The sequence below is a fragment of the Mustela erminea genome, chromosome X (assembly GCF_009829155.1).
Source record: "Mustela erminea isolate mMusErm1 chromosome X, mMusErm1.Pri, whole genome shotgun sequence".
In the NCBI taxonomy this organism is placed as follows: domain Eukaryota; kingdom Metazoa; phylum Chordata; class Mammalia; order Carnivora; family Mustelidae; genus Mustela; species Mustela erminea.
This window is the reverse complement of record NC_045635.1, coordinates 29,505,980-29,578,068: the sequence shown is the minus strand read 5'-3', so window position 1 is coordinate 29,578,068 and position 72,089 is coordinate 29,505,980. Positions and strand designations below refer to the sequence as shown.

At 35.6% G+C, this 72,089-nt stretch overlaps 1 long non-coding RNA gene across 1 annotated transcript; it reads right to left on the bottom strand.

Moving 5' to 3' along the window:
• Window positions 1-58,817: 58,817 nt before the first annotated feature.
• LOC116582440 lies at window positions 58,818-63,265 on the bottom strand. Its single transcript, XR_004282430.1, has 3 exons — window positions 63,179-63,265; window positions 60,078-60,224; window positions 58,818-58,932 (listed from the first exon to the last, which is right to left on the bottom strand). It is a non-coding gene; the product is annotated as an uncharacterized LOC116582440 (long non-coding RNA).
• Window positions 63,266-72,089: the final 8,824 nt, after the last annotated feature.

The window sequence follows — 72,089 nt, the reverse complement described above, 5'->3', positions numbered from 1 at the left end:
TTAAAACTGGGAAAATAACTATCAAGGGGGTCCATGGACTCCTTTAATTATCTAGCTCCCATAATTCCCCATTCTAAATGGGCTATGACATTTAAAAAAATAATGTCCATTTATTATTTTAAGCTTTTTCAAAAGTTACAGTATAGTTCCTCTTCATTTGAATATTGGTCTTAGTGAATTGCTTTGAACAAAAAGAATGTGGTGGCAGTGATGGTGTGTGACTTCTGAACCTAGGTCATAAAGACATTCATACCTTGCTCACTTGGATCACTCACTCTGGGTAAAGCCACCAAGTATGGCATAAGGACACTCAAGCAATCTTGGGATAGATCTGTATAAGAAATATTTGAGGCCTTCCAGCAACACCCAGCAACAATGTGCCAGTCATATGAGTTAGATCCTTCAGATCCAGTTATGCCTTGAAATGACTGCATCCCTTGCTAATCTTTTAACTGAAACCTCAGGGGAAACCCTGAGCCAAACAACTCACCTAAGCTTCCTGTAAATTCTTAAGCCAGAGAAACCATGAAGTAATAAATGATTATTGTTTTAAGCCTTTGAGTTATTGGGTGATTTAGTAGGCTAAAAGACAGAGTTGTCTGATGGTGGCAATTTGGGCCCCTGTGTATCATCCTATTTCCAACCATCCTTGAAAGATCTTGGTATCTTCCTTTCCCCACTGCTTGACCTTACTACATGGTCATAGGTAGCATTAGGGAAGTACTGGGGAAATTGCTAATAAATCCACTTAAGGTGGTGCAAGTTCATTTTACATGGGGACACAGTCTCTCTATCAGCAGTAAGTACCAAATCTGAGAATTGGTTCAGTCCCAGATACTGCAAGGGACTATGGCTTTTGGAAAGGGCAGTTTTCTTTAGCCTCATGATAATCAATCTTGGATTTCTTTTGACTGTGGGTGTTTACTGATAATCTTGTTGGTTGCTATGTATCTTCACACTAGGGATGTCATAGTTTATTAAATATTTCCTTAGCTTTGTTGGCAGCCAGTTTGACTTTGTTATTCATTGCTATAATTGTGCCTAACTGTGACAGATAAGAACCTCAACCTGGCCTCTAATATCTTCAAATCCTACCTTCACCCTTGTTATCAGGGGCCTAGTTTTGTAACAAAACATTCTACTGTCATCCCTGCCTTACAGAGAATAGCCAATACTGAACTTCTCAGTAATGGCTTTGCCCCCATACTGGTACACTCTTTATCTCTTTGGTAAATGGATTATACTCCAGGCTTTCCCCTAGAGTACAGTCACCTGGTGGTTTTTCCAGCATTAGGATATTCATCTAGCATGCCCTCTTCTCTGAAACTCTTGCTCTCTTGACCCACTGTCTATCACAGCATTTCAGGAATTTCTACTTTGTTTATTGTGTTCCTTCCCTTTTTGCAAGATTCCAGAAGCCATCTGCAACATGTTAATACCTTGACTGGGAGTCCTTGCTAGGCAGTTAAAATTCTGTATCATGAGAGTGAGTTTGTATATCTACAAATTGCGCCTTAACCAATCTTATGCTCTGCCCTCTTGATCTGAAACCCTCAGCATGTAGTCCATAGACATTCTTCTTGCTCCTTCCAGTATATATCAGCCACCTCCTTCAACATGTACTTACTTTTTTCTCTTTACAAACCAAGCACATTTCTAGGGGCACCTGGGTAGCTCAGTCATTCAGGGTCTGCCTTCTACTCAGGTCCTGATCCTACGGTCTTGGGTCCAGCCCTACATTGGGCTCCTTAGTTGGCAGAAATCCTGCTTCTCCCTCTCCCACTCCCCCTGCTTGTATTTTCTCTCTCGATGTCTCTCTCTCTGTGTCAAATAAATAAATAAAATCTTTTTAAAAAGCACATTTCTAGATAAGTTATATTGGAATTTGATTCTTATTATATCATGGTTTCCAGGAAAGGACATGGTTAGGGGGATGCCTAGGAAGGCAAGCATTTGAGGTGTTTGCACATTCTTAAAGTAAGAAATGGGGTACACTCATTTCTATTTGTAGGTTTACTTGGTACTCCCATCTTTCCTTTTAGGGACCTGACCTTGGTATAGCAAACCTGCTGATACTAAGAATTCAACCTTTGAAGCTCCATGACTCATAGAATCAAGTCCAGAGCCGGTCCTCTGTTCTATCTGTTCTCTGTATGCAATCAATTAAGCTATCCTTAAATAATGTCAAAGATATCCTCTGATTTTCATATTTTTCCTTGAATTGATGATTCATCTCTCTAAGCCTATTATCTCTTTTCCAGGGCATAGAAGCAGCCACTCAATGCTCTAATATTTATAGAAATTTTTCCTTACATCTCTTAAGCAGCTGGGATATCAAGTAGAATACAAATACACCATTTATATCCATCATTGGTAAAGATTTTAACAATTGCACTTTTACAGCATGCCAGGGGATAACTACAATAACCATATTCTACCTACTAGTAGTGTTTGTATCCATTTGCCTGATGAATGGCAATTAACATATCCTTACAATCTCTGCTTGGAATTTGCTTCCTAGGACCACATTGGTACTAATTGTCTTAGAAATAGTTCACCAGAGGCCGAATATAATGATAATTATGGGCACAATATTTGTTAGGGCATGCATTGGGGCAGATACCCCTGTTAGGAAGATTCTTCAGTGAGGAAGTAGAGAGGGAAAGCCTGGGTAGAGGGACAAAGTGACCCACAGTGCCATTACAGCCAAAGTTTCAGGTGATATTATAAAGTGTTGTGGAGCTGGCTAAGCTGTTAGCACTGTCGTAAATTGAGGGAGGGAAGCTAGGCCATTTTTATCACCATGTTAACCAGTCATTGGCCAAGTGATGTTTCCTGAGAAGTATGTAATCTTGGACAAGCATTTGCCTGCTGCTAAGTATAATTTTCTGTGACCTACACAGCTGTGTGAATTGGCAGTTCATGTTCCTGGCAGCTGGGTGAAGAATGCAATTCATAAGACAAGGACTGGGTGAAGCTCCACACTATTCACAAGGTATAGTATAATTTCTATCACATATATTAATAATAATAATAATAGTAAAATAATTATTACTTTTGCTAACCATTTGTGATGGTTAATTTTATGTGTCGATTTGACTAGGCCAGGAAGTACCCAGATTAAACATTATTTCTAGTTGTGTATGTAAAGGTGTTTCCAGATTAGCAATTCAACTGGTAGACTCAGTAGATTGCTCTCCCAAATGTGGGTGGCCACCATACAATCTTCTGAGGGTTTGAATAGAAAAAAAAAAAAAAGGCAGAGGAAGGAGGAATTCACCCCCTTTTTTTCCTGCCTGCCTACTTGAGCTGGGACATTGGTTATTCTCCTGCCCTTGGACTAGAATTTACATTACTGGCTCATCTCATTTATAGACCTTCAGACTCATGCTATAATAACACTACCAGGTTTCTTGGGTCTCCAACTTGTAGACAGCAGATTATGGGACTTCTCAGCCTACATAATGGTGTGATGGTGTGAGTTAGTTCTTTTTAACAAATTCCTCCCCGTGTGTGTGTGTGTGTGTGTGTGTGTGTGTGTGTGTGTGTGTGTGTAAAGCATTGTTTCTCTGAGTCTCTAACATGTTACTTGAGAGTAACTTGCAAATATCATGATCCTTTATTCTTAAACAATTCACTGTACATTTTCTAAGTTTTAGGAGGTTCTATTGTATAACCAAACCCCAATGACAATGTTAGAAAATTTCAAATTGATATAATACCAAATTTACAGTCCATATATGAACTATACAAATTGTCCCTATCACACAATTTATAGCATTTGTTTTGCAATCCAGGATTGAATCCAGGATCATCTGTTGCATTCAATTTCATGTTTCTGTTCATGTTAGTTTGCTAGTTATGTGTTTCTCAGCTTTCTTGAAATTAAAAACCAGAATTTGTTGGATTGAGGAATCATGATTCTCTTTACAATTTTGGTATGGGATCTAAAATGGAAACATATCATGTGTTCTGGCACAAAACATCTGATTTTAAAACCAAACAATAATTCAAGATTTTTATAAGTCCCTGTGGTATTTTAAAACTTATATAAGAGCATGCATGCTTTATGGTGATTAGTAAACAATTTAGATGATAGATGTGTGTGTGTGTGTGTGTGTGTATGTGTGTATGCATTTGTGCTTCTTGTGTATTAAGAGATGATTTATTATTTCAACTAAATTACCTATCTCACAGTATTTGTTTGTTTTTGAGATATAATTAACATATAATATTATGTGAGTTCAGGTATAAAATATAGTAATTTGACATTTGTATCTGTTGTGAAATGGTCATCACAATAAGTCTAGTTACCATCTGCCACCTGACAAAGTTAATGCAATGTTATTGACTATATTTTCTATACTGTACACCACCATGACATATTTATTTTGTAACTTGAAGGTTATACTTCTTAATCTCTTTACACATCCCACAACCCCCACCAACTCCTTTCCCCTCTGGCAACCACCAATTTGTTCTCTGTATCCATGAGTCTGGATTTTGTTTTATTTGTTTTGTTTTTTTGGTTCCACATATGAGTGAAATTGTGCATTATTTATCTTTCTCTGTCTAAATTATTTCACTTAACTTAATATCTTCAAGGTATTTCAACCTTGAAATGCTTCAGGGTATTTCAACATCTATGTTGTTGCAATGTGATGCACACTTAAGAAGATTCTGTATTCTGTTGCTTTTGGATGGAATGTTCTCTGTGTATGTTAAGTCCACATGGTCTAACGTGTTGCTTAAAGCCAATGTTTCCTTGTTGGCTTTCTGTCTGAATAATCTATCCATTGATGTAAGTTGAATGTTTAAGTCTTCTAATATTACTGTATTGCTATTATTTTCTCCCTTTAGGTCTGTTAATATTTGTTTTATATATTTGATGCTCTTATATTAGGTACATCTGTATTTATTTATTTATCTATCTATCTATCTATCTATCTAACTATTTATTTATTTATTTTTAAAGGATTTTATTTATTTATTTGACAGAGAGAGCTCACAAGTAGACAGAGAGGGAGGCAGAGCAAAAGCAGGCTCCCCACTGAGCAGAGAGCCCAATGTGGTGCTCAATCCCAGGACCCTGAGATCATGACCTGAGCCAAAGGCAGAGGCTTAACCCACTGAGCCACCCAGGTGCCCCGGTACATCTGTATTTATAAATGTCTTATCTTCTTGCTGTATTGACCCCATTTATCATTATGTAGTGCCACACTTTCTTTTATTACAGTCTTTGTTTTAAAGTCTACTTCTTTTGATATGAGTATACCTACCACAGCTTTCTTTTGGTTTCCATTTACATGGAATATTGTTTTCCATTCCCCTTCACTTTCAGTCTATGTGTCCTTACATCTAAAGTGAGTCTCTTGTAGGAATATATGTGGGTCTTGTTTTTTATCCATTCACAGTATGTATTTTGTTTGGAGAGTTTAGTCCACTAAGTCCTTATTAATAGCTTTTTTGATTTCAACTTTGTTAGATTTTGGTTCTTTTATTTCTCCAGAAAGGGATTTTATTCATCCAGAAAGGGATTCCCTAGCATCTTCCATGCTTTTTTCGAGCCCAGCTGCCACCTTGATAATCGTAATTCTGAACTCTAGTTCTGACATATTACTAATGTCTGTATTGATTAGGTCCCTAGCTGTTGGTACTGCCTCTTGTTCATTTTTTTTTTTAATTTTGTGGTGAGTTTTTCTGCTTTGTGATTTTAACCATATAAGCATAGATGAATGAAAGAACAAAATAGTAAAAGTGTGGCAACAATCCTAGAAAAATACACACTAACCAAATCAGAAGAGACCCAAAACCAGGGGGAAAAGAAAAGAGAGGAAAAATTATTTATATATATATATATATATATATATATATATATATATATATATATATATATATTCCAGTCTTGGCTGGATGTTCTTGTTGATCTTCTGGGGGAGGGGCCTGTTGCAGTGGTTCTCAAATGTTTAGCCTGTGGCAGAATTACACCACCCTTGCCAGAGGCCAGGCTAAGTAATCTGCTTGGTTTTGCTCTTGGTAGCTTTTGTTCCTTGAATGTTTTTCATACAGATTTGGAGGACAGGAATGAAAATGGTGGCCTCCCAATCTCTGGCCCCACAGGAGCTGAGAGCTCAGGGCCCCACCTCTCAGTGCAGTATCAGAGAAAAGCAATCAGTCCCTCCCTTCTCCCTGGTCTCTGGCTGTGCTCCATGCTTACCCAGCCTGTGACCGAGCAGTTCTATCTCTCGCACACAGCCCTATTTGGAGCCTCCAAACCCAGCAGATTCCTGCAGCACACTCCCACACCGCTACTCCCAGAGGAAGAAGGAGGGGTCTCCCCGGATCTGCCACTTGTGGGGTCCATGCTCAAAGAGCAGTGGTATGACTGTGTCTTGGATCACAGTTTAAGGTAATCATGAGCTAAGAATCTACTCCTCAGCTCCGTCTCTGCAGCCTGCTTCCCCTCTCTGATACATGGGAATTCTGCCACACTCAGACACCTCCAGTGTTTTTGTAACCCTGCAGGTCCTGAGACCACACTATACCCACAAGGGCTCCACCCCCAACTTAGCCTCTGGAGTGACGTCCCTCAGTGGAGCAGACTTATAAAAGTTTGATTTTGTGCTCCACTGTTCTACTGCTTGCTGGGAGCATGTCCCACCCCCTGCAGTCTCTCTTCCTGTGTATCACCTCGGATTCAGTTCTCTGAACATCCTACCTTTTGGGAAACGGTCAATTTTCTGTTCCTGGAATTGCTGTTCTCTTCTATCTCCTGTTGTGTTTATAGGTGTTCAGAATGGTTTGATAACTATCTAGCTGAATTCCTGGGACCTGATGATATTTAGGTCTCCTATTCTTCTGCCATCTTGCTCCTCCCTATACTACCTCTTCTTTATCCATTCATCTGTTGATAGACATCTGGACTCTTTTGATAGTTTGGCTACTGTGGACATTGTTGCTATAAACATTGGGGTGCAGGTGCCCCTTCTGATCACTATATTCATATCCTTTGGGCAAATACCTAGTAGTGCCATTTCTGGGTTATAGGGCAATTCTATTTTTAACTTTTGAGGAACCTCCATTCTGTGTTCCAGAGTGGCTGTACCAGCTTGCATTCCCAACTAGAGTGTAAGAGAGTACCCCTTTCTCTGCATCCTTGCCAACATTTGTTATTTACTGACATTAATTTTAGCCATTCTGACTGGTATGAGGTGGTATCTCACTGTGGTTTTGATTTGTATTTCCCTGATGCCAAGTGATGTGGATCATTTTTTCATGTGTCTGTTGGCCATTTGCATGTATTCTTTGCAGAAATGTCTGTTAATGTCTTCTGCCCATTTTTTAACAGGATTATTTGTTGAGTTTGATAAGTTCTTTTCAGATATTTGGATACTAGCCCTTTATCTGATAAGTAATTTGCAAATATCTTCTCCCATTCTGTAGGTTGTCTTTTGGTTTTGTCAGCTATTTCCTTTGCTGTACAAAAGCTTTTCACCCTGATGAAGTCCCCTTAGTGCCTTTGTTTTCTCTTGCCTTTGGAGATGTGTCTAGTGGGAAATTCTTGCCCCTTCTCTTTCTTATCTCCTTCTGGTATTCCCACTATCCACTATTTTGCTCTTAAGACTGGATATTTTTAATTGACTTCTATTTTTTTAAAGATTTTATTTATTTGTTTGACAGACAGAGATCACAAGTAAGCAGAGAGGCAGGCAGAGAGAGAGAGGAGGAAGCAGGATCCCCGCTGAACAGAGAGCCCAATGTGGGGCTCGATCCCAGGACACTAGGATCAAGACCTGAGCCGAAGGCAGAGGCTTTAACCCACTGAGCCACCCAGGCGCCCCTACTTGACTTCTATTTAACTTGACTGAGTCTTCTGTCTGTTCAGTTCTACTATTGAAAACCTCTAGTTAAGATTACTTTTTCTTTTCTTTTTTTTTTCATTTTAATTATTGTGTTTGCAGTCTCAGTATTTCCATTTGGTTCTCTTTACAGTTTCTCATTATCAGTAATCTGTATTTGTTGAGAATTTTTAATCCTCATTTCCTCCATTTCTTTCCCCATTGTTTTCTTTGTCTTTATATATAAATATAAGACTGTTGATTCAAAGTCTTTGTGTAGTAAGTCAAATGTGTTGGCTTTCTCAGGGACAATTCCTATTAATTTATTTTTTTCCTTTGTGTTTTAGTCCAGACTTTCTAGGTTTTTTTTTTTTTTTCATGGTTCATAGTTTTTGTGTTAGAAACTGGAAAATTTGAATATTGTAACATGTTATCTCTGGAGATCAGATTCTCTCCCTCCCCGTGTTTGTTACTGCTGATTTCTTTTTTCTTTTCTTTTTTTGCAGGTTTTAGCTGTTTTTTTTTTTAAAGATTTTATTTATTTAATTGACAGAGCACAAGTAGGCAGAGAAGCAGGCAGAGGGAGAGGGGGAAGCAGGCTCCCTGCTGAGCAGAGAACCCAATGAGGGGCTCAGTCCCAGGCCGGGATCACAACCTGAGCTAAAGGCAGATGCTTTAACCCACTGAGCCACCCAGGTGCCCCTTAGCTGTTATTTTATTATTATTTTTTTTTACAGACTTATCCAAATTCTTTTAGTTAAGAATGCATTCTCTGTTGTGTGTGACCTCTGAAATCCCTTTCTCTTTTTAGCTTAGTGTTCATCTAGTGGTTTGATAGATTTCCATAAACAACTGGAGCAAAATAATGAAATAAAACATGTCTTTGTTTTTGGTGATTGGTTCTGTTTGGGGACATTCCTTCGGTGTTTAATCAGACCATTTACAACACTGTCTTAGCCTCTTTTTCCCATTTTTAGTGAGCCTATTCATCAGCCAGAGCTGAAAATTTAATGTCTTCTCAGGTCTTTTCTGAGCATGTATCCTGCTCTGTGCATGTGTGTCACTTTCTAGAATCTATCTAATATATGGTAGGGTTTTTTCCCATTTATTTCATTTATTTTCAGTGTTTTAGAATTCATTGTTTATGCACCAACCCAGTGCTCCATGCAATATGTGCCTTCCATAATACCCACCACTAGGCTCACCCAATTCCCCACACCCCTACACTCCCAAACCCTTAGTTTCTTTCTTGGAGTCCACAGTCTCTCATGGTTTGTATCTCCCTCCGATTTCCCCTAATTCACTTCTCTCCATCTCCCAATTTCCTCCATGTTATTCCTTATGCTCCACAAGTAAGTGAAACCATATGATATTTGACTCTCTCTGCTTCACTTATTTCACTCAGCATAATCTCTTCCAATCCTGTCCATATTGATACAAAAGTTTGGTATTCATCTTCTCTGATGGACGCATAATACTCCACTGTATATATGGACCACATCTTCTTTATCCATTTGTCCATTGAAGGGCATCTTGGTTCTTTCCACAGTTTGGCAACTGTGGCCATCATTGCTGTTATAAGCATTGGGGGTACAGATGGTTCTTCTTTTCACTACATCTTTATCTTTGAGGTAAATACCCAGTAGTGCAATTGCAGGGTCATAGGGAGCTCTATCTTTAAAGTCTTAAGGAATCTCCACACTGTTTTCCAAAGTGGCTATACCAATTTGCATTCCCACCAACAGTGTAAGAGGGTTCCCCTTTCTCCACATCCTCTCCAACACTTGATGTTTACTGTCTTATTGATTTTGGACATTTTAACTGGTGTAAGGTGGTATCTCAGTGAGATTTTTTATTTTTTTTAAAGATTTCATTTATTTGTATATTTGATAGAGATTACAAGTCGGCAGAGAGGCAGGCAGAGAGAGAGAAAGAGAGAGAGAAGAGGAAGCAGGCTCCCTGCTGAGCAGAGAGCCTGATGCAGGGCTCGATCCCAGGATCCTGGGATCATGACCTGAGCTGAAGGCAGAGTCTTCAACCCACTGAGCCACCCAGGCACCCCTCTCAGTGCAGTTTTAATTTGGATCTCCCTGATGACTAATGATGATGGACATTTTTTCATGTGTCTGTTAGCCATTTGTATGTCTTCATTGGAGAAGTGTCTGTTCATATCTTCTGCCCATTTTTTGATATGATTGTCTGTTTTGTGTGTGTTGAGTTTGAGGAGTTCTTTATAGATCCTGGATATCAACCTTTTGTCTGTACTGTCATTTGCAAATATCTTCTCCCATTCCATGGGTTGCCTCTTTGTTTTCTTGACTGTTGCCTTTGCTGTGCAGAAGCCAGTGTTTATTCTTCTGATCCATGAGCATGGGATGCTCTTCCACCTTTTTGTGTCTTCTTCAATTTCTTTTATGAGTGTTCTGTAGCTCCTTGAGTACAGATCCTTTACCTCTTTGGTTAGGTTTATTCCCAGGTATCTTATGGTTCTTGGTGTAATAGTTTGGGGGTAGAGTCTTTTGGGTTTTCCATATAACGTATCATGTCATCCTTGAACAGAGAATGTTTGACTTCTTCTTTGCCCATTTGAATATCTTTTATTTCTCTTTGTTGTCTGATTGTTGTTGCTAGGACTTCTAGTCCTATGTTGAACAACAGTGGTGAAAGTGGGCATCCTTGTCATGTTCCTGATCTCAGAGGGAAGGCTGTCAGCTTTTCCCAATTGAGGATGATATTTGCTGTGGGTCTCTCATAGATAGATTTGATGAAGTTCAGGAATGTTCCCTCTATCCCTATACTTTGAAGCATTTTAATCAGGAATGGATGCTGGATTTTGTCAAATGCTTTTTCTGTATCAATTGAGAGGACCATGTGGTTCTTCTCTCTTCTCTTATTGATTTTTCTATCATATTGATTGATTTGCAAATGTTGAGCCACCCTTGCATCCCAGGGATAAATCCCACCTGGTCATGGTGGATTATCTTCTTAATGTACTGTTGGATTCCTATTAGCTAGGGTCTTCTTAAGAATCTTAGCATCCAGGACGCCTGGGTGGCTCAGTTGGTTAAGCAGCTGCCTTCGGCTCAGGTCATGATCCCAGCATCCTGGGATCGAGTCCCACATCGGGCTCCTTGCTCCGCAGGGAGCCTGCTTCTCCCTCTGACTCTGCCTTCCACTCTGTCTGCTTGTGCTCCCTCTCGCTCTCTCTTTGACAAATAAATAAATAAAATCTTAAGAAAAAAAAAAGAATCTTAGCATCCATATTAACCAGGTTTATTGGTCTGAAATTTTCCTTTTTGGTGGGGTCTTTGCTGGTTTGGGGATCATGGTAATGCTGGCTTCATAGAGTCTGGAAGTTTTCCTTCTGTTTCTATTTTTTTGAAACAACTTCAGGAGAATAGGTATTATTTTTCTTTGAATTTTTGGTAGAATTCTTGAGGGAGTCCATCAGGTCTTGGGCTCTTGTTTTTTGGGAGGCTTTTTGATCAATGCTTCAATCTTGTTACAAGATATTGTTCTATTCAGGTTGTCCATTTCTTTCAGTTTTGGAAGTTTATAGTTTTCCAGGAATGCATCCATTTCATCTAGGTTGCTTAACTTATTGGCATATTACTGTTGATAATTATTGCTGATGATTGTTTCTATTTCCTTGGTGCTAGTCGTGATCTCTCCATTTTCATGCATAATTTTATTAATTTGGGTCCTCTCTCTTTTCTTTTGGATTAGTTTGGCCAATGGTTTCTCGATCTTACTGATTTAAAAAAAAAACAGCTGCTAGTTTTGTTGATGTGTTCTACTATATCTCTAGTTTCTATCTTATTGGTCTCTTTTCTAATCTTGAGTATTTCCCTTCTTGTGTGTGGGGTTGACATAATTTGTTATTGATTCTCCAGTTCTTTAAGGTGTAAAGAGAGCTGGATTTTTCAACTTTTTTGAGGGAGGCTTGGATGGCTATGTATTTTCCCCTTAGGACTGCCTTTTATCATATCCCATAGGGTTTGGACTAAAGTGTCTTCATTCTCATTGGTGTGCATGAATTGTTTAAGTTGTTCTTTGATTTCCTGTTTGAACCAAACATTCTTAAGCAAGGTGTTCTTTAGTTTCCAAGAGTTTGAAACCCTTCCAAACTTTTTCTTGTGGTTGAGTTCCAGTTTCAAAGCATTGTGATCTCAGAATATGCAGGGAATAATCTAAATCTTTTGGTATCTGTTGAGCCCTGAATTGTGACCCAGTATGTGGTCTATTCATGGGAAAGTTCCATGTGCACTCAAGAAGAATGAGCATTCTGTTGTTTTAGGGTGGAATGTTCTGTATATATCTATGAGGTCTATCTGGTCCAATGTGTCATTCAAAGCTCTTGTTTCTTTATTGATTTTCTGCTTGGATGATCTGTCAGTTAATGAAAGTGGTGTGTTAGGATCCCCTACTATTAATGTATTCATATCAATACTACTCTTTATCTTGATTAACAGTTGTCTTATATAGTTGGCTGCTCCCGTATTAGGGTCTAAATATTTACAATTAGTAGATCATCTTGGTGGATAGACCCTTTAAGAATTATGTAGTGTCCTTCTTTATCTCTGACTACAGTCTTTAGTTTAAAATCTAATTCATCTGAGATGAAAATCGTTACCCCAGCTTTCTTTGGAGGCCCATTGGCATGAAAGATTCTTCTCCATCCCTTCACTTTCAGTCTGGATGTATCCTTAGGTTCAAAATGGGTCTCTTTTAGAGAACTTATGGGCGAGTCCTGTTGTTTTATGCAATCTGCAACCCTGTGCCATTTTATGGGAGTGTTTAGAATGTTAATATTGAGAGTGATTATTGAAAGATACGTTTTTAATTAAATCATGTTGCCTGTGAAGTCCTTGTTTCTAAGGATTGTCCCTGTAAATTTCTGTTCCATGTCACTCTTGGATTCTTCCTTCTTTTATAGAATCTCCCCTTAATATTTCTTTTGGTGCCAGCTTGGTGGCCACAACTCATTTAAACCTTTGGTGGTCTTGGAAGCTCTTTATCTCTCCATCCACTCTGAACATCAGCCTTGCTGAATAAAGTATTCTTGGTTGCATGTTCTTCTCATTGAGTGCCCTGAATATGTCTTGCCAGCCCTTTCTGGCTTGCTGAGTTTCTGTGGACAGGTCTGACATTATTCTGATGGACCTTCCTCTGTAGGTAAGAAATCTCTTCTCCTAGCTGCTCTCAAAAGCTCCTGTCTAAAATTATGATTCATCAGTTTCACAATGAGTTGTCTTGAAGTCGTTTTAGAATCTATGATCTTGGGTGGGGATACCTTTCTGTCTTTAGGACACAAACGCTTGTTCCATTCCCCAGACCAGGAAAATTTTCATGGAGAATTTGTTCAATTATATCTTTTCATCCTCTTTCTTTCCTCTCCCACTCAGGGATCCCAATAATTCTGATGTTGGAATATTTCATGGTGTCATTTATTTCCCTAATTCTGTTTTCATGGTTTCTAAGCTGTTTATTCCAGGCCTCCTCCTTACAGTTTTCTCTATCAGTTTGTTTTCTAGGTCTGTATTTCTGTCCTCTGCCTCAGTTACCCTAGCTGTTAGAAAATTTGGATTAGATTGGATCTCATTGATGACAATTTTAAACTTTTTCCCAGGCAGCTTTCACTTCTGCCCTAATGGATTCTATGTTGTTATTAATGGTTTTCTCTAACCTAGCCATTGCCTGGATAATGTTAATTATAATTGTTATAATTATATATGATATATATTATATACATGATATATATGTTATATATTATATGATAATTGTTACCCTGAATTCCCTTTCCAGTGTACTGTTTATGTCCATATCCAGTAGCTCTGATGAAGAGGACACAGTCTCTGAATTTTTTCTCTGTTGAGTGTTCCTCCTCCTAGTCATTTTGGTGAGAGGTGGTTGAGGGGATATGTAGCTGAATATATCAGCCATGATCCAGGCACGGTGCACCCAGGAATGCTTCTGAGCAATTAGAAGTCACTGCCAAGATGAATGAAAAGAGAGAGAGAAAGAGAGAGAGACAGAAAAAAGAAGAAGAAGATCCAGCCAGAATGGGCCCCCAAGGGAAGGTTGTAAGGTATGCAGACAACAATGGAGAAACAAAAAGACTGACAAAAGTAAATGACAAAAAAAAAAAAAAGAACCCAGCCAAACTGAACCCCTAAGTATAAGATTTAGATAATACAAGAACCAGAATAAATACACAGAAACACTGACAGAAGAAAAAGATGGGAGGGTGGTTATAAATCCTCAATGTGGGTGAGGAGGGTTATTTTGATTCTTTCTGGGTGTATCATGACATCTTTGTTAAAGGACTGAACTTTCCAGAGATAAAGGGAGATTAAAAATGATTTTTATAGGGGGATGGGAAAAAATGATTTTTATATAGGGGAAGTATTGATTAGGAAAAGAGGATTACCTTGAAGATTTTATCTATATGTATATTAAAAAAATAGAAAAGCAAAGAAAAACACACGTATATGTATGAAAAAAGTTCAAGTTAAAAGGTTGTTATAGAATATGTTGTATTGAACTTCTCATTTTAATGGTAAATAAGTTAAAAAATTAAAAAGAACAAGAATAGTGAGAACAAATTGAAAATAAAAGCCATATCTATGGAATATACAGGTTTCGAGGCAATATTGGGAACTTAATATCTTGTTTTCCCCTGATATTGGGGTTTTACAGTTTTACGCGGACCCTGTGGTGGTTGTTCTCTTGTTCTTTGGCTGGCTTTCTGGGGGAGGGGCCTGCTGAGTTGTTTTTCAGTCAGTCTTGCTTGGGTTGAGTTCAGCTCTCTCTCAAGGGGCTGGGCTCTTCGGAAACTGGTTTTTCACACTTTTGTTCTCTGGAGGTTTTTTTATCTAGAAGCTTTTCAGAGGTTTAGTGGAAAGCCAACTTCACCAAAACCTCTGTCTCAGAGAGCAGCCTCAGTCTGCTCCCCTCTGGGTGGTCCAGAACACACAGACTCCCCCTCTGCAAACTCCGCTGAGCCTTGCAACCTCCCACAGGCCATGCGCACCTCCAGCCACCATCTCAGGTGTTGCCCAAAGTGCCCGCTTATCTCTGCACCCCTGTGCCACTAAATCTGCAAGCGATATTGTCCAGGGAGCCCACTTCCAGTGGCTGCCTTTGCCGGGACTGCTGTCTGGGGTCCAGACTGTCTGAGAGATCCCAACCAGAGAGAGTGCGCTGAGATTTTCAAGCCCAGGCTGGGAGTTTTCAGACTCTGGGCCAGGCCTCGAGACCATCAGCTAGTGCCCACATGGAGCTCTGTCAAGGGTGGGTGGGGAGTGTGGTTCCAGTCCCTGTCATGCAGTGTGTGTGTGTAGAGTGCAGAAGGCTGTGATTCTAGAGAGCACCAGCTGGCATCTACACCGGACTCCCTCATGCATGCCAGGACTGCTCCTAGTCCAGCACTGGTGCACTCTCTCTGGCATGGGTGGTTGCCAGTGGTGGCTGTCCTGGGTCTTTGGCTGTAGGGCCATGCCCGTGACTGCCCAATTCCACCATTTGCCCCTTAAGATTTTTTGCTCTTTTTGAGTGCTTTTAACCAGACTCCAAGTTAATGCTGGTCCCCAATCACAGGGCACTCTCATATTGGGGTATTTCTTTCCAATAGGTCGCTTCTGGTGGCTCCCTCTCCCTTCTGTTTATCCTCCGATATCAGTCTGTTTCCCACTCCACTTTACGTCTCCATTGGAGTCTTCTGCCCCTGTAGAGACCCAGAAATGTATAATCCTACATCTCAGGCTGATTTCAGGGGTGTTCATAGTGTTCTGGTAGATAATTAACTAACTTTAGGGGACCAGTTGAAAGAGGGTCTCCTGCTTCTCTGCCATCTTGCCCCTCCCCACTATATGGTAGTTTTTTTAAAGTTCTCTTTTCCTAAATTATCTCACTCCCTAGCTTTTCCTCCCATCTTTTCAATGTGTCTGTTGTTTGAATCATCTTTTGCTCCAGAAGGTAGTGGCTTGTTTATTTGCCATTCTTCATTTTTGAGGTCTATCTTCTTTGTAGCCAATTTTCCACTCTGAGAAATTTCCGAGTTAGGTGAAACAAATGCAAGCTTTTTGCACTAATACTTCAGGGAACTTCCGGGGCACCTGGGTGGCACAGTAGGTTAAAGCCTCTGCCTTCAGCTCAGGTCATGATCCCAGGGTCCTGGGATTAAGCCCCACATCAGGCTCTCTGCTCAGCAGGAGCCTTCTCCCCCCATCCACCTGCCTCTCTGCTTACTTGTGATCTCTGTCTGTCAACTAAATAAATAAAATCTTAAAAAAAAATACTTCAGGGAACCTCCAAGAAAGATCATAACAACCAAATACAATTCCTTGAAAATAAGGTCCCCTCTGCTCCCTCCAGAAACAGGTACCTGTACTAGGTATGTGGACTTTAATCTATAAGACTGCCACTATGGCAGGGAGGAGCATGGAACAAGAATAGACTGAGATACCAGAAAGCTCTTTTATCATATTTTAGTCACCTATTTCTTTACCAAGAATTTCCTTGGTTGCTTGTAAACCTTTGACTGTTTTTCCAGATTTCCAACTAAGTTGATTCTAACCATTTTTACTCGTTTCTTTGTGTTTCTGTGGAGGGATGGACCTTTCAAGTTCTCTTCTCCACTATTTTCACTGATGTCACTTAGTAATAATAGATCAGATTGTGTTGATTAATTTACCTCTTCATTGTGATCTATGTTTTCCTGTATGCCTGCTGATTTTTTATTGGATATCAGACATTGTGAATTTCATCTTATTGGATCCCATATTTTCTGTATCCCTAGGAATATTATTGAGTTTTGTTTTGAGGCTCATTTAAGTTACTTAGGAGCAGTTTGGTTCTTTAAGATTTTGTTTTCAAGATGTCTAGTCAGGTTCAGAGCACTGCTCAGTTTAGGGTTAAATATTCTTCACTGTTATGTACTGAATTGTGTCTTCCCACATATTTATATGCTGAAGTCATAGGCCCCAACGTGAGTGTATTTGAAGAAAGGACATTTAGGGAGCTAATTGAAGTTAAATATGGTCATATGGGTGGGGTCCTATGCAGTAGGGTTAGTGTTCTTATAAGAAGAGGAAAAGTCACCCAATTTTCCTCTAGATACACACACACACACACACACACACACACACACACACAGGAAAAGTCATTGTGTGTTGCAGTTGGCATGACAAATCGACCAGGAATGTGAGGGTAAGAGGATGAAGAAAAGAACTCAAGAAGCAGAGAGATGGGGGCAGGAGGACACTGAGGAGGATGTCCAACAGTGCCGATTTTATTCCACATCTTACAAGCATTTATAAGGCAGACCACAATAGAAGGAGTAATACCTCAGTATCTAGTCAGATAGCCACAATTTCCTATAACAAGTTTTACATTAACTACAAACAAATCTCGTGATGCCAGGTAATCATGGCTAATGCCATTAGCTACTATTGATACAAGAAGTTACAATCAACCAGGGAGTGGATTATGGGAAGTAAAGGAACAACAAGGACCAACTAAGAATTTATGACCCTGACCACATTGTTAACCCTTTACCAAGGTGTCCTGACTTTAAAGAAGACACAAGTCAGGGCCTGGTTTGATCCATGACTCCAACCGTGCTTTGGCCTCCAACAATTGTGGGACACAGTGAAAAGGTGGCAGTCTATAAGCCAGAAAGAGAGCTCTCCCCAGGGACTGAATTTGGCATCACCTTGAGCATGGAATTCTGGCCTCCAGAGCTATGAGGAAGTAAATGCCTGTTTATACTATTCAGTCTATGATTTTTTTTTATGGAAGCCCTAGTAGACTAGTGTACACATACTGAGACATGACCTTTTTATGTACTTGACCCAGTATCCCTTGAATACCGAGGTTTTCCTATATCACATGTAGGATGAAGTACCATTCCAGGTCCTGTGTGAGCACCAGGTATTGTTACGAACAATAATAGTTTTGGGTGCTACTTTTCTTAATGGCTAATAGTTTCTTCATACATACGTGTTGATTGATACTCAGGTGAATACTTGAGTATTTATTTAAAAATACTTTATTCAAATAGTTGATGCAAATCTCTGGAATTCTCTCTGAGAAGCTCTTTCTGCTCTTGTACTCTTCTATGAACTATAGCTGCCTTGTTCTCCCCAGACTTTGATCTCTGTCTTCCCACCTTGTGGAGTCTGCTGAGCTCTGTCTGTGTTCTGCTTTTCTGGACAGGAATGTCTCAAGACATTAATCTGGGGCAATCATAGGGATCACTGTGTTTTATTCCCATCTCAATGGGGTCAGTGTCCTTCCTTGCCTGATGAACAGTGCCTTGAAAAATGTTGATGTATTTATTTTGCCTACTTTTCATATGTTTAAGGCAAGAAGGTGAAGCTGATCTCTGTTAATCCTTAATCAGAAATGGAAATTCCTACCATTTATTATCAGCTTAATCTTAAGCAGCCATTCACTTCCTGTTTCCACATACACAAAATGAGAGTAATGATATCTCAATAGGGTTATTGTGAACATTAAAAATATATCATGCATCCTCCTTGGAGGACCATAGTGTAAAAACAATAAAATTTAAATCTGGAAAATATAGATCAAAGCACTAGGAATTCTTTTAGATATACAGGGGACTAAGTGATTTGTTTGATTATGGAAATAATTTCAAATATAATAGAGCATTCTCATAATACTGGTTGACTGCAGTGGTTTCATAGAGAAAAAAGATACTGAAAATACTGATGTTTGCCAAATATGGGACATGCATCTTTATTTCATTATGGTTTTAAAAAGGAGTCTCATTTTTTTTTTATTTCCAGCATAACAGTATTCATTATTTTTGCACCACACCCCGTGCTCCATGCAATCCGTGCCCTCTATAATACCCACCACCTGGTACCCCAACCTCCCACCCCCCGTCCCTTCAAAACCCTCAGATTGTTTTTCAGAGTCCATAGTCTCTCATGGTTCACCTCCCCTTCCAATTTCCCCCAACTCCCTTCTCCACTCTAAGTCCCCATGTCCTCCATGCTATTTGTTATGCTCCACAAAAGGAGTCTCATTTTATTTGTCATGTGAGTGTTCTTCATCAAGACTCTTAGTGATGTTATGAACAAATTTGTTGCTAGGTCTCTTCAGACAGGAAGCATTTGAGTGTTAGACTGATTATCTAAGTGACATTGGTTGTTGTGAGTTGATTTCCCACACAGTTATTTTTCAGGTCTATCTACACCTGCGATTTAGGAGTGACAGTTTATATAATGTTCATTACAAGCAATGGTGAGATTCCTTCTTGTTCATGTCCCAAGATGAATTCCTTTATGACAAATGAGGACCTGGAACAAGCGTCTGACAATTTCTAGTGTTCAAAATTACTTCAAACTTTAGTTCCCTGTTAGAATTAATTTTCTGTATGAGGGAGAACGCACTATTCAACCAGGCCCAACAAAGTAATCTCTATATAAGGGAAAATTCCCTACTGGCTTCACTGCCATTGTTCTAGTATTGCTTTAAGCTTCATTTCTCAGCATGGCCTTGGATATCTTGTTGCTGACAAAGAGTGTAAAAATAATGTTAGTCTGTGGGGCAAGTTATCTCATTTTTGTCACCTTTATGACAGTTGCATTTCTATACTTGTCTTACAATTCTATTTCTCTTCCCATATTCCCCATATTTTAAACTCAGTCCTGGACTAACTTGATGAAGCTTTCAGTATAAGCATCATTGCTTTGGAGCTCACATTCCTATCTCCCGATTTGACACATGGATCTGCAAAGTCGATGTGTTGACTTGTAGACCTCACAATGATATGAGACCTTAAGAAGTTTGTCTCTTGCCATTTTTTTTATCCTTGTAGTAATCCCTTCTACAAATCCACTCATTCATTATAGTCACTCATTCAGTTAGTCTTCTTTTTTTTATTAAAAAATATTTTTGGACCCATTCTAGGTGATAAGCAATATGCAAAGTGATAAAAATAAAATAGTGAGTGAAAATCGAGTATGGTTCAACTTCTGTTTGAAAATTCCCAGTGATGGGTATTCACCATGTCAAATAGCACTACATTTTATTTTTGAATTCATATTGCTAAACAATCTGTACATAGAGATATAATTTCTCTCACTCTAATTTCTACCATTATCTTTTATCACCATCTCTGGTGTTAACCTCCAGAGAATAATTCTCTTTATTTTCCAAGCAGACAATTTTATTTAACTATAATTATACATCTCCATATAAGTATGGCAACTGGACTCTAAAAATGAGCCTAAAGGCAAAACTAGAATCATGCAGCTATACCATCAAAACTGGTAGAAGATAGAAATAAATCTTCACTAGTGTCATTTCCCAATGTTGCTGTTGGGAACAGCAAAAACTACATTACAACAAAAGGTAAAATGTGAATCCAGCCACTGACTATTTCATGTAATCCAGAGTAGCTTTTCTAAGATAACAGGTGGAGTGCATAACATTATTTTCTTGATGCTTATAATTTCTGTTCCTTGAAATGAAATGGCTATTTTACACTTAATTCTACCATGTAAATATTTGTGACCAGGTTACTTTAGAATGATGCAAAATTTAGATGACTATAAAAAGTGGCACTAGAAATCATTATAATGATTCATAAGTTCTGGAAGCAATTCACATAGTCAGTGGCAGACTAAGAGTATTGCTTAAAATTAAAATGCCAATATGTGTCCATTTTTTGTAGGCAGTAAATACTCTAATATTTGATTGACAGAATGTACAAGCCAGATGCTCCAGAGAATTAGTGAAGTTACAAAATATCCAAAAGACAGTCTTTCATCATTCATTGGTATTTTCTGAGCATATGGGCATTGGGATAAATGTAGACCAATTAACACAAGAGGGCATACCTCCCACCAGAAATGTGGTATTGCTTTACAAATATGTGTTAGAAATTTATCTTTTCATACCCAGTAATAATTTTTGTTTCTTATATTTATTGTTTCAATATCTATTTTTAAAAACTTCTATTATATGCAGTCTCATCTTTGAAGACTTCCTAATTATTTTTCCAAAAACCGAGGCTGAGAATTGTGGTGTTTTAGGAGTCAATTAATTAATGTTTTAGGAGTCAGTTAATTGACTGACAGGTTGCAGAGTTGATCAAGCACTTAAAGGCATAACGTTTCATTCACTATCTTTAAAAGTAAACACATTGGTGAAAAAACAACCACTTAAAATTTAATATGGAAATGTTGCATGCCCTGCATTGAGGTTCAGAAACCTAAAGTTTGCATGCAGAAATAATTTAAGAATTAACTTATGGGCTATTTATTTGAAAAAAATCCAGGTGATTTTACTTGACTGAAATGAAACTGTGATGTATTTATCAAAAGATGCAAAATAAACTGCATAAATATTGATATATTCCAAATGAGGTAAATAAGCACTACATAGTCTACCAAACCATACCTTCTATAGGATAATCAGGGTTTCCTGAGCTTTCTATATAAATTTCCCTTTTGGTGTGACTAATATCTATGTAGAAATATATTTGGACCTTAAAAAGTTGCCAAATAATCATAGAATATACAATCTCTTTTCTCTCTACAGTTCTATTGCATTGATACTATATTCATGATGTATATTACTTCAAAAATTATCACTATTAATTCTTTCTTTGTCGTAGTAGGCCCTAAATTTTCCCGCATATTTTTTCATTGCTCAAACGCTGATTTTATTTTTAGTGTCTATGATAACATCAATTTCCATCCATACATTTCATGGTCCAGGGGAAAGAGTACTAAATTGGAAATCAGAAAACTTGAATGTATTATGATTCTTTTTTAGAATCCTAAACATGCCTACTACTTTTAGAATATTTTAAAAAAATGCATTGTATCTCATGATATTTAGCACAATATTTTGCACACAGTTGCTTAATAAGTATTTACAGCATTACATTGAACTTCAATTTGAAAGGGTCATTCGAAAATTGGAGCATAGGCTATTATAATACATTGTGCTAACTTGTCTTTCTGCTCCCTGTTTCCCTACTTTTTAGAGTCTCTTAACATCAATATGAACTAGCTCAAAAGCAACACATTATCTTCCCTAAAAAAGACTATTTTCCTGTTTATTTTCTTGGCTTGGAAAACTACATTACCATATACTCAGTTTTTCAAGCTCAGGATTGTTTTATGTCCACAAGGTAAAGACTGACATAAAACCTCATCTCTTATCCAGTCACTAGCTGGTTCTATTTTTAAGACATCTAAAAACAAGTCCCTGTCATTTTATCCCCACTTCAACTGCTCTAATTCACATGCATCATCTTTTGTGCAGTTATTTACTCACTGGAACACTGACTCCGACTTATCTCCAATGTAATCTATTTTCCACATAGTCATCAGGATGAGCCATTTAAACCACATATTTTATCATATTTTTCTCATTGCTTCAAGGACCATGGTCTAAAGTTGTGGCAGGACTATATGATTTATTCACACTATAGTCATATTGCCAAATAAAGATAGCTAGATTATTTTGTCAAAACTTTATCTGAGGACAGTGGTGGAATAGCTTGACTCATACTAGCCACGCAGCTGAGAACTACTAGAAAAGCTAGACAAAGCAGTTTTAAAATTTTGAAGATACTGGTAAGCTACCAAAGTATAAGCATTTTCAGTGCTACATTCAGATGACAAGAAAAGCTAAGGCAAGTGATCATAGTATCTGGTGTCACTTTTCTTCTCAAGGCAATTGTTGATTCCTAAATCAGCAGCTAAGGAGTTGAGATGCTCAACAGAGAATTTTGTTTGTTTGGCTCATTCAGCCAGGAAGATATTAGAAAAAAAAAATATATATATATATATGAAATATAGAACCCACAGAGATGAATAAACCCTAGAAAAATTTCCTTTAGGTTGATACCCTAAAGGACTAAACTGTATAAAAAAGGATGAAATAGACCAACTCACACAGTGATTAAAATTCATCTTTTAATTATATGAATATCTGACTGGGTTAAAGTGATTTGAGATTGATAGTGACTTTAAAGTAGCTGGCTGCATGCCAGAAGCAAAGGTAAATTATTCAGAGAATGTTTTGATAATAGATAATCTGCCTTAGACAGTAAAGACCAGTTTTTTGCTCTCCAGTTTAGGTGCAATTCTTTAATAGCTCTGATACTAATACAGTTAAAATTTTTATATCCAGTTAACTCATTTCTTTGACCATCTCTCAATCAGTTCCAAACCTAGGTGGCATAAATGATTGTTGTTTCCTGGTCTGCTTCAGACTACCAAAGTGTCATCAAATCTAATAAGGCAATTACTGATATTTTAGTAGTATCTTGGAATATAGATGCAAATGGTCAGCCTTATACAATTATGATTTCTGTCCAGGACAACAAGAATAGTTTATTCAATACAAGTGTCACAATAAGAGTCAGGTAAAACTTGGACAATGAATGTATATTCATCACACTTTAATTTAAACGACTGAAAATGGGGGTGTCTGGGTGGCTTAGTCAGTTAAGCATCTGCCTTTGGCTCATGTCATGATCCCAGGGTCCTGGGATTAAGCCCCACATATGGCTCTCTGCTCAGCGGCTCTATGCTTCTCCCTCTGCCCCTCCACCCTGCTCATTTTCTCTCTCTGTCAGGTAAATTTAAAAAATCCAATAAACCCCCATGTTGGCTTAAGTGGGTAGGAGAAGAATAAATGAAACAAGATGGGATTGGGAGGGAGACAAACCATAAGTGACTCTTAATCTCACAAAACAAACTGAGGGTTGCTGGGGGGAGGGGGTTTGGGAGAAGGGGGTGGGATTATGGACATTGGGGAGGGTATGTGCTTTGGTGAGTGCTGTGAAGTGTGTAAACCTGGTGATTCACAGACCTGTACCCCTGGGGATAAAAATATATGTTTATAAAAAATAAAAAACTAAAAAAAATCCAATAAAAATAAATAGTAATAAACCACTGAAAATGAAAATTAAAATTGAAATAGCCAAACTATGGAAACAGTTCAAACAACCATCAGTTAAATAAAGAAGATGTGGTGTATATATATATACAATGGAATATTATTCAGCTATAAAAAAAAGAACAAAATCTTTCCCTTTGAAATGACACAGATGGAACAAGAGAGTATTATGGTAAGGGAAATAAATCAGAAAAAAACAAAAATACTATATAATTTCACTCATATGTGGAATTTAAGAAATAAAACAAATGAGCACAGGTGGAAAAAAAGAAAGAGAAGCCAGCCAAAACACAGACTCTTAACTATAGAGAAAAAAACTGATGGCTACCAGAGGGGAGGTGGTAGGGGGATGGGTTTAAGAGGTAACGGGGATTAAGCATTCTACTTGTTTTGATGAGCACCTGGTGCTGCAGGTAATTACTGAATCACTAAATTGTACAACATACATTAATATTACACTATATATTAACTGGAATTTAAATAAAACAAAACTTTAAAAAAACAATAAAAAGCAACAATATAATATATAGTTCTATATTGAGAGCTAAATGGTATTACCAAAAAAACCTATAAAATTTTACCTCACTTCTAAAGATTGTCTTTTTAAAAAAAATTTCTTTTTTCTTTGACTGTTTCAAATTTTTATTTGAATTCTAGTTAGTTGACATATGCTGTAATGTTGACTTCAGGAGTAAGATTTAGTGATTCATCACTTACGTATAACACCCAGTGCTCAAAACAAGTGCCTTCCTTGATACTACTCATCACCCATTTAGCTAGTTTCCCACCCACCTCTCTCCATCAACCCTCAGTTTGTTCTCTATAGTAAAGAGTCTCTTAAGGTTTGCTTTCCTCTCTCTTTTTTTCCTTCCCCTTCTATGTTTATCTATTTTGTTTTTTAAATTCCACATATGAGTAAAAGGATATGACATTTTTCTTTCTTGGACTGACTTATTTCACTTAGCATAATACTCTTAAGCTCCATCCAAGTCAGTGTAAATAGAAAGATCTCATTCTCTTTTATGGCTGAGTAATGTTCCATTATATATATACCATATCTTCTTTATTTAGTGTGTGTGTGTGTGTGTGTGTGTATATATATACACTATATATATATATACATATACACATGATATGTGTGTGTGTATATATATATATATACACACACATATATATGTATGTGTATGTGTATATATATATATTTTTTTCCATATCTCCGCATTGTCACCAACATCTGTTGTTTCCTGTGTTGTTAATTTTCACCATTCTGACAGGTGTAAGGTGGTATTTTGTTGTGGCTTTGATTTGTATTTCCATGATGATGAGTGATGATCATCTTTTCTTGTGTCTGTTGGCCATTTGTATGTCCTCTTGGGAAAAATATCTATTCATGTCTTCTGCCCATCTCTTAACTGGATTTTTCACTTTGGGGGCATTGAGTTTTATAAGTACTTTATAGATATTGGATACTAACCCTTTATCAACTATGTCATTTGCAAATGAATTCTCCAGTTCTGTAGGTTGCCTTTTAGTTTTGTTGATTATTTCCTCTGCTATGCAGAAACTTTTTATTTTGAACAAGCCCCAATGGTTCATTTGGTTTTGTTTCCCTTGCCTCTGATGACATGTCTAGTAAGAAGTTGCTGTGGTTGAGGTCAAAGAGGTTGCTGCCCGTGTTCTTCTCTGGGATTTTGATGTATTCCTGCCTCGCATTTAGGTCTTTCATCCATTTTGAGTTTATTTTTGTGTATGGTGTAAGAAAGTGGTCCTGTTTTATTCTTTAGCATACGGCTGTCCAATTTTCTTAGTACCATTTGTTGAAGAGATTATCTTTTTTCTATTGGATATTCTATCCTGCTTTGTTGAAGATTCGTTGACTATACAGTTGTGGGTTCATTTCTAGGTTTTCTATTCTGTTCCATTGATCTGTGTGTCTGTTTTTGTGCCAGTACCATACTGTCTTGATGACCACAGCTTTGTAATATAGCTTGAAATTCAGAATTGTAATGCTTCCAGCTTCTCTTTTCTTTTTAAAGTTGCTTTGGCTATTCAGGATCTTTTCTGATTCCATAAAAAAATAAGGATGATTTGTTGTAGATCTGTGAAAATGCTGTGCTATTTTGATAAAGATAGTATTAAATATGTAGATTGCTTTGGGTATTATAGACATTTTAACAGTATTTTTTCTCCCAATCTATGACCATGGAATGTGTTTCCATTTCTTTGTGTCATCTTCAATTTATTTTCTCAGTGTATTATAGTTTTCAGAATACATATCTTTTACTTCTTTGGTTAGGTTTATTCCTAGGTATCTTGCAGTTTTGGGGGCACTTGTAAATGGGGTCAATTCCCTGATTTCTCTTACTACTGCTTCATTATTGATATATGGAAATGCAACAGATTTCTGTACATTGATTTTGTATCCTGTGACTACTGAATTCATGTATCAGCTCTAGCAAATTTTTGGTGGAGTCTTTTGGGTTTTCTACATAGATTACCATATGACCTGCAAATAGTGAAAGTTAGGCTTCTTCTTTGCCAACTTGGACACCTTTTATTTCTTCTTGTTGTCTGATTGCTCAGGCTAGGACTTTTCAGTAATATGTTAAATAAAAGCAGTGAGATAGTACATCCCTTTCTTGTTACTGACTATTGAGGAAAAGCTCTCAGTTTTTCCCCAAGGAGGATGATATTAGCTGTGGGTCTTTCATATATGGCCTTTATCATGTTGCAGTATGGTCCCTCTATCACTACTTTGTTGAGGGTTTTATCAAAAAGGGATGCTGCATTTTGTCAAATGCTTTTTCTGCATCTATTGAGAGGATCATATGGTTCTTGCCTTTTCTTTTATTAGTGTGGTGTATCACGTTGATTGATTTGTGAATACTGAATCACCCTTGCAGCCCAGGAATAAATCTCACTTTACCTTGGTGAATAATTCTTTTAATGTATTGTTGGATTCAGTTTGCTTGTATCTTGTTAAGAATTTTTGCATCTATGTTCATCAGGGATATTAACCTGTGATTCACCTTTTTAGTGGGATTTTTGTCTGGTTTTAGAATCAAGATGATGCTGGTGTCTTAATGAGTTTGGAAGCTTTCCTTCCATTTTTATTTTTTGGAAATGTTTGAGAAGAATAAGTATTAACTGTTCTTTAAACATTTGGTGGTATTCCCCTGGGAAGTGATCTGCATACATTTGTTTGTTGGGGGATTTTTGATAACTGATTCAGTTTGTTTGCTGGTAATGGGTCTGTTCAAATGTTCTAATTCTTATTTCTGTTTTGGTAGTTTATATGTTTCTAGGAATTTATCCCTTTCTCCAGATTGCCCAGTTAATTCTCATATAATTTTTCATAATACTGTTTTAGAATTATTTGTTTTACTGTGCTGTTGAGTGTTATCGCTCCTCTTTCATTTGTGATTTTATTTATTTGGGACCATTCTCTTTTCTTTTTGAGAAGTCTGTCTAGGGATTTATCAGTTTTATTAATTCTTTCAAAGAAGTAACTCCTAGTTTCAGTGATCTGTTCAATTTTTTTTTAATTTATTTTTTATTTTCAGCGTAACAGTATTCATTATTATTGCACCACACCCAGTGCTCCATACAATCTGTTCCCTCCATAATACCCATAATTGTTTTATTCTGTTTCTATATCATTTATTTCTGCTGTAATCTTTATTTCCCTTCTTCTGCCTGCTTTGGGCTTTATTTTCTTTTCCTTTTCTAACTCCTTTCAATGTAAGGTTAGGTTGTGTATTTGAGACTTTTCTTGCTTCCTGAGATAGGCCTGTAATGTATATATTTCCTTCTTAGGACCACTTTTGCTGTATCCCAAAGGTTCTGGACTGTCATGTTATTATTTTCATTTGCTTCCATGTATTTCTTTATTTCTCCTTTAATTTTCTGGTTTGCCCATTCATTCCTTACTTAGTTGGATGTCCTTTAATCTTTATGGATTTATGTTTTTTCCAAATTTTGTGGTTGACTTCAAGTTTCTTAGCATTGTGGTATGAAAATAAGCATGGTATGATCTCAGTCTTTTTGTACTTGTTGAGTGTTGATTTGTGAGCCAGTATGTGATCTATTCTGGAGAATGTCACATGCACACCTGGAAAGAATGTGTATTCTGATGCTTTAGGAGGGAATGTTCTATATATATCTGTTAAGTCCATTTGGTTCAGTGTGTCATTCAAAGCTATTATTTCCTTATTGATTTTCTGCTTAGATGATCTGTCCATTGCTGTAAGTGGGGTGTTAAATTATCAGTGAGCTTCTTTATATATATTATTAAGCATTTTATATATTTGGGTACTCCCAAGTTGGAGGCATAAATATTTACAATTCTTAGATCTTCTTGTTGGATAGACACCTTTATTATAGTTCCCTCCCTATCTCTTGTTACAGTCTTGGATTTAAAGTCTAGTTTGTCTGATATAAGTATGGCTACTCCATATTTCTTTTGACATTAAGATGATTAATGGTTCTCTATTCCTCACTTTCATTCTGCAGATGTCTTTATGTTTAAAATGAGTCTCTAGTATGCAGCATATAGAAGGGACTTGTTTTTTTTATGCATTCTGATACCCTATGTCTTTTGATTGGAGCATTTAGTCCATTTCCATTCAGAGTGATAACTGATATACATGAATTTAGTGCCATGGTATACCCTATAAAGTCAGTGTTTCTAGAGATTTTCTCTTTTCCTTTATTAGGTTGCTTTTGGTCTTTCCCACTCAAAGAGTCCCCTTTAACATTTCTTGCTGGGCTAGTTTGGTAGTCAAAAACTCCTTTAGTTTTTGTCTTGGAAACTCTTTCTTTCTTTTTCTATTCTGAATGACAGCCTTTCTGGATAGAATTTCCTTGGCAGCATATTTTTCCCATTCACATTAAATATATCCTACCAGTTTCTTCTGGGCTGTCAAGTTTCTGTGGAGAGACTTGCTGCTAACCTTATCTGTCTTCCCTTATGAGTTAGGGATTTCCCTTATTACCTTCAATGTTCTTTCCTTATCTGTCTTTTGCAAATATTACCATGATATATTGCTGGCCTGCTTTTGATGATTTTGATGTGACTTGGATGTCTGTGTCCTTCCCCAGATTAGGGAAGTTTTTAGCTATAATTTGTTCAAATAAACCTTCTGCTCCTTTCTCCCTCTTTTTTTCTGGGACTCATATGACATTAATGTTATTATGCTTTACTGAGTTGCCAAGTTCCCTAAGTCAAAATTTATGATCCAATATTTTTCTTTCCCTCTTCTTTTTTGCTTCATTATTTTCCATAATTCTGTCATATGTATCACTTATTTATTCCTCTATTTCTTTCATCCTTGTTACCAATACATCCAGTTCATTTTACATCTTGGTTATAGAATTCTTTATTTTGGACTGACTAGTTTTCTGCTCTTTTTCCTCTATTACAAGGGACTCACTGGGTCTTCTGTACTTTTTTCTGGCCCAGCTTGTAACCTTAGGGTTGTTGCTTTAAATTCTGGTTTAGACACATTTTTCATATGTTTTGATTAGCTCTCTGGAAGTGACCTCTTCTTTTTCTTTCTTTTCACATGAATTCCTCTATCTTGCCATTTTGTCTAGGTCTCTGTGTTCTTTTCTGTGTTAGGAAAGTCTGTTATGTTTTCTGTTCCTGAGAGTAATGACTTTATGAAGATGAGGTCATATCCTGTCCAGGACCTGGTGCTTCAGGAAGTGTTTCTGGTGTATGCTGTGTGAACTCTGCTGCTGTCTTTTGGCTGTTCTTTTCTTCAGGTTGGTCCTCTGCAGTTTCTCCTTTCTTCCAGTGGGGAGTGTTTGAACCTTGGCCACTGTATGGCCTGTCTTAACTATGTGTGTTTGGTCTGCTTGTTAAAAAATGCTACATCCTGTTTCCCCAGAGCTGAAGCTTTCCAGCAGTCTATGGTCAATATGTATGGTGTGTGTCAGGGGTTTGTCATGGTCTTCTGGGAGAGCAGTCTGCTGCTGTTCTGAGTTTCAGGTACTCTTCTCCTAGTTAAAAAAACAACACAGAATGAAACAAAACCTGTAGAGTGTAGGGAAGTTTGTCTTGGTGTAAGTGTCTCAAGCCTCCAGTGTGGGTGCTGTGTTGCTCGCCAAAGTCTGTGCATCAGCTGGCTCTCTTGTTCCTGATAGGGGATTTTTGCCTGCCATTGTTTAGGAAGCCCTCACAGAAGAGCTAACAATCTCCCCTTCTTTGTTCCAGGCATCCCTGAGACCCTGCCTTCACCCTGTCTATGTCTAAACTGTATGCCCACCCAGCAGTGCTATGCTCTTGTGTTTTATCTGAGACATACTGGCTGGGTTACAAAACTCCAAATTATAGGGACCCAGTGCAGCATGGATCTGCATGAATCCTCTTTGGGAGAGTATCATCATGCTCTGGGTAGTGCCAGTTTGTCCCAGAAGGGCAGTTACATGAATGTGCAAGGACTTGGACTTTATAGTAAAACACAACAAATACTGGTGTCCATGTTAGGTGCCTTCAGTAGGTGCCTCTGTTCCTATGCTAATGAATGGGGCAGCTCAGTGGTGCCCTTCAGCTCTTATATCCCCAGAGGAATGGTGCTGCCTCTCCCAAATGCACTTCAGGAAGGGGAACTGTCTTTCCCAGTGCAACTCAAGGGATCCTCAGACCACATTGTTTGCTTCTGGGTCTCTGCCCGCCTTCACCACAGAAACAACTCTATGCCTACCAGGCTCCATTCTGGCAATGGTGTGGACATCTAAAACTTCAGACTTTGAGCTCCACTGCTTGTAAAATCTTGTGATTATCAGCCCCACCATTTTCCTTGTCAATGAGTTTGGGGAAATATTTTTCTTATAAAATGCCCTGTGCCCTGCTTTCTCTCTCTCTCTTCTCTCCCAGATCAGGGATCCTTCTTGTCCTCAACACTAGTGATTCTTTTCCACCCAAATCACATCTTCACACCTCCTACTTTCTGTGATGTGGACTCTCTTCTTCCTGTAGTTTTACATTTTGTTCTCTCAGTCCTCAGATCAATTTCCTGGGTGTTCAGAATGATTTTATATTGATCTAGCTGTGTGAGAGTGATGAGGCAAGCATAGGTTCCACCTACTATCCTGCCATATTAATTCTTCTTCCTAAAGAATTAATTTTTATTGATAAATAAGAACATGAAATAAGAACATTAACTTACTTTTTTTTTATTTTTACTTAGTAAATGTTTTAATTAAAATGGTGAATAATGGAAAGCAGGTTGGAAATTTGGGTTACACATAGATATATCAGGGTTGGAACCCAGTTTCTTCTATTTTCTAGCTCTGATGGATTTGAGCTACTCACAAAATCTGAGTTTCAGTTTCATTCCTATAAAATGGGGATAATCATTCTTGTCTTCTCTCACTGGGTTGTTGTGAGGGCCATATGTGCAAAATATTCTTTCAATTTTAAAGTTTTATAGAGGGCAAAGATTTATATTTGCTAGAGATGAGATCTTTTTCTTCTCATTTCTAGAACACTGTCCTGACACTACATAAAATGTAGAAATTTTACATACAGCAAATACAAAACAAACAGATAAAAAGAAAAAAAAAAGCAAAAAAAATATCATACATATTGAGCAAACCTTGTGGTGAAATGAATTCACACAGCAACAAACCATGGGGAATTCCCAGTCCTATACTGTTGGGTTCCAAAGCACAGCTAGCTGCTGCTTATTGTAAAACTTTTATTCAGAAATCTTCAATACTTAGCTTTTTCATAACTTCCCATTGTTACTTATAATTGCTGATATTTACATGGTGTTGGTTGTTACTTCTCCTCTCTCATTTGTGATTTTATTTATTTGGGTCCTTTCTCTCTTCTTTTTGATAATCCGGCTAGAGGTTTATCAGTTTTATTCATTTTTGTCAAAGAACCAACTCCTGGTTTCTTTGATCTGTTCCACTGTCTTTTTAGATTCCGTATCACTTAGTTTCTGTATCACTTATTTATGCCCTAATCTTGATTATTTCCTTCCTCTGGCTGGCTTTAGACTTCATTTGTTGTCCTTTTGTAGCTCCTTAAGGTATAAGGTTAGGTTGTTCATTTGAGATTTTTCTTGCTTCTTGAGGTAGGCCTCTATTGCTATATACTTCCCTTTTGGGACTGCTTTTGCTGCATCCCAAAGTTTTGGATCATTGTGTTTTCATTTTCATTTGTTTCCACGTTTCATTTGTTCATTTGTTTCATTTGTTTTTATTTCTTCTTTCATTCCCTGTTTGACCCATTCATTGTTTAGTAGCATGTTGTTTAACATCCATGTATTTCTGGCCTGTCCCAGTTTTTTTCTTGTGGTTGACTTCTAGTTCCATATTGTTGTGGTCAGAAAAGGTGCATGGTATGACTTCAATCCTGTTGTATTTATCGAGGCCTGCTGAACAGTGACCTAATATGTGATCTATTCTGGAGAATGTTCCAGGTGTGCTTGAAAAGAATGTGTATTCTGCTGTTTTAGATGGAATGTCCTGAATATATCTGCTAAGTCCATCTGGTTGAGTGTGTCATTCAAAGCTTTTGTTTCCTTGTTGATATTCTGTTAAGATGATCTGTCCATTGATGTAAGTGGGGTGTTAAAGTCCCCTGCTATCATTGTGTTGTTATCACTTAGTTCCTTTATGTTTGTTATTATTGTTTTAAATAATAGGCTACCCATGTTGGGTGCATAAATGTTTGCAATTGCTTTATCTTCTTGCTGGATTGTCCCCTTTATGATTACATAATGCCTTTCTTTGTCTCTTTTTACAATATCTGTTTTAAAGTCTCGTTTGTCTGGGACACCTAGGAGGCTCAGTAGGTTAAGCATCCAACTATTGATCTCAGCTCAAGGTTGTGAGTTCAAGCCCCATGTTGCGCTCCACACCCAGAGTGAAGCCTACTTAAAAAAAAAAAAATTCTAGTTTGTCCAATATAAGTATTGCTACTCTGGCTTCATTTGACATCCATTTCTGTGATAGCCGTTTCTCCACTGCCTCACTTTCAATCTTTAGGTGACCTTAGGTCTGAAATGAGTCTGTTGTAGGCAGCATATTGATGCATCTTGTTTTTTCTCCATTTTGACACCGTATGTCTTGGTTGGAGTATTTAGTCCATTTATATTCAAAGTAATTATTTTTTAAAAAGATTTACTTATTTATGTATTTATTGAGGAAGAAACACAGAGAGAGAACATGAGCAGGAGGAGAGGCAGAGGGAGAGGAGAGAGAGAATTTCAAGCAGATTCCCCACTGAGCACAGAGCTTGATGTAGGGCTCAATGTCACAACTCTGAGAGCATGATGTGAGCTGAAATCAGGACACTTAACTGACTGAGCCATCCAGGTACCCCCAAAGTATGGGGATACTTTGATGGATATACATTTATTGCCATTTATTACTTATTTTGTCATTGTTTCTGGAGAATTACCTTGATCCTTTCTTGTCTTTGTTCCTTTTGATCTTTCCTTTGCCCTCAAAGAGACCCTTTTAATATTTCTTGCAAGTCTGGTTTAGTGTAACGAACTCCTTTTGTTTTTGTTTGTGTAGGAAATGCTTGATCTCTCCTTCTTTTCTGAATGATAGCCTTGCTAAATACAGTATCCATGGCTGCATATTTTTCCCATTCAGCCCTTTGAATATATCCTGCCACACCCTTCTGTCTTCCCAGGTTTCTGCTGAGAAATTTCCAGCTAGCCTTAGGGATTTTCCCTTGTAAATTAGGGACTACTTTTTCCTACTGCTTTTAAGACTGTTTTCTTTATTACTGTATTTTTGCAAATTTAAATGCAAAGTGTCTTGACGTTGGCCTGCTTTGGTTGATTTTGAAGAGAGTTCTCTGTTCCTCCTGGATCTAGATATCTGTTTCCTTCCTCCAATTAGGGCATTTTTCTGCTGTCATTTCTTGAAATAAATTTTCTGCCCCCTTTTCTCTCTTCTTTTCTGCTGGGACTCCTATTATATGAATGTTATTATGTTTTATGCAGTCACTGAGTTCCCTAAGTTTATTCTCACATTGCATAATTCATTTCTTTTTTGTTCAGCTTCATTATTTTCCATTATTTTGTCTTCTAGGTGATTCATTCCTCTGCTTCTCCCAGCCTGCTGCTCACTGCATCAGGTCTGTTTCCAATCTCATTTATTGCATTTTTCATCTCTGATGGATTGTTTTTTAACTCTTTTATCTCTCTAGTAAGTGTCTCCCTGATGTCTTTATTCTTCTCTCAAGTCCAATGAGTAGACTTATGATTGTTGCTTTAAATTCTTCCTCAGGATTCTCTCTATATCTGTTTTCCTTAGATTTCTGGTTGTGTCTTTATCTTGTTCTTTCATTTGGAATAACTTCCTCCATCTCAGCATTTTGTCTAAGTCTCTGCCTTCTTCTCTGTGTTAGAAAAGCCAGTTATGTCTCCTATTTTTGAAAGCAATTACCATTGGAGAAGAGGTTGTGTAGTACTTCAGGGAGTGGCTCTGGTGGTACTGTGTGTGCTCTGCTGTTGTACTGTGGCTGTGCTACCCTTCATGCCAGTCATATGCAGAGGCATTCCTTGTCTGTCGTGGGCAATGTTTGGTCTTTAAACTGAATGTAGTGAGTTTTAACTGGATGTGCTCTGGTTTGCTTATGAAATGAGATCTGAATCCAACTCCAACAGAACTGAGGCCCTGCCAAACTCTCTGGTGGGGACACACGGTGTGGGCAGGAGTTTGTGCTGGTCTTCTGGGGGAGGGAGGCAAGCTTCAATGTAAGGGCAGTCCTGCCAGAGCACAGAGGGTAGAGTTTGGTGTAAGCAAATAAGGCATCCACTGCCTGTCCTGAGCTGCTTCCTTCAGGTGTTTCTGTGTTTATGCTGAGAAGTGGGGGAAGGAAATGTCAGCCAGATCTTTTGTGTCAGGAGGGGCTCTCCAGGAATGCTGCCTCTCAGGGAAGGGCTCCTAAAATAACAAGTAATCTCCCCACTGTGTGCCTCAGGCATTTTTCAGATGCTGTTTCTAAGCTGTGTGTCCCCAGGTCTGTTTGTTTGTTTGTTTTTACCTCAGGAGAAAAGCAGTGCCCTTTGGGCTCTATTCCAGCCAAGCCCTTGAACTTTAAAACTTCAGGTTCTAAGCCCTGCTGGTTGAAAGAACTCAGGAAATTCAGCCACCCTTGTATTCCAAGCTAATGGCTTTGGGGAAATATTCTCCTTGTGCATTCTCCTGTGGGTTCCCCCTTCTCTTTTACTCTTCTTTTGGACTAGAGCTCCTTTCCTCCACAGGACCCATGAGCTGTTTTCTCCTAAATCACATCTCCACACATCCTAACTTCTTTGATGTTGTCTCTTCTCTTCCTTTAGTTGTGGAGTTTGTTTTATCAGTTTTCAGGTCAATTTCTGGGGTATTGAACATGATTTGATAGTTATCCAGTTTTGTTTGTGGGACAAAAAGGAGCCTAGGATCCTCCTACTCCATTTGGAGCCCAGAAATCTTAAAACTTTACTAGTTTGCTTATGTTTCCTGATTGATTGATTGATTGATTGATTGATTTTTACTCCTGGGTTTCTCTTTTGCAGATTTTTGCTACTGATAATTTAGGCATCAGTACAGCTACAGCTTTCCTTTGAGATAGTTATCATGTAATAAGACAGAAATCAATGTTAGTCATACACAAATTTGTTATTTCTTTGCATAATTAGTGTGAAGGATCCTTGATTTCATTAGATATACTATTATGAGAAAAAGAGGTAATTATAATCTCATGGGCAATAAAACAATAAAGATGTAACTTTTGATTAGTTCTCTTAGTAAACTGATAAGCAATCGGTTTTTGAGGAAGCAATCATGTCTGTGCTTAAAAAAGGTAATATAGTTCTTGAAAATAAAGTAGCTGTGAAGATTCTTAAACATGACTTTTTTGTGGACACATGTTTTCATTTCTCTTGGGTAAATGAAATTGCTCAATCAGAATATAGGTGATGTTCAGCTTTATGACAAATTGCCAGACTGATTTTTTTTTAAAGATTTTATTTATTTATTTGACAGAGAGAAATCACAAGTAGTCGGAGAGGCAGGCAGAGAGAGAGAGAGGGAAGCAGGCTCCCCGCTGAGCAGAGAGCCCGATGCGGGACTTGATCCCAGGACCCTGAGATCATGACCTGAGCCGAAGGCAGCGGCTTAACCCACTGAGCCACCCAGGTGCCCCAACCAGACTGATTTTTAAATTGACATATCATTTTATCCTTCCACCAAAAATATATGAAATTAGGCATGTTGCTCTAAATCCTTGTTAGCATTTGGAAGTGACAGTCTTTTTATTTTAGCTATTCTAGTGTATGTGTAATAGAAAATTCTATTAGACAGTGCTAACCTAGATGCTATTTTCTTACACCAGGTTAATAGGTTGAAAATTAGGTGTATGTTTGGAATTTTAAATTAATGTAGATATATTTGTTCTTATAGTTAAAATGAAGGAAAGATTTAACAAAAAAATTAAACTATATACACATTTAAAATAATCTGATATGTATATTAACTTGTAATTCCTAGACATATGTGTTATTAGATTTTTCTCAAACTTCAAATATGTATGTTATTTTACTTTTTTTGAAAGGTCATTTTCATTTATTTTTTAATAACCTATATTGTTTTAGAAAGAGTTCATTAAAAAGAAAGAAAACAACACTAATGAAAATAACAGAAAAATAGTAATGAGTAAGCTCAAAGAAAATTAATAAAAACTCAATGGAAAGAATACAAATGTTGCCCATAAAGGGTTTACATAGTTTTACAATGATCAAGTTTAAATGTGGCCTATTTAACTGTCAGTCATAATGAGAAGGGAGACAACTTCAGGTACATAATTTTCATTAGAAAGGAGTATTTAGAGTATTTAGGTTCCCCCAGGCAAATTATGTTCCAAAAGGGATTTCTCCAAAGGTTCCACCAATTGATAAAGGAAACAAACTTTCAGTAAGTGAATGTAGATGGCTAAGGTAAACTTCTCTCCCAGACCATTTCCTACACACTTCCCTCAGCCCTTCACCTTGCTTTCTAATATTATATACTCATGTAAGCTGTTTTACATTCTTCCTGAGGAAGGCAGAGAATGAACAACTTTTTAAGTAATTATTGAATTTATTTATTATACACATTTCTTCAATATAGATTGTGTTTAAAGGTATTTGACCCTTTCCCAGTAGGCCCCAGACTTTTGTGTTTTTGTTTCATTTTACCTGCTTGCTATAGCTGATTTCTCTAATAATCTCTACCTCTTTGCTGTTTCTAAGCTACTAGAAATTTAGGAATAAGATAATCAAGTTTGTCAGACTATGTACAAAATAAGAGCAAATAGACTCTGATTAAAAACAAACCAAACATGAAATAGTTTAAATAAAAAATGCATAAAATGCATTCATTGTTGGAGAGCATCTATTTTTGTCCACTCTGTTTTTTTGTTATTTTGTGATATTTTTTACTTACTTCCTAGTATTCAGCTTTAATTGCTACTTTCCAGATCAGTGTGGTGATTCTGAAATATTAAACATTATCTATACTGTTAATTTACAAATGTGGAAACAATATGGAACTAAATTTTAAAGACATGCTTGTAATCTACAAGAAATTTTAAAGAGTGTAAAGGAACTATAACTAGCAAAAGAAATTATTTTCATTTATTCATTTATTTTTATTAAGTTTTTAATTTTTTTATTATCATTATTATGTTCAGTTATCCAGTATATAGTTCATCATTAGTTTTTGATGCAGTGTTCAGTGATTTATTAGTTGCATATAACACCAGTGCTCCTCATCACAATACATGCCATCTTTAATTTAGAAAAAAAAGAAAAAAGAAAAAAATCTTTTTCACAGTGTTCCCCATGCAAAAGTACACAGCTCTAGGAGAAAGGGAAAAAAATTGGAAAGAGTAAAATTATTTTCTTTTTCATTTTTATAAAATTTTTTTTAAATTTATATTTTTATAATTTTTTATTTTTTATAAACATATATTTTTATCCCCAGGGGTACAGGTCTGTGAATCACATGATCTCTCTTTTTCATTTTTTAAAGTTTTTATTTTAATTCTAGTTAGTTAACATTCAGTGCTATATTAGTTTCAAGTGTACAACATAGTAATAGACTAAAATAATTCTTAACTTAATTAACTATCCCTGAACAGTTACTTGTCACAAGTTGTTGCAATTTAAATGCAAACCAATATCTAGGACACTATTTGGATAATCTGTTGAACTATGCAAATGAAATTATTCTGATCTGTTGTGACATTTTTAAAAAGTCTATCCCATTCTTACCTATGAGTATCTAAATTCAGTCCAAAAGAATGGGGAGAATTTTTTAAATCAGATTCTAAAAAAGATGAAATATTCTATGTTTCACCAAATCAGAATCTTCCATAGTATACAGAAACCATTATACTCTCTTATTTGAAAATATAAGTTTTTTTCACTGTTTAAGGACATTGAATATGAGTCATCTTCAGATGCTTCATCGTCTACATGCATTTGAGTTGCTAACACTCAGAACTGTGAAATATCCTAAGCTCCCAAGGGAGTTGCTCCCACTTTGTATGCTATTTTAGATAGGACTTTTCTTTAATTACATTCATTTCTGTGTGTCACTATCCCTGAACAAAAGAAGAATGTCTGAAGATGTTCTTGGGTTTCTCTTCTAGCCAGAACGTTCTGGGATGTCTGTTCCTGTTCCAGATATGTGATACTTTAAATACCCCTTCATTTCTGACCACTGTAAATATAGACTATGTTTTTCCCTCCAAGTCTTATTTTATACACAATATTTTTGTGCAATTATAAACAAATTTACAGATTGAGAGCACCATGGGGTTTTTAACAACAACAACAAAAGACTTGAGGCACCTGAGTAGTTTAGTTGGTCAAGTGTGAGACTCTTGATCTTGGGGTTGTAGGTTTGAGATCCATGTTGGGCATAGAGATAAATTAAAAAATAAAATCTTAAAAAAATATTTTTTGTCCATAACAAAGTTTTTACATACAAGAAGTAAGAAAATTGGGATGTGAAGTCATTATCAGCAATTTCAGAGAAAAATTTTAAAACTGTTTTCACATATAAGTCCTTCAAAATACTATTTAGCATACTTATATGTTAGAGAATCTCCTACATATGTAAGCTAAGTATTAAGTAAATGTTATATATTCAAAGGGGAAATCACAATATAATATTATATAAATTAATATTTTTTAAAGATTTTATTTATTTGACAGACAGAGATCACAAGTAGGTACAAAGGCAGACAGAGAGAGAGGAGGAAGCAGGCTCCCCACTGAGCAGAGAGCCTGATGTGGGGCTCAATTCCAGGACCTTGGGGATCATTACCCAAGCCAGAGGCAGAGGCTTTAACCCATTGAACCACCCAGCACCCCCAATATTATATAAATTAAAAACAAACATAAAGGAACTAAGTGATAACAACACAATGATAGCAGGGGACTTTAACACCCCACTTACATCAATGGACAGATCATCTTAACAGAATATCAACAAGGAAACAAAAGCTTTGAATGACACACTCAACCAGATGGACTTAGCAGATATATTCAGGACATTCCATCTAAAACAGCAGAATACACATTCTTTTCAAGCACACCTGGAACATTCTCCAGAATAGATCACATATTAGGTCACTGTTCAGCAGGCCTCGATAAATACAACAGGATTGAAGTCATACCATGCACCTTTTCTGACCACAACAATATGGAACTAGAAGTCAACCACAAGAAAAAAACTGGGACAGGCCAGAAATACATGGATGTTAAACAACATGCTACTAAACAATGAATGGGTCAAACAGGGAATGAAAGAAGAAATAAAAACAAATGAAACAAATGAACAAATGAAACGTGGAAACAAATGAAAATGAAAACACAATGATCCAAAACTTTGGGATGCAGCAAAAGCAGTCCCAAAAGAGAAGTATATAGCAATAGAGGCCTACCTCAAGAAGCAAGAAAAATCTCAAATGAACAACCTAACCTTATACCTTAAGGAGCTACAAAAGGACAACAAATGAAGTCTAAAGCCGCCAGAGGAAGGAAATAATCAAGATTAGGGCATAAATAAGTGATACAGAAACTAAGTGATACGGAATCTAAAAAGACAGTGGAACAGGTCAAAGAAACCAGGAGTTGGTTCTTTGACAAAAATGAATAAAACTGATAAACCTCTAGCCAGATTATCAAAAAGAAGAGAGAAAGGACCCAAATAAATAAAATTACAAATGAGGAGAAATAACGATGAACACCACAGTAATACAATTATAAGAGAATATTACAAAATACTATATGCCAACAAATTGGACAATCTGGAAGAAATGGATAATTTCCTACAAATACGTAAACTACCAAAACTGAAACCAGAAGAAAAAGAAAACTGGAACAGAAGAAAAATCAACAAAGAAGTTGAATCAGTGTTCAAAAATCTTCCAACAAACAAAGTCCAGGACCAGATGGCTTCCCAGGGGAATTCTACCAAACATTTAAAGAATAATTAATACCTATTCTTCTCAAACTATTCAAAAGATAGAAAAGGGAGAAAAACTTCCAAATTCATTCTATGTGGCCAGCATTATCCTGTTACCAAAACCAAATAAAGACTCCACTAAAAGAGACAAGTACAGGCCAGTATCCCTCATGAATGTGGAGGCAAAAATCTTCAAAATACTAGCAAACCAAATCCAACAATACACTAAACAAATGATTTACATGATCAAGTGGGATTTATTCCTGGGTTGCAAGTGCATTTTCACAAGTCAATCAGAGAGATACAAGACATTAATAAAAAGAAGGATAAGAACTATAGATTCTTTTAATAGATACAGTAAAAGCATTTGATGAAGTATGACACCCATTCATGATTAAAACCCTGAACAGAGTAGGGTTAGAGGGAACATAGTTCATTGTATAAAAGCCATCAAGGAAAAACCCACAGGAGGGTCCTGGGTGGCTCAGGTGGGTAAGCATCTGCCTCAGCTCAGGTTATGACCTCGGGGTCCTAGGTTCAAGACCCATGTCAGCTCCTTGCTCATTGGGGAGTCTGATTCTCTTTATCCCTCTGTGCGCCCCTTCTCTCTCATGTTCGTGCACTCTCTCTCAAATAAATAAATACAATCTTAAGAAAAAAAAAAGAAAAACGCTTAGGTAATATCATCCTCAATGAGGAGTAACTGACAGCTTTTTCTCTATGGTCAGGAATAAGACAGAGATGTCCACTCTCGCTTCTGTAATTGAATGTAGTACTGGAAGCCCTAGCCCCAGCAGCCAATCAACAAAAAGAAATGAAAGGCATCCAAATAGGCAAAAAAGAAGTGAAGCTTTCACTTGCAGATCACATTATACTCTATAGAAAACCGGAAAGAGTCCACCAAAAAGCTGTTAGAACTGGTGAATGAAATCAATAAAGGTGCAGGATACAAAATCAACATACAGAAATCTGTTGCATTTCTATACATCAATAATGAAGCAGGGGCGCCTGGGTGGCTCAGTGGGTTAAAGCCTCTGCCTTCGGCTCAGGTCGTGATCTCGGGGTCCTGGGATCGAGTCCCGCATCAGGCTCTCTGCTCAGCAGGGAGCCTGCTTCCTCCTCTCTCTCTGCCTGTCTCTCTGCCTACCTGTGATCTCTGTCTATCAAATAAATAAATAAAATCTTTAAAAAAAAATGAAGCAGCAGAAAGAGAAAATTAAGAAACAATTGCATTTACAATTACACCAAAAACAGAAAGTGGTCTAGTTTCACTCTTTTGCATGTTCCTGTCCAGTTTTCCCAACACCATTTGTTGAAAAGACTAAGAGAATATTACAAAATACTATATGCCAACAAATTGGACAATCTGGAAAGTCTTGAAAAGACTAGGAATAAACCTAACTGAAGAGGTCAAACACTTGTACTCTGAAAACTATAAAACACTGATTAAAGAAGTTGAAGATGACACAAAGAAATGGAAAATATTTCATGGAGCGCCTGGGTGGCTCAGTGGGTTAAGCCTCTGCCTTCAGCTCAGGTCATGATCTCAGGGTCCTGGGATCGAGTCCTGCATCAGGCTCTCTGCTCAGCGGGGAGCCTGCTTCCTCCTCTCTCTCTCTGCCTGCCTCTCTGCCTACTTGTGATCTCTCTCTGTCAAATAAATAAATAAAATCTTAAAAAAATATATTTCATGTTTGTGGATTGGAAAACAAATATTGTTAAAATGTCTATCCTATCCAAGTAATCTACACATTTAATGTAATCCCTATAAAAATACCAACAGCATTTTTCACAAATCTGGATCACACAATCCTAAAATTTGTGTAGAATCATAGAAGAACCTGCATAACGAAAGCAACCTTGAAAAAGAAAAGCAAAGCTGGAGGCATAATTTTGGACTTCAAGTTGCATTTTAAAGCTGTGGTGATCAAAACGGTATGGTACTGACCCAAAAATGGGCACATAGATCAATGGAACAGAGTAGAAAATCCAGAAATGAACCCACTACTATATGGTTCATTAACCTTCAACAAAACAGAATATCCAATGGGAAAAAGTTACATATTTTTCCTTCAACAAAACAGAGAATATCCAATTGGAGAAAGTCTTTTCAACAAATGGTGTTGGGAAAACTGGACAGGAACATGCAAAAGAGTGAAACTAGACCACTTTCTTGTACAATACAGAAAAAAAAATCCAAAATAGATAATGAACTAAATGTGGGACTTGAAGACACAAAAATATTAGAGGAAAATACAGGCAGTAACCTCTTTGGCATTGGCCATAGCACCTTCTTACTAGACATATCTCTTTTTTTAAAATTTTTAATTTCTTTTCAGCGTAAGAGTATACATTGTTTTTGCACCACACCCAGTGCTTCATGTAATCTGTGCCCTCTCTAATACCCATCACCTGGTTCCCCCAATATCTCTTGAGACAGGGGAAGTAAAAGCAGAATTAAACTATTGGAACTTCATCAAAAGAAAATATTTCCTTTCAGCAAAGGAAGCGATCAACAAAACTAAAAGGTGCCTTACTGAATAGGAGAAGATATTTGCAAATGACATATCTGATAAATGGTTAGTATCCAAAATATATTTAGGACTTAAAAAACTCAATAACCAAAAAATGAATAATTCAATTTAAAAATGTGCAGAATACATGAATAGACGTTTTCCCAAAGAAGACCTGCAGATGGCCAACAGACACATAAACATATGTTAATAATTATTTACCATCAGGGAAATGCAAATCAAAACTACGATGACATCATCTCATACCTGTCAGGATTGCTAAATTCAACAACACAAGAAACAACAGGTATTGGCAAGGATATGGAGAAAAGAAAACCCTCTTGCACTGTTGATGAGAATGGAAACTGATGCAGCCACTCTGGAAAACAGTATGGAGGTTCCTCAAAACATTAAAAGTAGAACTACCCTGTGATCCAACAAATACTACGTATTTAGCCAAGGAAGAAAAAAAATATTAATTCAGAGGGATACATTCATCCCAATGTTTATAGCAGCATTATCTACAATAGCCAAATTATGGAAACAGCCCAAGTGTCCATCACCTGATGAATGGACAAAGAAGAAGTTGTGTGTGTGTGTATATAGTATTATGTATGTATATATTACACATATAATATGTACAATATTATATGTATGTATCTATATTGTATGTATATATATACATATTTATGTATATATACAATGAATTTTTAATATATACAATATATAATATATATACAGTGAATAATATATATGTATATACATATACATACATATGTGTGTGTGTATATACACACACACACACACACTGGAACATTACTCAGCCATAAAATGAATGAAATCTTGCCCTTTGCAATGGCAGGGATGGAACTAAGGAGTATTATGCTACACAAAATAAGTCAGTCAGAGAAAGACAAATACTATATGATTTCACTCATGTATGGAATTTAAGAAACAAAACAAATGTGCAAAGGGAAAAGGAGAGAGAAAAAACAACAAAGCAAGGAACGGACTCTTAACTATAGAGAACAAATGGATGGTTGCTAGAGAGGAGGTGGTTGGGAGGATGGATAAAATAGGTGATAGAGATTAAGGAGTGCAGTTGCTGTAATGAGCACCTGCTGTTGTATGGAAGTGTTGAATCACTATATTGTACCCCTGAAACTAATATTACACTATATGTTAACTCATTGGAATTTAACTAAGAGCTTTTAAAAAGAAATTTAACTGACCTGAATTAAGGGAATGTAAATATGTGTTGAGGTATCAATATCATTTGAACACAAAAAATGCAAAGAAAGAGAATATTATTTTTGGATAAGCATATGAATATGGAAATGACAAATTTTATTTCCAAATTAATGTATAGATTTAAGCAATTTCAATTAAAGCCACAATGGAATCAATTTCAGAAAATAGCAAAGTATTTCTAAATGTTATTTTCAGGATAAAAGAAACAAACACTCAAGTCTGCTTTAGAGAAAAGAAATAACAAAACCTATGGCAAAGTTAATACTTAGAAGTAGTGTAAATATGCACGATTTCAACCAATGGATCATTTATTCAAGGTTCACTAGAGAAATTAATCAGTTACAATATATAGTCCAAAAAACATGTATAAGAGCTTAGTAAATCTAATAGATATACCAGGGAATGGGGATGGTATGTGGATTAATTAGTAAAATATTGGTGAAGTGTGAATATTTTGTGAAATCTCAGTCAAGATTTCACAGTATAGACTAAATAATTTCAAATGTTTAATTTCATGTGTGTGAAAGGCTGTTATGAAGTATTCTGAGTAGACATCATTGGGATAAAAGATACCATGATTGATTTCTATAACTGGTATAGAAAGGTAAGAGTGTTTCTGGGTTTGGTATGCCAAAAGCTTATAAAACAACACATGCACTTTAATACTAATTCAATTTCAGGAATGTTTCCTATGAAAATCATGACTATTATCAATTGTTTATGTGCACAGGCATTACCACATTATTTATAATAGAAAAAATTTGGAAACAGCCTACATTTCTGCCAATAATGTAATTGGCAAATTACACATATTACTCTGAAATTATGGATCTTATATTGACAATTACATATGTAGTTTTGAGGTAGTATAATGATTCTGGAAAATACTCAAATATATCTGCATCATTTTAAATTGAGTTTAGTACACTGTTCAATTAGAAAATCCCTGGGTTTCGTTTTCATGGATATTTTGTCTTCTTTAAGCATTCTGGATTTTCTAAGTTTTCCACAATGAGAATGTACTCCTTTGATTACAAAATTTGTTAGAGCAACGAAAACTTATCCTGGCACCTATAACATCTCAAAATAATGCATACAGGGGAGACAGATACTCTTACAACAGTTTTTATGTCCAAAACTATAATTTTCCAAGTCTTCTTCACAATGCTATCCCCCTCTCTGACTATGGATAGCATCTGTGGCCAAAGTGATCACTTGCTGAAAACAAGGTATATTCACTTGCAGTCATTATCATTTTTCCTGAAATACTTATTTCTGATTATGATGTCTGAAACATGAAATTAGCCCAGAAGGAAATGTCTCCCATCCTAAATTCACGAGTTAGGACCTATGCTATCAAACTTCCCTGCAATTACACAGTACATTATCAGACAAAGTGGTAATAGCCAACAACAATATACACCAATAGGGAAAATACTGATAATGATTTATAATGATGATGTTGATGATATATGAGAAAACCAGGAGTTATTAAAGAAATAAAATAAAAAACAAATAGAAATAGATTCAATAGATCACTGAGAAAATACATTAAAATGAATGTAACAAATAAGTTCTAAGAAATGGAAGTACATGGAAAACATGAAGCAGAGAAAGTATTTTTTAAAAGTCACCCATAGATAATTAGCAATGAGAATAACAAGGAAAGACTTCCAAATTACTTCAGGAAATGGAAGAATGGCTCAAGGATATCTCTCAGGAGCATGAAAGGCAGGGATAAAAATAGAGACAAAAAAAAAAGTAAGATATATATATATATAGAGAGAGAGTGAAATTTAGATTTTGTTTTGTTTTTGCATTTTTTAAAAGATTTTATTTATTTATTTGAGAAAGAGAGAGAGAGAGTGAGCGAGTGAGCACTAGCAGGGGAAGGGGCAGAGGGAGAGGGCTGAGCAAGGAGCCTGACACAGAGCTCAACCCCAGGACTCTGGGATCATGACCTGAGCTGAAGGCAGACACTTAACTGACTTTAGGGTCCAGGAAAGAAAGAAAAAATAAAAAATGGTAGGAGAAGTTCTGGAAAAAACAATCATGGCAACTTCCTGGTAAAATAGCTCTATGGACTGAATGTTTATGTCTCCCCCCACTCCAAACTCATGTTCAAACTCAAATCCCAATATGATGGTGTTTGGAGATAGGCTTTTGGCAGGCAATTAATTAGCCCATGATGATGAATGGTTTTAGTGCCCTTATAAAAAGAGACTGAAGTTCAACCTAGCCCTCTTTCTGCCTTGTAAAGACACAAGACAATGGCAGTCTGCAACTGGGAAGAGGGCTGTCACCAGAATTCATCCATGCTGATACCCTGATCTCAGACTTCTAGCCACCATAAATGGGAGAACTGAATTTCTGTTGTTTAAAAGACACCCAGTCTATGGTACTTTGTTAGAGCAGCCTGAACTGACAAAAACAAATAGCATTGAACAATGTATATGATTCTTCCTTCTAACATGCTTAAAAAAAATAGTAGAAGCTTTTTTCAAGGACAAAAAGAAATGAACAAACAAACACAAACCAAGTATAGCATAGAAGAAAATAAAACAGCAATGCAATTTTGAAAACTGAGAAGCAGATGGATTAGTGGGAATTGAATTAGTTTTGGTATAATGGGTAAAACTGATCATTGATCTGATGTACACATTCGAATCCTCTGAATCTGACATTGTTGGGTACCTGTGGAATTGAATCTTGAGAAGAGTTATATAAATTAAGGAATATTTGGAAAATGGTGTAAAGAAAGCAGAGATAAAGAAGGTAAAGCAAATATATGAGATTGAGTCCCGCATTGGTCTCCTTGCTCAGTGGGCAGCCTGCTTCTCCTTCTGCCTGCTCTGCCTGCTCTGCCTGCTCTGCCTGCCACTTCTCCTGCTTGTGCATTCTCACTCTAGCTCTCTCTCAAAACAAATAAATAAATAAAATCCTAAAAAAATAAAACGATAATAATATTTTTGTATTTTAGCATAGTTTTGTGTGTGTACTATTTATGTCTGGGTGACACTCAGGGTATTGACTTTTTGCTTAACATCTTTTTGGGCCTTAATTTTATGTTACCATTTTCTTTAAAGATGGATGACATAGATAAATTTTGTTGATATTTCAAGACTGTTAAAATTCCAATCTAGGATTCCGTTTACAATTAGCTAGACTGAACATGAAGTGCTGTTTTTCACTTGTGGGAGACACTGCTGGTGCTCTCCCATATCCAGTTATTTTCTCTGTCCTAGTCCTGTTAGAGGTTACAATTCTCAGTCCCATTGCAGCTAGGCAAGATGGTGTGACTAAGTCTAGCCAACAAAATGTGAGTGGAAGCTATGTGTGTTATTTCCAAGCTAAGATGGTTGCTTGCTGTGGCACCTGGGTGGCTCAGTTGGTTAAGTGTCTGCCTTCAGCTCAGGTCATGATCTCAGGGTCCTGCTTAGCAGTGAGCCTGCTTCTCCCTCTACTTCTGGTTCTCCCCCCATCTCCCCCACTTGTGCTCTTTCTCTCTCTCTCAAAATAAATTGGAAGGGGAGGTGAATCATGAGAGACTATGGACTCTGTAAAACAATCTGAGGGGTTTGAAGTGGTGGGGGTGTGGGAGGTTGGGGTACCAGGTGGTGGGTATTATAGAGGGCACGGATTGCATGGAGCACTGGGTGTGGTGAAAAATTAATGAATACTGTTTTTCTGAAAATAAATAAATCAATTTAAAAAAAAGAAATATAATCTTAAAAAAATAATAAAAAGAAGATAAAGCAATTATGAATGTGTATGCAAACAATTATACAGCCTAAAATTGTGCAAAGCAACAACTGATAAAATATGAAGAGAAATGGATATATCAACATTTATAGTTGAAATTTTAAATTATTTTTTCTCAGAAACCAATACAAATATAGAAAGATAAAGAAGGTTAACATAAGATTAATGAGGAAGTGGTAATGCAACATGGGGGCTTAAGTGGGTAGGAGAAGAATCAATGAAACAAGATGGGATTGGGAGGGAGACAAACCATAAGTGACTTTTAATCTCACAAAACAAACTGAGGGTTGCTGGGGGGAGGGGGTTTGGGAGAAGGGGGTGGGATTATGGACATTGGGGAGGGTATGTGCTTTGGTGAGTGATGTGAAGTGTGTAAACCTGGTGATTCACAGACCTGTACCCCTGGGGATAGAGTATTATGCCTCCATCAGAAAGGATGAATACCCAACTTTTGTAGCAACATGGACGGGACTGGAAGAGATTATGCTGAGTGAAATAAGTCAAGCAGAGAGAGTCAACTATCATATGGTTTCACTTATTTGTGGAGCATAACAAATAGCATGGAGGACATGGGGACTTAGAGTGGAGAAGGGAGTTGGGGGAAATTGGAAGGGGAAGTGAACCATGAGAGACTATGGACTCTGAAAAACAATCTGAGGGTTTTGAAGGGACGGGGGGTGGGAGGTTGGGGTACCAGGTGGTGGGTATTATAGAGGGCACGGATTGCATGGAGCACGGGGTGTGGTGCAAAAATAATGAATACTGTTATGCTGGAAATAAAAATAAATAAAAAAAAAAAAAAAAAAAAAAAAAAAAGATTAATATGCTCAAACCAGTAGATAAATATTTATTATTTTAGTTGACAACAAAGACCTCAACGTTCCCTTTCTTAAATGACAGCTAGGATCAAAAAGAAATTTTCTCACCACAATAAAAGCTATCATAGTATCAAAATACTATGTATTGTATCATTGATACATAGTATTAAAATATATATCAAAAACTCAACTACATATTTTTAAAAAATCAGATTGACACAAATAAGGGAACAACAACAAAATCTTTAAACCTGATCTCTAAGATTTCAAACATTAAGAATTCCTGCTGTCACTTCTATTTGATATAAAAGTGGAGGTACTAACCAATGCAAGAAATAAAGAATTATAAGAATTAAAAGATAAAGAAAAAATCCTGTTACATTATCAGATAATCTGATTCTATAGAAAATTGAGCAAAATCAATAGGCAAGCTCTTGGCACTAACAAAAGAGTTTAGCAAAGTTGTCCCATACCAGATCATCTTCCACTCCACATGTACACTAAGACATAGAGCTTTGATGCACTTAAAATACCTATTATAGGATTTATATCAAACACTAGGTACACATAAATATTTTTTATGGAAGAAAATTTAAAAGAAAAAAATAAATTTCCTAAAATAGAGGCTTTTCACAGCATATACTACAGCAATCTACAAAGTCATAACAAAATACAAAGCAAACAAAACAATATGATATTGGCGCATGCCCAGATAATTCCCAGATAAAGCAATAGGCTACAATAGGAAGCTCAAAACTGGTGTTATGTACATATAGAAAATGAATATATTGTAACCAGACCATCAGAAATTGTCTGGAAATGTTACAGTGTTTGTCAGTTGGTTTTGGAAATTAGTTGGGTCAATATGTAGAAAAAAATAATTATTTTACCTCTACCTCTTACCATCATTTAAAACTGTACTTTAAATGGATTAAAGATCTGAATATAAAGTGTAAAAATATTAAACCAATAAACTAAACTGTCGGAATTACTATGTGACCTTGGGATGGGGAGTGAACTTCTTAAATATTATTCCAAGAAAGAAAACAGTCAAAATTTTGATAAAAATGATTGAATGCATGCAAAATTAGATTTTTTTATTCAACAAAGGATGTTGTATGTGGTGTTTATAGATGTGTAACAGATTGAGAAACAGAATATAAATATCTAAAACTGAAAGGTGATAAATACATAAGCTATAAAAATCCAATATAAAATGTGCACGAGCAAGTAAGAAGTTAACTCACAAACAGAAAATCCTAAAAAGCTTAAAATTTACTAAATAAAACTGCAATCAAGTCTTACTGGCAATTAGAAATAAATGCAAAATTAAAATGGTAAGGAGGGGGGCGCCTGGGTGGCTCAGTGGGTTAAAGCCTCTGCTTTCGGCTCAGGTCATGATCCCAGGGTCCTGGGATCGAGCCCCGCATTTTGGCTTTCTGCTCGGCGGGGAGCCTGCTTCCTCCTCTCTCTCTGCCTGCCTCTCTGCCTACTTGTGATCTCTCTCTGTCGAATAAATAAAATCTTTAAAAAAAAAAAAAACCTTTAAAAAAATGGTAAGGAGGGACCATTTATATCTATTAGAATCCCCAAAATCTGAAAGACATCTAATGCTAAATCTTAATAGAATATGCTGAAATAGGAACCTACATATTCTTCAGGAAAGGAGTGCAAAATTTTAGAGATAATCTGCAGAGCACTTTTTTTAAAGGTACTTAGTTACATATGCACACACTGGGATGATTTCATAATTTTTCACACAAACTGTGACATTTCATAATTATCCTTGGATAATTGGCATAAATGGACTGTTCTGGATAAAGTGGGGTACATGGTCATGCAACACATTATACTAATCCCATCTGAAATATATCCAAGAGAAATTGAAAAATATCCAAGCAAAAGTCAATATAGGGACATATTATGTGTATGTTCATTACTGTATTGATTGTAGTAATAAAGCATCATGAAAACTAAGTGTCCATTTATAGAGAAAGGGAAAGTAAGATGAGAATGCACACTATGCAATGGTTAGCAGTGAAATAAGTATATATTCAGCAACATTAAATATTGTTGGGTAAAGCAATAAACCTATATATTCACCTTAGGATACATGACTATTCAAGTATATGTATAGATGCTGTCTATTGGTGGGGTGTGGACTAGAAAGTGAAATATAAATTAAAAGAGTGAAAGAAAAATTGTAAATACAAAATTAATAGAAGGAAAAGACTACAGTTGAACTAATGAACATCATTAACTTAATGAAACATAAATAATCTTTATTTTTTTAACTTTTTAATGTGGGGCTTGAACTCACAACACTGAGATCAAGATCTGAGCTAAGAGTAGGACACAACTGAGTTACCCAGGTGTCCCCCAAAATAATCTTTAGATAGAAATGTTTTATTTTTCCTCATAGAAGCAATACAATTAAAACTGAACATGTTCATCTACTTACACCTAACTGTTCATCTGAACATAACATGTAACATTGGCAGGGATCATTTACCTTTACAGTGATCTATGTACTGTGTTTGAGGATTCCTAGTTGAAACATTATTGTGATCATCTTTGCTTCCTAAGTCACCTCTGTTTTTTTATTGGTAAATTGATTGAAGAGCACTTTTATGTCCTCAGCTGCTTCAGGGAGAAAAGGCAGTGATGGAAAAAGAAAATCCTAAAATCATAAAAGATTTTGACCCATTGGGATTTTCAATCTTCTATTTCAACAGAGGTAACAAGTGAGCACGCTCTTTTCAAATTGATGCTTTTGATGCAATGTTAGTCAAAGAAGAATGTAAGTTTAAATTAACAGTATATTAGAAAAAAATAATTTGACATTATATTCACAAAAGTTACAGATTATCTATGAGATACTTGGTAGGTATTAAATGACATCAAACGCAAATAGAAAATATATTGGGTTTGGAAGGTCAAATTTAAAACTCTGGTAAACATCACACGCACGTGAATACACATTTATACATTCAGGGAAATGACCATATGATCTTTCTGACCCTCACATTGTTGTAGTAATTGTTTTTCAAATATACTGAGTAGGGTTTTGATGTCATGGAGACAAAGGCTATATAAAGGATAGACTGATGTGTTTGGATTTGAATGTAGACAATGAACAGAGCAATAGAATTGTGTTTACAAATTTGTTCCATAAGGCCATTTTCCATTTGCTTTCCCCATTCCATAGTGACAGAAAAAGCAGTAAAATTGCTGATTTATTTTGCTGGGTTTTTCTTTTTGGGTATTTTGAATAAATCAACTGTAGGTTTACTTATTAGAAAAAATTGCTTTATTATACTACTCTTTCCTGGCAAATGTCCTTTTTACTTTCTTTAAGGAAGGCCCCAAGATGTAAGGAAATCCTCACGATATTGAGTACATCTCTAAATTCTGATAACTGAAAGACATTGGTTTTTCTTCATCCTAGTTATATTTCTTTAGAAATAAGGAAAAGATGATACATTTCTGCTGAAAGCTTACCCCCCCCCCCGCTTTTTTTCCTTTTGGATCATAGTTTCACAGTTGACTAAGCATATATTTCACTCTTTTACAAACATCATCTTTTCTTTCATGCTGTCCTTTTTTTTCTAATCTCGTTTTATTTACTTCTTTATCCATAATCCCACTTTCATTTCTCTCCATTCATGAGCAGTCACTCTCATACTGAATAGACTTGAGGCCTTGAAAACCAATGTTTTAAAAACAAAATATCGCTTATCCTGTGTAGTCCCCCAACACCCCCCGTTCAGGGTCATGAAAGGTGAATCCTTGTTTTGGCAACACTTATAAGGCTGATTTTACTGTGTATCAGGATTCATCATGGCATTCGTATTCTGGCCATTTACGTGTTCTGGATTCATCTGTTAAGTTTAAATCCAACTAGTTATATCACCTGCTATTGATAAATCTTCTAAAATACAGTGTAGTAGAAAATAGCTGTACCCGAGAGCTCTCTCTCTCTCTCTCTCTCACTCACACAATATCACCCTGACTTGTACGCATGACTTTTAGTACTCTGAAGAAATTTTTTCACTAAAGACTTCTCTTACATAACGCATGTGCTATCCTTCACAAATGCTTCTACACTTGATCTTAGCCAAAAGGCCGAGAAGGGATCACAAATGATTCTAATGTTTTTTTTTTTTTTTTACTTTGTCTTAATTTAATTGTAAAGTCACGGGAAGCTGCAAATGGTCCCATGTACCTTCCACACAGTTTCCTCTAATGTTTACATCCTACATAACTCTTATACAAAATTAAAACCTGGAAATTGACATTAGTACAATGTGTGTGTTCTGTCCCATTTTGTTATATGTGTAGATTTGTCCAACTATATCACCACAATTAAGGTACAAAACCGTTGAATCACCACAATGATCTCCCTCTTTTTGTCCCTTTATAGACACATCCACCACTCTTCCCTCCACTATTTCTAACCCCTGACAACCATTGATCTGTTTTCCATCTCTGTAATTTTATCATTTCTAGAATATTATATGTGAATCTTGTGGTATGTGACCTTTTAAGGTTGTCCTTTTTCATGCAGCATAACAACTTTGAGATCCATCCAACTTATTTTGTATCCATATTTCTTTTTTCATATTTCATCTTTTAATAAATTTATTTTATTTTATTTATTTATTATTTTTTTTTTCAGTGTTCCAAAATTCACTGTTTATGTACCACACCCAATGCTCCATGCAATATGTGCCCTCCATAATACCTACCATCAGGCTCGCCCAATCCCCCACTCCCCTCCAAAACTCTGTTTGTTTCTCAGAATCCACAGTCTCTTATGGTTTGTCTACCCCTCCAGTTTCCCCCAACTCACTTCTCCTTTCCTTCTCCCAGTGTCTTCCGTGTTATTTCTTGTGCTCCACAAGTGAGACCATGCGATAATTGACTCTCTCTGCTTGACTTATTTCACTCAGCATAATCTCTTCCTGTCTTGTCCATCTTGATACAAAAGTTGGGTAATCATCCTTTCTGATGGAGGCATAATACTCCATTGTATATATGGACCATATCTTCTTTATCCATCTTGGTTCTTTCCACAGTTTGGTGACTGTGGATATTGCTGCTATAAATATAGTTCATTTATTTTTATAGCTGAGTAGTATTCCATGGTAATGATAGGTTGCAGTTTGTTAACCATTCACCTTTTGTAGACATTTTCATTGTTTCTAGTTTTGGGTCATTACAAATAAGCTGATATAAACAATCATGTACAGGTTTTTGTGTGGATATAAATCTTCAGTCCAGTGGGATAAATGCTCAAGAGTGAAATTGCTGGGTTATATGCTATAGGTATATTCTAAACTTTAATATTTATTTTCTTTAGGTTTATCCAGTTATTTCTTTATGTGATACTCTTATGTATTTCTTCATCTTATCACCCAAGGATGGGCTGCGCATGGCAAATAATTTTAACACATGCCCATGAAAAATAATAAAATACAAAGCAAAAAGAGGTTGGCCACAAGGATTTTCAAACAGTAGTTCACATTATTTTTCTCAGATTTAAGATCATACATCATTATTTCTCCTAATTTGGAAAAGGTGGACTCCAGTCTCATCTCTCCTCCTAGTTCTGTGGTTGATATCTTTCATCTAGCTGATATACCATAATGCTATATATTTACTTTACCATATCCATGAGCTTGGAAAACACCTGAAATTGTAATGTCACCCTCCTCCCTGGATTATACTCTATTTCTACTCCAGTCTAGTTTCTAAATCTTAGTTCAGTCTTTCATAAATGATTCTCTCCTTTCCTTCCAGATTAGGTATTACATCATTATTTTGGCTTCTAGAGTTAATCTCACCCTCAAAACTTTGGCTTGACCCACTCCTAAAGTTCTATTCCTGATTCAGGCTAACTTAGAAAGGCAACCTAAGTTAGTCTGCCAAAGATAGTTCCAGGACCTATGAGTCAGGACCCAGAAAGTTAAGACAGGGTGAGATCCTGCATCACCTCAAGCAATTTAGTTAGTATCTGTGGACTTCAATTTCCTCATCTATACATGATCTCCTCAGTTAATATTAACCTATTATTATGCATTATAAATTACCAGAAGACTCAGGTTTTTGTGATTATTTCTACTTACACTTCTCATTCCATTCTTAGGTCAGTACTAGTTCTTTTATTTTCTGAACAACAACAAAAAAAGTAACTCTGTCTTTGTACCAAGAAGAATTGATTTAACAGATTTTCTGGATTTCTCCCAAGCGTTTTCCTTATCCATTTTCTCCTATAGTAATCCTGGTCAGTCCCCCAGAGTCAAACCTTTCTCTAAAATCATCTCATCAAGCTTCTTCACACAATGTCATACAAGCATGAATCATTATGCTTGTTTAATCTTAGTGCAGTGAGAGTAACTTTCTGAGGTTTAATTTTTTAATCAATTCTGTTTTTTCTCCACCAGCATTACATGCCCATCTTATGACATGGGTCTACATATGCATTCCAGACTTGCATTGTCTTCTTTAGGAAACCAATACAGGAAAAATCCTATCTGAATGAAAAAACAGGATTTGTGAAAGGGGCTATTCCTGTTGCATAATACTCAATAAAAAATTGTTTTAGAGCAATAATTATCTAGACAGTACAGACAAAAGGTTGATATCCAGGATCTGTAATGAACTCCTCAAACTCAACACACACGAAACAGGCAAACATATCAAAAAATGGGCAGAAGATATGAACAGACACTTCTTCAATCAAGACATACAAATGGCTATCAGACCCATGAAAAAATGTTCATCATCATTAGCCCTCAGGGAGATTCAAATTAAAACCACATTGAGATATCACCTTACACCAGTTAGAATGGCCCAAATTAACAAAACAGGAAACAACATGTGTTGGAGGGGATGTGGAGAGAGGGGAACCCTCTTCCACTGTTGGTGGGAATGCAAGTTGGTGCAGCCTCTTTGGAGAACAGTGTGGAGATTCCTCAAGAAATTAAAAATAGAGCTTCCCTATGACCCTGCAATAATTATCTAGAATTCAAGAGAAGCTAAACTTGGTGTTCTTGTTTTTTGTTTTGTTTTGTTTTGTTGTTTTGTTTTGTTTTTTCCAGTGTTTCTCAGAAAGTCACAGTCAGACAGTGGCTGTGCCTAGAGCCATCTTGAAAGCTTCTTCATTCTCATGTTTAGTGTCTGGTTTGGCATGACTGGAACAGTCAGGATTCTTCAGCTATCTTTATCACTCTGTGGTTTCTCCTAATCTGTGTAGCATGGAAATTTCAGGGTAGCTGAAATTCTTACATATCGGTATATTGGTTCAGTGTTTCCAAGGCATAAAGGGAAGAAGGGATGGAGAGAGAGAGACAGACAGAGAGAGAGAGAGACAGAGAGGAGATCCTTTATGAGTCATGTATTATCATTTTTCCCAAATTTTATTGATCAACGAAGTTATAATAGCCTATGTTCATGGGGAGAAAAACACATTCCACCTCCTAATGGAAGACTTCAAATTTTAACTTCAAATTTTAAGAAGAACACATAGGATAACATATTTATCATTACAGTCACCTTTGAAAACAAATTTGCCAATATGGTAGCATTTGAATTACATATTATAGGATAATATAGAAGTAATTTCCTAGTTATTTCTGGACTTATGTCATCTTTCATTCCGAGAAAAGGAGGGCAATATCTGGCAGAATCTCCCATATGATATTAATGATGGGTAAAATGACAGAGCAAGTTTGTTTTTGTTAACATGTTGAATATACAATGTTTAACTAGATTTTCTTTTAAATAAATCCCATACTTGAAATTCTTGGGTTGTGAGGACAGTGTACCTGGTAAAATTCTCAGTTGCAAGCCTTCTTTACTGTACGCATTATAAAAATTCTTTATACCAATTTGTTCATGAGCATATAGAAATACTTTGAAGATCAAATAAGATTCCATAGCAAAATGTTTAGTGCTATAATTTAGCCCATAGAAGTAAATCAATAAACTTTAGCTAATTATCACCATTATCCCTCTATTGAAACTTGTCTTACATAAATGAAATGACCTTTCTCAGACTTTAGGAGCTTTCTGTTTATAAATTTATAACATCAGAGCTATGAACTAAACTAAGAATTCCACAAACATGACAAGAAGTTATGCAAAGAATTCACATACTGGTGTAAACTCTTAAAAAAATAGTAGTCTATAATGATAAAATACCTTTGTATCATCCTTACCTAGATTTTTCAAGAAGTAGAAATTTTCATTTTTGTTTCCTGGCTTTATATTACCTGTTTATCTGATTTTGTTTTCTCTGGAAAATAAGTTCATGGAATATAGAGAGTTAGATCAGAATAAAGTTGTCAGATTTTGTTCAGAGGTGGATTAATATGAGTCTATAAGCACTAAAATGCTATCATTTGCCAACTCCTCTCAACTCCTTTCTGCCAACATGCCCCTATGAGGTTTTAAGAAATTAAACCATAAAATAAATTTGCAACTATCCAAAAATGTCTAACCTTTCAATTTGTGACTAAACTGGAAATTTAAAGTATGTCAAATACCTGATAATATCCTATTGTTTTATTATTTTGAGGGTGCCTCTGCTTTGCCAGTGCCCTCATTACTTGCTTAGTCAGTCCATTGATTATCCAGGAAAAATCTACTTCATTTGTGCACAATACATATTCAGTTTCACTTATAAGTCATTTATACTATTATTGTTTCAAGCATAGTTTGTTAAATTTGTACCATAAGCAAAGTTGTCCAATTTCATAAAGACCATAGTAAATAGAATCTGCTTCTTGTGTTAGAGATTTAAAACAAGTAAATACACGCACACACAGCACACACACACACACACACACACACACACACACACATATGCGTGCATATATTTATTACTTATTACTCTTATTACTTCTTTCTTTTAATTTTTATAATAGTAACAATGTATGCAGAGGATAGTAAAGAGATATGCGAAGTTTTTAAAATTTTTATTTTTATTTCCCAAAAGAGTAAAATAAATAAATGGCTGGAAGGCAGGAATGCTGAACTGTGAAGTCAAGTAGGCTAAAGGGAAAGCAATCTGTAATAAATAGTGAACAGACTTCTCTGTTTGATTTCCCCTTTTCTACTCTAAGAATCAAGAAAAGTGAAATGCCTAAAAGAACAAGTCTGATGTCTACCCCACAGCTAAAATTCAACTGGAGTACCCATAGCATTAATGCAGCACTCAGATCTAAAACAAACTGAGCTACATAAGTCACTCTGGGGCCAGAATAGCAGAAACAGATGTCAAAATAAGGCTTATATGGAGGTTCCTCAAAAAATTAAAAAGAGATCTACCATACAATCTAGCAATTCCATTTCTGTAGATATACCCAAAGGAAATTAAAACAGGATTTTGATGAGATATTTGCCCTCCCATGTTGATTGCCACATTATTCACAATAACGAAAATATGGAAACTCAAAATGCTCATCAAGGGATGAATGGATTAAAAAAAGATGTAGTACATATACATAATGGAATATTATTCAGCCACGAGAAATGAGGATATCCATCCATTTGCAATAACATGGATGGACCTTGAGCACATTATGCGAAGTGAGATAAGTCAGAGAAAGGCAAATACTGTATGATATCACTTATAGGTGGAATCTAAAAACGTTGTTAAATCTATAAAAAACAAAGACCAAATGGTGGTTACTAGAGGATGAGGGTGTATAAGAATGAGGATTTTTAAGGATAAAACTTGTAACAAGAAGTAAGTAAGCCATAGGAATCTATTGCACAGTATAATGAATATAGAAAACAATATTCTGCTATGTCAACAATCATAATATATAAGCGTATCAAAATAACACACAGTGCACATTTAACTTCACAATGTTACACATCAAATTTATTCAATTAAAATAATCAGGCTGATGAATAAAAAGTACCTTAGATTTAATAATAAAAAAAGAAGGATGTTCAGAGGTCAGGATAAAGTGATTATCAGAACCCCAAAAATCAGCTTCCAGGTGATTCTAAAGAATCTTCTCCATGCAGGACTTTATGTTTTGTAGTAAGTAACCAATAATTTCTAGAATGCCTTTCATGAGGATTAAAAAAAAAAAGTAAGAATGAATCACATTTTTTGCACTTACATGCAAATGCAAATTCCACACTGATTTTACTCACTCTGATTTTTGTTGTGTAATGATCTACTCTTTGTGTGTTCTCCTTTTGTCTCAGTCACACTTGCAAATAGCTGCCAGATTCACTTAGAATGATGTTCAAAAATGATTTCGGTGGTTTTGTTTAAAGACTGAAAGAAGTATATGGACACTTCTGGGAAAAAAACGGATGCAAAGAGATTATCACTTTCAAACAAGCTTGAAAAATAATTATAAGCCTCTATACTTGGCTAAATTTGATAGAATGATACATAGTACACAGAAAATACATATATTATAAATACATATTGTACACAGAATTGGAAAAATTATGTTGCATTACCAACTAAAGATATGGTACAAAAAGAGTAGTTAATGTATTAATGTATACACATTTTTAAATAAAAAGTACTGACTATTTTGTGTGCTTGTTTTCTGTAGTACTTAATGACAAGTACTGAGTTAACTCCATTCATAAATCAAGTTAAATATACAAAGAAAAAAACAACAACAACATGGAAGATAAAAATGAATGGGTCCCCTATCTTGGTCATCATTTGGATCTTTTTGTCTTAGCTGGCTTTTCACAAGTGACAACTAGTTGTTTGATCCTTCAGGAACGAATCCAAGTTCTAATCATATGGAGATTAATTATTTAAATCTGTGCCTTAAATGGTATGAAATTTAAAATACAACCTTGGTCAATGTATAGTCAAGAACTGTTTCAAAGTAGTTACAGTGATGGCAAACTGCAAAGTTAACCCAGTTCTCTCATACACTATGGAGGCTCACTCTCTTTACCTTAGCTTTATTAAAACATAATTGCCATATAACACTGTGTAAGTTTGAGGTGTACAATATAGTGATTTGATATATGTATGTATTGCAATATGATTACCACAATAAGTGAACACATTCATCATCTTACAGTTACAATTTTGCATGTGTGATGAGACCTTTCAACATCTACTCTCTTAGCAACCTTCATATACAGTATTGCTAACATTATGCTAAGTCAGACAGAAAAGAAAATACTGTATGATTTCACTTATATGCAGAATCTAAAAAATAAACTTAACTCAGAAACGGAGAACAAATCAGTGGTTGCTGGAGTCAGGGAGTGAGTGAGTGAGGGGAAATGAATAAAGGTGGCTAAAAGGAGGTTTACTGTTTTGGAATGAGGGTGAAGCATTAATTTCATTATTGCTTCTTATATAGTATGTAGATTCTGGAGCAATATGGAGATTATCATGGAAAAATCAGTTGAGACCTAAAGTATAGAAATTTTCAGTTTGATTTTAGTTATTGTGCCTCAGCTACCTGGAAGGCTGAACTCTATGAAGCATTGTCTGGTCATCTTCATAGTGATTCTCAAACTTGGCTATGCATCAGAATCACCTGGAGAGCTTCTTAAAACACAGATTCCTGGGCCTCACCCTAAGACGTTCTTATTCAGCAGATGTGTCACTAAATTGTTGAAAAGAGTAACCATCAAAATTATCAGCCCTCCATTTTCTCCATTTTAACCTTTTGTATTTTTTTTATTATAAAGAAAAAAAGTATGAGCTCTACATTCTCATACCAATTCCTCCAATCCTGTAGTACCTTACTGCCTATTCTCCTTAAAACACCGCATGAGCAACAAACTAATGATAGATGAGATAAGACCATGCATTTCTCACCAGGCCCATTGGCTGATTTTTATTCAATGCCTCTCGTTAACTGTAAGACTTGATTGCAGTAGCGGGTTATAAAGATTCACTATACATATTTTTCTTCTTCTTTTCTTCATGGAGTGTATTTTGGATCCATGATTCATTTTTATACTTTTATATGAATTACAGACTTGTGCCATATAAATCAAAGTGGAAAAAGAATAATATTCAATTGACATAATACTCCATAGTGTATATTCAATTGACATGCAGGGAAAGGCTAAACTAGACACACAAATAAAGCTGTATACAAAATAAAGTATCTATTACAAAAGGTAATGAGTAAATTACTTGTTGTCCTTTCTTTCTTGTTTATCAGTTTGTGTTTGAATTCCAACAACTTCTGGCCATGGTTGATTTTGCCTTTAGGTGGTTGACACTTCCATCTGCTCAAATATAGTGGCCACAGTTAGTTAACTCAAACAATATTTTAACATGTCACTGCCTCAAGTAACTGTTTTGTTTATCTTCTCAAATCCAAACTCATCTAACATAATATTTCCCCAGACACTGGTCAAACTAACCAGCAAAATACTGCTGAGTAAAGATATGACCTAGTCTGAGGATCAATGCTCATCTTAAAACTCTTTCAAAAAAAATGTGGATCATGGGGTGAAAATAGGACAGGAAACATGGGTTGTAGTTCATATTGGCAAGAGAGAAACTTGCAAGAAATAAGAATGAATATTTTTTCAAGTAAATTTTTAATTCTTTTTTGAATGATGAGAATAAACCACAGTCCCAAAAGCAATGGAGAAAACTTCCTTCCCAAAGTAAGGACAGTAATAATGATTATAGTGTGCCTCCTTAGCACTATAATAAACACTAACACCTATTTTGAAGCTCATGATTTTTCTTTAATCAAGAAAAGTTAGTTATGTTTAAAATCTGTCTTACTATATAATTATAGAATTATATAATTGGAAATGATAATATTTAATATTCAGTCGGTGGATCCTTGGTAGAAGACCATCCAAGTTCTGCTTGAATACAAGTAACCAGGTGATTACTGCTTTATTATCTCCAAGAAACCTATTTCATTTTTGAACAGCTTTAACTGTTTGACTGTCATTATGGAAACTTTATTTTATATGTTTCTGACAACTGACCAATTTAATTATCTATAATATTTTAAAGAGTCTGCAGAGGTTGTTCTGCAGATTTAAAATGATATATTGCTTAACTGGCATTTCCCAATGGTCAAATATATTTTTATAAACGTATATAAAATTTATGTAAGTATGTTTGATAATGACATCAGGTTCAGAGGCATCAGTGATTGGGAGGTCTTTGGGAGAAGGGTTTTTGATTTCTCAAAGGAAAGTCCTTTGGGTACCTTTAAAATGCGATTCTGGGAAGCAAAACAAATTTTTTTTTGCAATCTGTTGGATAAAGTAATTAGTGTAGCATCTTAACCCATGCAACAGCATTTACCTACTCCTGAGAGTGCTACATAAAACAAATTTGTTCAAAGAGGTGGCCATTTCACAAATGAAATTCCAACTGTTCTGTGCAGCTATATTGCCCTGGCACAGTCACAAAATAAATACAAAATTATTTTGATGAAATTATTGCTAATTTTATGTGTAGTTATAGTTTTAACACAGTTGAACTCATTAAGGCATTTATTTAAGCAATTTATTTCATGAACAAGACTCTACACACACACACATTCAGAATATTTTATATATATATACATATATATGCATGTATATGTATTATATACTCATAGACATAATAGGATACATTCAGAATCATTTAAAATATAGTATTATAGTCGACTATTTAGTTTACATGTCTATCTTTGAAGGACTTTTTGTGTTGTTCAAACAGCATATAGATTTATAAGTAAATTCATGTAAATGAGCATTTTTTATTGGTACAAATAAATAAAAATAATATTAGAGAACAACTATGAAGAAATATTAATAAAATATATTAATTTCACTTAATTACATTGTTTTAAAAATTGATTTTCTATCCTTTATGGATAGGTCATAATGCCTACTCAGACACTCTACAATCAATAAATTTAAATAAAAAGGAGAAAGAACAAATAAAATAGATGTTTAAACAAATACTTTTGTATAATAATTCATAAGTCACCACAAATATCTACTTTTTCCTTCCATACTATTTATATGCATAACAAGTAAATTGTACTTTAGATCAGTTGAGCTTTTCCCAGGTATATCCATTCAAGAGTCATTTATTTCTAAAGTTTCTCTTAATATGTAAATCAATAGAGGTGAAATATGGTTTTATTGACACTTTTCATAAGAAAGAGGCTTATTTAAATTTTTAGATGTGATTGCTTACATAAATGTAAATTTGCTTTCAATATCAGTTATTAGCTATTTTAAGTAACACACACACATATGTGTATATATATATATATATATACATATATATATATATATATTCTTACTAATTACCATCATCTTAAAACACTAAGGGAATAAGTAAAATGTTTAGACCTGGCTTACAGAGATTAAGTTTATCCATCACATTGTTAATGTATCATAGATTCAATATGTTTGTAGGTATGTAAAAAATTTACTTAAGCAAAATATTTAAAAATATTTTCCCCTCACCAAAAGAATAAAATTTTATTACAATATGGGCTTTGATTAGCTTGATGGATTGCTTAGTATAAGACTTGCTTGTTTCCCAACAGAAAAGCACAATGAGTTTATCTCAACTTACCAAGAAAAATGAATCTCTGGAGAATTGGCATTAAATCCTGTGGTTTGGCTTGTCTTAGCTTTGATGGATGTCCTATTGCCTATGTTCCCGTAAGTAGAGGAATTAAAATTAAATGGCTACACTGGATGTTTTAAGGTTATCATGACATTAAATGCTCACTACTGGCATTAAAAAAGGATTAAATTACATTTTAAAATAGAATGATGCATATTGACAAAGAATGAAATAATTAAACTAAGGAAGTCTGTTGTAACACATCACTTCTGATATTCCTTAAGATAACTTAAGGTATATTTAAAGTAAAGCAAAGAGGAAAGTATCTGTAAAACTTGCCTATTGAATGATTAGTGTCTTATTTCCTATGTTTAATGAAGGTATCTTAAATAACTGTTTTAAAAAAAAACAGTTCTTGGGCGCCTGGGTGGCTCAGTGGGTTAAGCCACTGCCTTCGGCTCGGGTCATGATCTCAGGGTTCTGGGATCGAGTCCCGTATCGGGCTCTCTGCTCCGCGGGGAGCCTGCTTCCTCCTCTCTCTCTCTCTCTGCCTGCCTCTCTGCCTACTGGTGATCTCTCTGTGTCAGGTGAATAAATAAAATCTTAAAAAAAAAAATTAAAAAAAAATAAATAAAAATAAAAAAAAAAACAGTTCTTGAATACTTAGGAAATAAAAAGTTTTCTGGGGAAATTACAATTCTAATGTTAACTAATTCTGTACATTCTTACTTCCAACATTTTTAAAAATATCTGTAAAGGAGACACAGGACCACCTATTTTAGAAGAATTTTGGTAAATAAATTAGTCTGTAATGATAATTAGTGCTGTCATTTGGATGAATATATTGAAATGAAAAAACAAATTTTTGTTAAAAATTTTGCTTTCTTTAGAATCGTGTGTGTGTGTGTGTGTGTGTGTGTGTGAGGCTTATGAACTTCAAAGGCTTGAAGGAATACAGAATAAGTTTATTTTATTGTTTTAGTGATTTGTACTAGAATAAAGCATGTTTTATATTTTTTCAATAATTATCACTACTCTGATTTTTTTCAATATTCTTAAAGGCCTGTTTTTTCTTGTTAGAATTAGTTATTAGTTCAGATTTACTTAAAAATAAAATGAATAGAGATAATTCAGTTTGGAGAAAACTGTCAACATAATATTTTTTTGTATATCTAAAATAATCTGAATTAATATAAAATGAAATATTTCCCATATAGAAAATAAAATATTTCATGGAAATAAAATACTTCTCCTATAAAAAGAAATGATCCTATATGCTCCAGTACTTTGTACTTAGTAATTACTAAACAGATAATTTTTTTAAAAAAATAAGAAATGCATTATAATTCTATTTTAGTAGATTTAATAGGAGCCAAAGAGTTTATTTTTATTAAGCTGTAGGATAAGTGTAAGAAACTATACTGATCATTCATACCCAAAGAGTAGAGTTTACTAACTAAAACTGCAGCATCTGTCACTAAAAAAAACTGAGCAGAATCATATTAGAGAAAATGAATTATCCAAGAAATAGGTTGGTCCTAATTGAAGAGTGGGGGAAAATCACAAGAAACACACATCACCATTATATTTTGCACTGGTAGTGATAAGATCTACTTAAAGTGATAAGCTCTCATTTTAAACTGGTCTATGTAGAAGAATGTAGACTTCACTCAAGAGCTAAGATTATTAACAAGTCTCAGTTAGATGCTCTCATTCTCTTTATTTTCAACAAGAGAAGCTTTCAGTTTATTGCCCTTAAAAGTTGATGAGACCGAAGGACAAATCACTAAAATAAACTTGAAAAACAAGGAACTAAGGTGCCTAGCTGGCACAGTTGGTAGAACATGCAATCTTTATCTTGTGTGTAGAGATTACTTAAAAATAAAATCTTCTTTAAAAAGCAAGGAATAGGGCATCTGGGTGGCTCAGTGGGTTAAGCCTCTGCCTTCAGCTCATGTCATGATCTCAGGGTCCTGGGATCAAGCCCCACATCGGGTTCTCTGCTCAGCAGGGGGCCTGCTTCCTCTTCTTTCTCTACCTGCCTCTGCCTACTTGTGATCTCTCTATCAAATAAATAAAATCTTGTTTTAAAAAAAAGCAAGGAATAAATGGCAAATGGAAACACAAGTACACACGAGTATAATTTTGCTCTACAATTTTCTATGGCAATACATGCTGTATATTTTTATTTTTAAGACCAAGTTAGTCTAGAACCCGCTGTTGCCATATACAAGTCCTGGAGGGCTTGAACAGTATGTAAATAATAAAAGAAAAGTTAAAAACATGGAGGAAGAACTGTCTCTCATGTTCAAGCTACTGTGGTCCCCCCTCTGGATGATTTGTCCAAGCCTTCATTAGCTATCTACTTAATGGCAAGAAGTCCATTAATGATAGGTAGCTCCACTATGTCCTTGTCATAGTTGACCATACGAATCACTTTTTTGAATTCACCTATATTTAGCATACAAATTGAAGTTATCTTCCCATTGTTATAGAGACCCAGCCACATCCTAGGTTGTTGTGTGTAAGCTGGGCATAGACTCCTTTCTCCACAGTCCTCTTTCTGTGTATATCATAGAAGCTGCATACAAGCTTGAGTCATTCAACTTCTTAAACTTAACACCTAGTGTCCTCCTCCATCACTGGGCTGAAAAGATTAATATTCTCATAATAATTCTAAATTCTAAACCTTATTCATTGTCATCATAAAGAGTGGCCATGGGTACCTTTAAGGGAAGTTCAAATTTCTAAAGATTTCCTTTCCCCTTTTCAGTGTGTAGGTAAAAAGTAGATTTGCTTTGTTTTCCCCTGGTGAATCCATAGCAACTGACAATGAACTGAGACAGAAGTACTTGTCTTATTCTCCCTGCATATACAGTCGTTTCTCATTATTCATGGTAGTTTTGTTCTATAAGTTCTCTACAAATGCTGAATTAGTGAATACTGCACCATTGTCTCCATTCAAGATAAAGAGTTTGGTTCCTGCAAGCCTCTGCTCACAGCATTTTCATTACCCAATCAATAATTATGTTATATGTGTGTTTATATAAGATACCTTTCCTACAATCTATTCATGATTCATTAACATTGAACTCACAATAAACATAACATGTTTGAACAAACCTTATGTAACATACTTATTTTATATATAAGGCACATCACAGCTTTCTTGCACTTAGGAACACTAGACAATACATTAGTATTATGCTTGGAGGCCATTTTAAACAACAACAACAACCAAAAAGAAAAAAAAAAGCACAAAATAAGGAAGGTGGCACTGAATAGACTGTAGTAAGGACATTGTTTATATTATGAGAGCTAAAATGAGGCAGAGTATTGCCTTGTTCAGTTATAGCTAGGAAGATGCACAGAGACTGATTAAAATTTTTCACTGCTCTGCACATGTCCACAAATGCCCATGAGATCTGTAAGTATTGATTTTAAGGCTACATTTCAATTTTAGTGAATGGACAGATTTGCAAATATGAATCCATGAATAATAAGGATTGACTGAAAATATGTATGTATTAATAAATTATACATATAATATACAAGAATTATATATGTGTAGATTATCAGAACTATGTGAATTGCTTGACCTTATCACCAGATTAAGTGAGAATTATTAAGCCAAGTGCAATAACTGATTATATACATTAAAATAATATTTGGCAACTACACTTATTTGCTTTTGATCACCAGAGAGTATTACTAAGTCTCAAAGAAGATGTATACAGCTGAATAACATAGAGAAATTGAAGAGGCCTTGAGTATAGATGGGGAATATAATTTTATAGATCATAGTAGAAAAGTGACTTAAACTCAAAATTGACTGAAATATTATTTAGTAAAAGGAATGATACCTGTGGGTAAGTCAAGGCATATGAGCACAGACAAAAATATAGAAAAGTATGAGAATATTGCTATTATTGATGACAAAGGGCTAGCTGAACTTTGGCTCACATGGAAGGTAAAAAAAATTAACTTGAAGATCCATCAAATATAAATTCAAAATTAGTAAGTAGCCCATGTTACATTATGACATAACCCAAAATTATTTATTCATTCACTTACACATTTATTTATTTCAGTGATATAAAATGCCACAACTTCTAAGAGCTGTCCATTATATTTGAGAATCAATGCTGTGGAAAGAAGTTTTCCAAATTTAATGCAAAAATGCAGATAAAGAAGAAAATCTTTTCTAGAATATTTTTTAAAAAGTCTTAGGGTAGGTAATGAGTTATACAATTGTTTCATAATTTGGTATCACTGTGCTTGTACTCTGCCAGAATTCAGGATTCTGTTCCATTTCAGAATTAGATAAGCAGATTCACAATTAGACATTTTTCTATGGAATAGGACAGGTAGCCCAGTGCAAATCTTGGCAATCGAAATTTACTCTTTCTGAAAAGGATGGGGACTTCATAAGACGAACAGTGGAATCTTTCCTGACAGATGCATGGAGTAGAGTGATACTCTACTCTGACTCTGATGTGTCAACCTTCAGAACTTTGGTAGAAAGGTCATAGACTTTGCATGGTTTACTGGAACCCCCAAAAGAATATGGCATGCTTTCTGTATGCTAAGGCAACCAAGGTAATAGGTAATTTCAAAACCTGCACTTGGAACAAGTACTAAAGCAGATTGAGTTCTGAAAGTCATCAGAAACAGGTAATCAGGATCTATCCAAAGCAAAATTATCTGATTTTAAAGCAAAGCAAAATCAAGTCCTAATAGAGATTCATCTGAATCAGGAAATTTGAGAATATTTGAACTTACAAGTACCATATATACAATTTCTCTGATAAGAAAGAAAGGAATCATTTTGGGGAAAAAATTCTAATAGATAATTCCTATGCCAATCTTTACTCCTGCATGTGGTACAGGGGAGTGAGCAGTAATATGCAGGCTTTGGGTATGTGTAAGACATTTGGATGTCAGGTCTTTGCACTTCAGAGAGGAACTGAATTGTATTTAATCATTCTCCTTTTCTCTGAAGTTTTCTATATCCACTGATCTTTATAATGAAAATAGACCATTATAATGTTAAATACTAGCCAATCTATAATCTTGGTAAGTTAATGTTTCCAAAATTAACTTTCTAGGCTTCTAATCCTATATCTGAGCAAAAGCAGAAAAACAGTGCATATGTAAAGTTATAGCATAGTGAATGCCTTTGGAGCATATATACCTAAACATCTTTGTACCATTTGAGGTGAATATTATTGAGATTTAAAAAAATATATATATACTCTCATCATGGAAGTGAGAGAAACATGACACTTCTATAAATTTTGCCAGAGTAATAAATTAAGCACTTCTATACAAATCCAAAAGTTTCAACACTGTATTAGAGTGATCATGACCTCCTAATAAATATGCAGTCCATTCTGAGGACATCTTATCTTAAACAATTAAACATATATTCCTCAAACTTCAGAGGGTTTTTTTTTTTTTACTATGATGTCAAAGCATCCTCATGTAAAATTTTCTTGCCGGCCTGCTGTACCTTTTACATACTTGAGATAGCTGTCCTTCAGCAGGCACTAAATTATTTCATTTGTAATTTATAAATCCCCTTATGGACTGTGAAGAAGAAAGTACTTGCTAATGGTATAAATGTGAGACTGGGATTCCAAAGAGGGGAAATATATGTGAAGTTATTTAATCTCAAACTACTCTATTAATTTATTTTTCTTATAGGATTAGTCATAACACTAAAAATGAAGACCATGTGAGAGTGAATTTCAGTATCAATTCAAAAATGCAACTTTTCGTATTAAATATATGCTATTCAAATTTAATTAATTTAAAATCTTGTAATAGAGGGTCAACTTAGAAACATTAGAACTTCTGTCAATATCTTCTAGCATTGGAGAAGTATTTATAGTGCATTTGTGTAGTTTTATTGCATTTGGTTTCATCGTTTCAAATAAGAAAAATAAAGACATTCTTGATTATTTAAATTCATAGAAAATGTAAATTATTTACTATTATTACCTTAAGTTCAGCATTTAGGAAAAAGCATTTGACTCTTAATGTATTTTAAGAAATGTTGAAATCTTTGAAAAGATTCCATAAGATTTTGAGGGCAAAGGCGGTTTTTGATTGAAAACAATGAACACGACAAAAGTGCTCTTTGAAAATATAGTTTTGGGCACCTGGGTGGCTCGGTGGGGCAAGCCTCTGCCTTCAGCTCAGGTCATGATCCCAGGGTCCTGGGATCGAGTCCCACATCGGACTCTCTGCTCAGCAGGGAGCCTTCTCCCCCCACCCCTCTGTCTCTGCCTACTTGTGACCTCTCTCTCTGTCAAATAAATAAATAAAATCTTTAAAAAATATATATTTTTGACCTTGGATTTGGTGATGAGTTTTTAGATACACCACCAAAAGCTAGATCCATGAAAGGAAAATATTTAAAAGTTGGGACTTCATTAAAATTGAAAACTTCCGTTCTGCAAAAGACACAGTTAAGAAAACAAAAAGACAGCTCCAAACTAGGAGAAAATGTTTGCAAATCACATAACTAAAAAAGTACTTTTATCCAGAATATACAATGAATGAACACTTAAAACTAAACAAGAAAATAAATTACCCAATTAAAAAACGGGCAAAAGATCTGAACAGACACCTCACAAGAAAAGATACACAGATGGAATATAAGCATATGAAAAGATGCTCAACATCATATGTCCTTAAGGACTTGCCAATTAAAACAACAACAAGCTACCTCAACACACTTAATTAGAATGGCTAAAGTAAAAAATACTTACAATACCAAAGCAGGCAAAGATGGAGAGCAACAGAAACTCTTTTGTTGGTGGTGGGAATGCAAAATGTTACATCTACTTTGGAAGGAAGTTTGAGAATTTCTTACAAAACTAAATATATTCTTACCATATGATCCAGCAGTTACACTCCTTGCTCTTTACTCAAATGGAGTTAAAACTTGTGTCTACACAAAAACCTTCACAGAAATATTTATAGCAGTTTTATTTATCTTTGCCAACACTTGAAAGCAACAGAGAACTCCTTCAATTGGTGAATGGATTTTTAAAAAACCCTATGATATGTCTATACAATGGCATATTATTCAGTGATAAAAAGAAATGAGCTATTAAGCCATGAAAAGAGAAAAGAGGGACCTTAACTGCATGTGGCTAAGTGAAAGAAGCCACTCTGAAAAGGCTACATAATGTACGATTCCAACTATATGACATGCTGGAAAAGCCAAAACTATGGAGATAAGTAAAAATATCTCTGGTTGCCATGGGACAAGGGAAGGAGGGAGGGAAGAATAGGTGGAACACTGGATTTTTAGAGCAGTGAATATATTCTATATGGTGTAGTAATAATGGATACCTGTCACTGCACAGAGTGAACCCTAATGTAAACTATGGAATTTAGTTAACAGAAATATATGAATATTTGTTCATTAATTTTAACAAATATGTGACAACATTATAATAAGTAAATAATAGGGTAAATTATGTTGAGGGGAGGTGGCAGTAAATGGAAACTGTACTTTATGCTTAATTTTTCTGTAAACCTAAAACTACTAAAAATTCTCAATTTGCATATAAATTATATATACATAAATATACATAAATCAGTTGATTTTATTTTTGTATAAATGTAAATTGTTTTGAGATTATTTAATTGCTATTATTATAATCCTCTTTATAAGTGGACACTGAAGAAAATATTGTGGACACTGAATTATCTTTTCTTCAGCTATGTTTAGTTATAAAAAATTCTAATTGATTTTTGTTTTTTTCCTCATTCAGTTTTGACTTCTCTGTCTTCACATTCAGGATGAAGCATATCACTTGGTTCCTTCTCTGTAATTAAATTTTTCCTTTTTCTTTCTTTATACACACACACACACACACACACACATGTATACATACACACACAAACACACACATATGCAGAGAGAAAAAGAGAGAGAGAAACAGAGAAAATGAAAAATAAACATTGCCTATAGGCCAGGCACTGTGCTTGTCACTGATAATAATGAGAAAAATTAAACCACAGTCACTCCTTTTAAGAAAGATGTGATGTCTCTGAGAGAGGTAAGTAAATTAATACAGATAACTTTCTTCCTTTATTAATTAATGCATCAGAATTTGACTACTGGGTATTTATGATATGACAGAAACTGCTCTAATGTCTAAAGGTTGGATATAAAAAACAAATATAAAAAATAAATAAGACCATGTCAGGGCTAAGTGCCATGAAGAACATTAAACTAAGTGATAAGTCTTCAAAATGGCCATCATTGAGCAATTGATACTGTGTAATACTTTTGACTGTAAACAATTATAAAACTGGCCAAAATATATGAGACAATTATTTTCTAACTTTGGTACAATTGTGAGATTTACAATCTTTATGGATTTCTCATGTGGGGCAATTTTCAGACTGTGGTGAGGAAAGGTGGAACCTAACCTGGACGAGAGAGATCAGAGTTCATGACTGTTTGGGCAGCTAATATTTATGTGTTAAATACTAGAAGAGAGAAGCACAGAGAACAAGTTCCAGAAATTTATATATAAATCCATTCTAGTCTTTGAGAAAAACCTGAGTTAGACTTCCAAAGTGGAGACTCCATGAGGCCTAGCCATGACAAATTGTTAGAAAGTCATGAAATTACTGGAAATACATTGCTATTCACTAAATCACTCAGTGCTAGAAGGCCCAGAAGTTCTGTCATGCTGGATTATAGGGAATGTAATGACACTGGCCATATTCATTGACTTCTCTAGAAAAGCCAGGCCTTAGGAATTGGATTACTAAAGCCCTAGAGAAACAGTTACACTAGACATCCTATAGTAAAGTTTAAAAGCAATCATTCAATGCTTCAAACGGATCTACTGGTAAGTTAGTTGATGGTAAGAATAAATATTGGTAA